Source organism: Phacochoerus africanus, chromosome 3 (genome assembly GCF_016906955.1).
Source record: "Phacochoerus africanus isolate WHEZ1 chromosome 3, ROS_Pafr_v1, whole genome shotgun sequence".
Lineage (NCBI taxonomy): Eukaryota > Metazoa > Chordata > Mammalia > Artiodactyla > Suidae > Phacochoerus > Phacochoerus africanus.
The window spans coordinates 184,413,996-184,485,841 of record NC_062546.1 but is presented as its reverse complement, the minus strand read 5'-3'; the positions used below and the strand labels follow the sequence as shown (position 1 = coordinate 184,485,841).

Here is a 71,846-nt window from a genome sequence, read left to right as displayed (position 1 = left end):
CAACAACAACAACAACAACAACAAAAAGACAAAAAAAAAAAACATTTGGAATGGAAAAGATTAAGAGCTGTTGGGGATGTTGGTGGTTCTGCTCTAGGCAGAGCCAAAGATACAACAAGCATTTGTGTTCCGTGCTCCCACGTTTCCTTTCCTTTGCCTTTTCCTCTCTCAGCCATCAAGTTCCTCTTCTTCATAAGCAACATTTTCTTTCAGGAAAGAAGCTAATGGTGGAGTCACACTGAAGCATAACCTACTGAATATTCTCTCCAGCAGATTCCATAAGATGTCAGAGGTAGAATGGACCACAACAAACAGTGCCAAGATAGCCTGAAAATAGAATGCTTTTAATCTAGAATCACAACTTACATTGTGGACCAAGAATGTAAATCTAAGAAACTTACCAGTCTGTCAGGCACAGAGCAAGCCCTCAGCAGAGGACTGTAACTCAGGGGTTACTGCAACTCTGTATCCCTTCTGGAGAGAGTTTGGCCCAAACAGATATTTGCTGGATCAAACTTTATATTGTGTGTTTGTCTTTTCAGGATACCCTGCCATAGGCTTTACCTCTGGCCACCCCAAAGATTTGGAACCATATCCCTTCCAAGATGTCATTACCACTCTCTACTGGAACTCAGGGCCAACCAAGATGAGACAATACATCCCTCTCCTTTTTCTTGGCCACCACAAGACTAGCACCCAAGTTGCAGGTATAAGCACATTTCTTCGTTGAAGAATTAGGGAAAACTAAGAAGGGAATATTGATTTTGACTGGACAGACTTTGAGTGAACTGTAAACATGAGTCACTCTTTCACCTCCCAAGGAACGGCATCTAATGTTCAGGCTTTCACAAGGAAGAGGTCATCCGTCAAGATCTGCCATATTGTACAACTCCTAGGAGCACCATCCACATAACAGTCTATTTAAAGGCTCTCTAGTTCAGGGTCTGGCTTACACAGCTAGAAAGGCAGTCTGCTTCATTCTTAAGCTGACCTCCCTGCACTCAGATCATTCACATGGCCTCGAACACCCACTTCTTCAAGTCTCTGTGTCTTGAATGCTGCTGTCCTACAGGAACTCTTCTCTTCTTTCTGTACAAAGAGGTGTCAACTCCCTAAACCATTCCTATGTTTTACGATCTCACATACAGCTGTAGATGCAGTCATGTGGCCAAAATCAGTATGTTAGTTATCACTGAGTCTCAAAGACTAGAAAAATCAGCTCCATCCCATAAACAAGCGTGAATATGCATCCTCCAATTCTCCTACCAGGGAGAACTGTTCCAACGACACATAAACAGAATAGAAAAGTAAGAAGGGTGCAATTCAAACCACAACAGCTGTAAGTTCTATCTCCAACCTTATGGTCAATGAATACCCATTATCATGCAGCAAGCATTTGGTTTCATTGGAGCTCTCCCCTATGGACAGCCATGCTCACAAAATGCCTACACTGGGGTTTATGTGTTTCTCCACCCAATCAAAAGACTAGGGAGTTCCCCAGTAGCCTAGCAGTTAAGGATCTGGAATTGTCACTGCCATGGCTCTGGTCACTATTGTGGTGTGGTTTGATCCCTGGCCCAGTAACTTCTGCATGCCACAGGCATGCCCAAGAATAAATATATAAATAAAAATTTAAAAATAATTTTTAAAAAGTTTTAAAGACTTTAACAATAACCTGCATGATTCTGCAGATAGCAGAGCCTCTCTCTAATGCATAAATTCTCAACTGGAGTTTTATCGCTGTGAAAAAAATTTTGGTTCTCTGGGGGACTAAAAACATCTTAGCACAATGATCTACAGCCTCCAAAGGGTCTCAGGATATGAACAGATGTAGAGTACATGGCAGAGGAGGGGAAATAGTAAGGAACCCAGTGCCTAAGAGGCACTTAGGGGAGTAAACATGAAAAAAAAGTTCAGAAACCCTGCTGCAATGGAGGAGAGAAATGGGGATGAGGGAACGTTGCCAGTTCTAACTGCTGTGATAGTCATCATCGCCCTCATCATAATTAAAAACATTTTGTATGCATGCCCTAAATTAATCCTTCTAACAATCTTAAGGAGTAAGTACTATTATAGTCATTTAAGATGATGAAATAGCCTTAGAGGTATTGTCCAAGGCCACACAGCTAGTAACTGGCAGAGGCATGATTCCAACCCAGTTCTGTCTGACTCCAAAGTCCATGGTCTCAGCCACTCCAGAAAGCTGACTGCATTGTCAGCCCAAGAGAGGGGAGTTTGGCAACAGGGCAGCCCATCTCTAGATTCTCTCACTGTTCCACCAACCCAAGTCTACCTCTAAAACCATGGAGGACAGTTAAGTTCTAAGAAAGGAAACAGGACAAGTCTGGGAAAACCCTGGATTGGGTTGAGGATGAGAAAAGGGGGAGATGGTCCCACTCCCCCCGAGTCTGCCTCCTCCTCCTCTTCTGGGAGGTACTGAGCACTGGGGCTTGGATCCTGGAACCAGGGACAAAGAAAGAAGTGTAAAGGGGGAGGGTGGCCCCTGCTGAGTGCTCAGCTACCACTGCTGAAACCCCAGTGCGGGGCTGCAGCCAAGCCCCAGAGATGGGGTGACCTCTATATAAACAGAACTTCCCCAGGCAGCGCTTCCTCAAATATAAACACGGACTCACCACGTGACAGGTTCAACCAGTTCATGTAAACACCAAAGGGAGAAAAAAAAATCCAAGGGGAAAAAATATGCTCCTACCGGACAAAGGAGGGTATGTAGTTTTGTGACTCAAAGAAGGGAAGGTCAAGAGCTAGAAGGCTCGGAACCCAATGGACCTGCAGTAGGGCCATGCATGTTTTTCCAACCTGGGCACAGGGAGGCTTGATCCCTTCACAGTGTGTCCTGTGTCAGGGGCAGCGAAATGGGTGGCTTTTCCCAGATATCTGGAGCACATCTGGTTAGATGTCCATGGAAAACAGAGAGGGTTGTCCTGAAGCAGGAGGGCCTAAACTTAGATCTCAGAAGGTTTCCCCATTGCCAGGTGATTTCATGGGAGGAATAGGCCTCCAGAGATCCATCTAAACTCAGAAACAGCTGACCACTTGGAAACAAGGGCTGGAGTAAACTCTGAACAACCTTCCTCCCTACCCCCACTCCCCCAATTCTGTTGTTTGTGCTGGCAAAGAGGATGCTCTCCACCATGGCCCCATGTTATCTGTAAGAATGCCAGATCTTTCATTTGTTTGTTTGTTTTTGTTTGTTTTGCAAATAATCCATGCTGCCCCTGTAAAAATAGCCAGCTCTCCGAAAGATTTGCAAATACCATACACTTCTGGCCCAGAAGAGTACTGACAATACTCCATCTTGGTCTTTCCAAGGTACCTTGAAATAAACCAGCCAAGGAGGAGGCTGGCAGATGGACCCCATGGACAGTGAGGGACAGGATGCTTTGTGCTACTGTTGTGGTCTCCCCAGCATTTTTAGAAGAAACCGCAGAGCTCTAGGACTCCAGCGTAGTCAGGGTGGTCAGATGTCTCTGACTCTGGACTGAACCAAGAGGACTGTGGTTTCCACCCCTGGCCCTACCCCTGTGTTGGGATCATTCAAGAAGGTATAGCCTCCTGTGGCTCCACAGGGAACCCAAGGTCCCACCTGGCCCACCAGGGAACTAGAATCACACTGAAACCCAGTTCAGGAAGAGGGGAGGTAAGGGGAAGGAGACTGAGCAGGCCCAGCCTGGGGGAGAATGGAAGAGACTGGGAGGCAGTATAAGGAGAGGATAAGGACAGGTAGACTGCACTGTTTTAACAGCAACAAACCCTATGTGTGTACCTTATCACACACAGTTACCTTCATACTATCACATGTAGGCTTGTAGGACAATCTATATGGGCCAAATCAATAATAGATAAGTCCCCTAACAACAGGAAATAGTTGGGGCAACCCAGTCCCATGGATTCCTATCCCCACCACTTCTTATCTGTACAACCTCGGGCAAGTAACAGGACTGTTCCATTCCTCAGCTTGAATATGAGATTAATAGTAGTACATATCTCACTGAGAGGTTATGAGAATTCAATGAGTTAATATTTGTGAAGCACTTAGAGCAGTACCAGGCACATATCAAGCATTATTAGCATTTGCTCAACACACATAGACTCAAATGGATTTGCTTAGTATTTAATGCCCAGTGGCTCCTCACCATATTCCTTGTTTTCCCCTTTCATTTATTTACTCAATAAATATTTATTGGGTGCCTACTACACGTCAACTTCTGTGCAGATACTGCGGCTGTAAAAATGAGCAAAAACCACCACTGCCAGCCCACTCTTGGGGCTCAGAGTCTACGTGTCACTCTTTGATGATGAGCCTTCCCCCCAAGTACTTCCAAATCCACGTCAGGTTAAACTAGCCCAGCCCAGATCCCATCTTGCCTAGGGGCACACAGCCCTGAATGCAGGGTGTGAAAAGGCAAATTGCTTGTGGTTTTACAGCTGTCCCAGCCTTGTGTACAGGAGGGAAAATTGCTAGATTGACCAGAATAAGCCCCAGTGTTTGGAATGCAGGTGGCATAAACCCAAACAGAGCTGGGGTGGCAGGTTCAGTAGATTTCCTTACTCAGCACCCATTCCAGCTTCTAGTTGACCTTCCTCCACTGTAAAGGCTAAAACCCACAGAACTATATTTCTCAGATGTCCAAGCAGTTAAAGTTTGGGATGCAAACTGGAACCTATTAACCACATACACTCATTCAAGACTTATCAAGTTATGATGGAAGAGAGAGCCAGTATGGGACATCCATTTAAAACAGACTGGAGCAAAGGCACAGGGGTGGGGGGTTGAGAGTGGAGTAGCCAGCTATGGCCATGTCAGATTTCTAACCACAGCAGAGGCAACAGCTCCCATGCAGGCCCAATTCTGCAGTGGAGTTTGGAGGGTCATTCCTGGAAGCTCAGCCTAGAATATTTTTCTTCAGCCCTCCCTCTTGGTCCATGATAGAGCTATACTTCTTAAAAAAACCCATTTTAGCCTAGACGAACTAGAGTACACTGCATTTTTGGTAACCAGAAGTGGGAGAACCTATCTAGACCATTACTAACAATGTAATTATGGTTGAACCAAGACCTAAACCTAGTAGGAAAACTGCATTCCCTAAGGTACTGAGAAGGAAGACACCCGTTTCCCTATCCTTTGGCCAGCACCAACAGGAAGACTAGCATGGGAGTCAACAATGCCCTGTTAGGATTTGTCTGTAGAGTAAGATTCCTTGCTCCCAGGCAGAGAACCTTTTGGAAGGTGTTAGCCGCATAGGCCACAATGAAGTAGGAAAGGAAGACATAAGTATAGAACTACTTCCTCCTCACCCTGGCCCTCAGTCATGCCTGACGTCTTTCTCTCACACATGCCAAGTGTGTCTTTATCCCAGAGCCTTTATCCCAGGGACATCCATTTAAAACAGACTGGAGCAAAGTGTCCTGACTGTCCTAACTGTCTAGAAATGACTTTCTTTCTTTTTTGCTTTTTTTTCTTTTTTCCAGACCCACCTGCAGCATATGGAAGTTCTGGGCTAGGGGTTAAGTGGGAGCTACAGCTGTGGCCTATGCCACAGCCAGAGCAACATAGGATGCGAGCCACTTCTGCAACCTATGCCACTAGCTCGTGGCAATGCCAGATCCTTAACCCACCGAATGAGGCCAGGGATCATACCCATATCCTCACAGACACTGTGTCAGGTTCTTAACCTGCTGAGCCATACCAGGAACTCCAGGGAAGTGACTTTCTATCACATTTCCCTATTCTATCTTCTTTGCAGCACTTATCAATTTATTGTTTTATTCATTTGTATGTTTATCATCTGTTTTCCCCCATTACAGCATAAGCTTTTGGAGGTCAAGGGTTCTGACTTGTTCACCCTGAATCCCCAGATTATCGAATATGCTTGGCACACATTAGGAGCACCAAATCAATTTGTTGACTGACTGACTCATTCACTGTCTCTCATTCTTCAAACCTACTTCCTAAAGATCAGAGACATTTGAGTCAACCCCAAAGGCCCAGCCTTTTGGGTATGAATTACATCCCAAGTACATCTTGAGAACAGAAGAGGTTCATGGGTTAAAACCTGGAGGTCAAGGGCAGGGAATCCTTCTCCTCTGAGAAATTAATAAGTTAAATCAGATGGAAATGAATTTAAGCTTCCCCTTCTCCCCTTATTATCCTAATTGATTTAATTTTGTGGCAACTCTTCAGCATTCTCACAACGGAAGGCAACTCATATTGCAGTGGTAGCCCAGAAAGTAATTATCCTGTGGTTTTATTCTAATTCACTAACAGACACTCTCTTTGGCTTTGAGAACCCCTGAGAAGAAAAAAAAGTAAATACCAAAGGTTAGAAAATGGTTTTTTCGTTCCTTATGCTCTTTAAAAAATTAAATCTGTGATAAAATGATTAGGCATGATGATAATATTTTTTTTAGTTAAGAAAGAAAGTAGGAGTTCCCGTCGTGGCGCAGTGGTTAACGAATCCGACTAGAAACCATGAGGTTGTGGGTTCGGTCCCTGCCCTTGCTCAGTGGGTTAACAATCCGACCTTGCCATGAGCTGTGGTGTAGGTTGCAGACGCGGCTCAGATCCTGCGTTGCTGTGGCTCTGGTGTAGGCTGGTGGCTACAGCTCCGATTCGACCCCTAGCCTGGGAACCTCCATATGCCGAAGGAGCGGCCCAAGAAATAGCAAAAAGACAAAAAAAAAAAAAGAAAAGAAAGTATGTGATTTAGAGTACAGGGTAAGACGAATACATAGAAGCAAACATTTAAACACAACTAGGCATCTCATTTGCTGACCTTTAACTGGTTTCAAATATTGCTGAATGCAGCCTTGATTTTACTCCAGAACTGAGTAAATTAAACTCTTTTTGATTATCCAAACTTGGACATAAATTCTCCCAAGAGCTTATCCCAAGTCTAGTGTACTTTGTGTCTTCATAGCAGGTTTTTGTTTTGTAAAAGAAACAAATAAATGCAAGAAGCTTCTATCCAGCTTTGATGTCTAACAAGAAAAACCTTTAGTATTCTACTTGCAGTTTATTAGAGAAAAATCCAATTTGTCTTTTAAGCCCCAAACTTTTTCTGGCTTCTGTTCCCACTTTGCTGCCCACCAAAAATAAACATCAGAAAATATGTTTCTGTACAACCTCATTTGAGATATCCAAACCAAGATGTACCTCTAAATTTGCCAGTATCTGCCGTGGATAGAGGTTGATCGTCCTGTTAAGAAAGACATCATGTATTGGAGTTCCCGTCATGGCGCAGTGGTTAACGAATCCGACTAGGAACCATGAGGTTGTGGGTTCGGTCACTGGCCTTGCTCAGTGGGTTAAGGATCCGGCGTTGCTGTGAGCTGTGGTGTAGGTTGCAGACGTGGCTTGGATCCGTGTTGCTGTGGCTCTGGCGTAGGCTGGTGGCTACAGCTCCAATTAGACCCCTAGCCTGGGAACCTCCATATGCCATGGGAGCGGCCCAAGAAATGGCAAAAAGACAAAAAGAAAGAAAAGAAAAGAAAGACATCCTGTATTGCCCCATGACACCAAACTAATTTTAAACAGGCAGGAATGCTCTTTTCAAAGGTATGGGAAGTAAATTCTCTATCACATTTGCATCCCCCCCCCATTGCACTCAAACTTATCTGCCAGATCCTTTGAAAATCCTGAATATATCAACAAAATAGAGACCACTACTACTACTGCCAACAGCAGGAGCAGGTACTGGGGACAGTCACCCAGGTGCCACAGGTGCCTCAGGTGCCTCTTGCCTCATCCATCCCTCTTTGTTCTCAATTTGGTGGTACAGATATCAGGGTAGAAACCACCTCTGTGTCCCAGAGCTGTCAAGTGTCATCCACCCCTTGTCAGGTGGTAGAGCAAACTTTCCCAGCTGTCACCATGAGTCAGTTCACCTAAACAGATGTTGAGAATTTGGTTTACAAAGAAGAAAGCCAGAGGAGGAAGGACCTGGGGCTGGGGAACATGGAAGGAATGTCACCCAAGGAGTCTAAAGTCTGGCTCTTAGAAGGCTCACTGGGTCTATGATTTCCACAGCACTCTTATTTCTAATCTGTCTCTCACTCTGCATTAGAATGTCTATAGGTAATGACCCTTCTAGTTTGCACAGCTTCAGTTCTCTGCTACCCCATCCTTCCTTATTGGTGGTTCTTCAGGCTTGGAGAAACTTTTGAGGATCATCTAATGCACAGGTTATAAATTTTACAGAACAGTGCAATGTCTTCCAAAGTTTGGGGCCAACAGGGGGGTGCTGTCTCATTTTCTAATTTTGACATTGTGATTTATAATATGAAATACATATTTGGTCTGTCCATGTTTCTGGCATAGAGCTCCTAAAACGCTTGACATTCCCAAAAGGATGAGATTTCTTTGGTTATGTTAATGAGGTAACTTTTGGAAAACACCTAAGGTGGGGGGTGGGTGCCTGGAGAACCTATGATGTGATGAGAGGGTTGGAACTTTTAGTCCCACCCCCTTGGCCTCCGGGGAATTGAGGCTGGAGGTTGAATCATCACCCATGGTCAGTAATGTAATCAATCATGCCTACATAACAAATCCTCCACATAAACCAAAAGGACAAAGTTCAGAGAGCTTTGAGTTTGGTGAACACGTGTTGAGGCCGGGAGAGGAGCGCATGGAAAGGGCATGGAAGATCTGAGCCATTTCCTCATGCCTCACCCTGTCTTCGTTTCCATCTGTCTACTCCTGATATCTTTTTATAATAAGCCAGCGATCTAGTAAGCAAAATGTTTCTCAGAGTTCTGTGAGCTGCTCTAGCAAATTAACTGAACCGAAAGAGAGGCCACTGGGACCTCCAATCTATAGTCTATCAGTCAGAAGCACCGTCATCGGAAGTGGGGGCAGGGAGCACAGAGGAGGAGGACGGAGACGTTAACCTGTGGGATCTGATGCTATCTCCAGGTAGTATCAGAATTTGGCTAATTGGTGGTACTGGAAACGCCCCCACACACACACACTCCACAACTGTGTGTAGACCGATATTAGTGTCATTGGTAAGTGCTATGTCAGTGAAGGGGTTTTCAGAGGTGAGTAATGGAGAGCCTAACAAGCACTGGACCCAGCAATATGGAGATTTATCTCCTCGTGTCACTGGAAGAGCAGAGGGTGGCTTCAGACAAGGTCACACTGGCAGCCTGGTGACACCCTGCCAGTGACAATGGAGACTAAAAGCTTTCAGATCTAACAAGAAAAAGTGGACAAATCTCTGCCCCACACATGGAATATAAATCTTTCCATGATCTAGTCTGATTGGGCTAATTGGGGTCACTTACATAACCACTAGCTGTCACCACATGAGACCAGTCATTCTCAATTTTTTTCCACTTAGGACCCCTTTAATATGCTAAAAATGGACACCAGAGAGCTTTTGTTTAGGTGGATTAGAGCTATTGATGTATATTGTATTATAGGTTAATACTGGGAGGTTTTTTTAAAGTATTTATTTCTTTGTCAATTTATTTAAAATAATAATAAACTCCCTGCATGTTAACAAAACATATTTGTTATTAAAAAAATAACTATACTTGAAGTTCAGTGAGAAGTGCAGCATGATTTTACATTTTTGCAAATCTTTTTAATTTCTAGTTTAATAGAAGACAGCTGGGTTCTCATATCTGCTTCTGCATTCAGTCTGTTAGGATATCACATGACAGTTAGCCTCTGGAAAAATCCAGTGTCTACTCATAAAAGAATGAGAGTGAGACAGGCAAATAATGGCTGAGAATAAAAATAGTTTTGACCTCGCAGACCCCCTGGAAGGGTCTCATGGACATACTTTGGGAATTGCTGGCTCAGGCTAATCAGAATTGCCCTCTGAGGCAGGATGGAGTGGAAATCTGAATAAAACTAGACTCTGTTGGAAAAGGGAAAGGAGTCTGAGTTTCGGTAGCAATCCACAGGCTCTCCGTCACAGGTACTGAAAACAGAAAACAGACAAAAACCGCTACCATCCATCATCTCCTCCATCTCATTTTTTTCTAAGTTGAAGACATGAGATAAACACAATTTCAAAATAAAGGGTAGTAGGTTTGATGGAATACATAAAATTTCATGAAGCACCAACTACAATGATTAGATGTGGAAGATGTGGGGAAAGACACCATACAGATGGTCTCCAGATTGAGAAGTAGGCAAAGACGATGGCATTAACTGAAAGGGGAAGCCAGACAGGAGCAGGTTTGGGGCAGAAATGATGGATTCCACTTTGGATATGTTGACTGGGGTCTGGGAGAAACCCAAGCGGAGAGGTCAGGACCCCATGCTGAGATCTGCGGCAGTGAAGAGAAAGATGGGAAGTGAGTGAGTGACAACCGAAGTTTCTATTACAGAGCAGGTACCCTGGGGACCAAAGACAGGAGATGGGAGATGGCCCACAGTCCAGGGAGAACTCCGAGGGGCCCCTCTTTATGGGTGGTTAGAGGAGGAAAGACAGGCAGAGGATAAGAAAGAGGAGTTTCCAGAAAGCTACAAAGACATGTTCCAATCCAGTCTTGAGTGCATTCAAGAAGAGAATAAGGATGAAGCAGGTGTGTACAAGCCAGATGCCAGAGAGTGTGAGAGTGGCACTGCTGGCAGACTTCATGGTTATCCTCTAACCTCCAGTGCCTGCCACTTCCAGCTGGCTCCATATTAAAAAATAGAAACAGGGAGTTCCTGTTGTGGCTCAGTGGGCTAAGGACCCAGCACCGTCTCCGTGAGGATGCTGACTCCATCCCTGGCCTCAATCAGTGGGTTAAGGATCCAGGGTTGCCATAAGATGTGGTGTGGGTTGCAGATGCCTCTTGGATCTAATGTTGCTATGGTTGCAGCATAGGCTGGAAGCTGCAGCTCTGATTCAACCCCTAATCTGAGAATTTCCATATGATACAGGTGCAGCCATAAAAAGAAAAAAAGAAAGAAAGAAACAGAAAGAGGAGTTCCCTGGTGGTTTAAAAGGTTAAGACCCAGTGTTGTCACTGCTGTGGCACAGATTCGATCCCTGGCCTGGGAACTTCTGACGCCATGGGCATGGACAAAAACAATCAAACAAACAGCAACAAGAAACCTGCATGCAGAAAAGAATCTCGTAAAATATTTTTAATGACCATATAGTATTTTGCCCCATAGATGTGCCATCATGTAATGGTAAGTACTCGTGATACATTAGCAAGTGAAAAAAAAAAATCAAGACACCAGACCATGTAAGGAGAATGATTCCTTGGAGCTTTGCTCTGAGTGCTTACATGTGGATATATTAATCCACCCATGGCAGCACAAAATGAGGCCCCTGGGGTGTGCTTGTCCAAGATTTGGCTCCTTGGTTCTACTGAGTGAGTGCAGCTGCTAGCTTTGTGAGCTGATGGGACTTTGAGGGGGTGGTAGAAGGACTGAAGTGCCAGGTGGCTGGAGAGGCCAAGGATGAGTTTCTTGGGAAAGAGAGAGAAGAGAGAATGAGACAGTTTCCACCAGGATTACAACTTTGGAGAAAACACACAGATGTTTAAAGTACATGGGGGCAGGCGGAATGTCCTTTTCAGTGTGACATAAACATCTCCATCTTCGCCCAAGAAATTCTAGAACGATCTACATCACTCAGCAATGATTTAGGAATTGGAATTGGATGGGACTGCGAATTATAAGGATTTGGCCTCCAGATAGCACAGAATAAGAGCCACAGAGGCACCCAGGGAAGCTAAGTTATGTGTGAGTTACAAAATAAAAGCAACAACCATAAAAATAATACCAAAAACTATCGTTTCTTGGGCACTCACTACATACCAGGAAGTGCTCTGAGCACTTTACATGTATCAACTCACTATATCTTCATGACAGCCTTATAGCATAGCTGCCATAATTATCCCCATTTTACAGATGAAGCAACAGAGGCTGGAAAGGTTAGCCATCTGTGTAAGAATGCAGAGCTGGGAACCGGCTTAGCACCAAGCTCAGATATTTTGCTTTTAGCCTCCACAATCTACTCTGACTCTCAGTAAACTAAGCAATATGCCTGCTGGAAACTAGAACAAACCTTCAGCCACAGTCGCTTCTGGGTTATAAGAACATGGGTGATTTTTGTTTTCTGATTTATGCATTTTCTATATCTTCCAGTTTTTCTACAGTGATCAGGGATAAATGTTTCAATTATAGGAAATTAAGAAAAGGATCTTATTTCATCACCAATTACATAAACATCGATTGCAACTGATCAGAAGACCTCTCTCTCTGAGGAGGGTTTACATTGTAATGAGCAGCAAATTCCTAAGCAGAAGGAGGGAGATCTCTCTTCAGTGAGCAAACTGGGAGGGGGGAAAAGGGGCTTTGAAATCAACTCACTGCCCACCAGTGCCTGACGCCTGGACAGAACTGCACTCCCAAGAGCCATCTCCTGGAAAGAGGGGAACTGGGGGGCTGGTAATCCCTGTTGTAATCAAACCCCACCAGGGCCACAGCTGTAACCAAATCTTGTATTGGAGTGAGAGGGGAGGAGAGGCCCAAGAAACCTGGCATCCCGGCCTGGCAGCTGGTGGGCTTGGAGTGTAAAGAACTTGTGAGCTCTGACTTTTCCATCTCAATGCCCCCTTAGATGAGCAAGATGTTACACAGTGAGGCTCGGTACACGTTCCTTCATGAGTTAAATGATTAATATGATTTTCATTTTCACAAATGACCTACAAAGAAGGGAAGAATGAAAGCCGCCCCCAAAGAGGACGTTTGGAAGGACTTCCTAACTCAAAAGCAAGTGAAATCACTTGTGATGGAACACGATGGAAGATACTATGAGAAAAAGAATGTGTGTATATACACATATATATATCAAAACACTGGGTCCAGAGAGGACAAGTTTGCCTCCTTGGAGATACTTCTCATCGTGATAGACTTTGGTCAGCTTCACTGGGGGGAAGAGTCTCAGGGATAGCCACCTCTTTGGTGGTGGTGATGGTGGTAACGGTGGTGACTTTGGCTGGCCCTGATGGACTGAGCGTAAGAGGCATATCCCCTAATTGAAAAACAAACAGGCAGAGCTCCCATTGTGGCTCAGAGGTAATGAACCTGATCAGTATCCATGAGGATGCAGGTTCAATCCCTGGCCTCATTCAGTGAGTTAAAGATCCAGCATTCCCACAAGATGCAGTGTAAGTCACAGACACGGCTTGGATCTGGCATTGCTGTGGTTGTGGTATAGGCCAGCAGCTGAAGCTCTGGTTCAGTCAGCCCATAGCCTGGGAACTTCCCTATGCTGCGGGTGTGGCCCTAAAAAGACAGAAGAAGAAGAGGAAGAGGAAGAAGGAGAAGAAGGAGGAGGAGGAGAGGAAGAGGAAGAAGCAGCAGCAGAAGAGGAAGAAGGAGGAGGAAAGAAAGAAAAAGAAAGAAAGAAAGAGAGGAAGAAAGAAAGAAAGGAAAGAGAGAGAGAGGAAGGAGGGAAGGAAGGAAGGAAGGAAGGAAGGAAGGAAAAGAAACAAGCAAATAATGAAACCCCTCCAGGACTGATTTTCATCCCAGCTTACAGAACCATAAAATCTGAGGATTCAATAGGACTTCAGGGGTTTTCTTATGCCCCTCCCCAGACCACATGCAAGTCCTTCCCTAGGTCTCACCATCTGGGGACCCTCTAATCTCCATCTACCTTCATCTCCCTGGTTCCCTAAAGAGCCCATTCTGTTAACTGGAAAGACGTTAAGCAAACTGGAAATGTCCATCCCATGAGAGACAGATGTCCTGTGTTAACCCAGGACATAGAGCCCAGTTGACAGCCAAGCCCATAACATTCCTGAAACACTGCTCCGCCATCTCTCATGTCCATGGGGGCTACAGCCTCTCATTGGAAAAACCCAAACCCACTCACCAACATGCTGCAGGTATCCACCTGATGTGTTTCTTCAGCTTTGTGAACAAGACAAATCACCACTAACTCTGTGAACTTGACTAAGTCTCTAATCTTTCTTTGGCCTCCATTTCCTCACCGGGAAAAATGAGAAAACCCAATTGGAGGATCACTCCCTGAAGTCTGACCAAAGCTAACACCATCATCCTGTGATTACTCTTGCTGGTAAAGTTGCAGGTGCAGGGAAAGAGGGTACTCAAGATTTATGTGGGAGTCACTCCTCAGCTCCAGGTAAAAAGAGCCTGGGTAATGAGCAGAGGCTGCAAACAGGCAAAGTGTGTATATTTGCGCTGAGAGCTAGGTGGCCACCCAAGGCTCCAGAAACACAGAGCGAGGCCAGGGGCTCTGTCTGGACACCTGAAGGGACAGCACCACCTGCCCAGTAGCTGTTGGGCTAAGGGAGAGGGGACCCAGTGCTCCCACCCAAGCTGCACCTTCAGAAAGCACACCCACCTAGCAGGGCTCTGAGCCCACCAGGGGAAGCAGGGTCTATTACAGGTGAGGCTTCTAACATGTCTTAGTGGGGCTTGGAAACGCTCTGGGTGGGTCAAAACTGAGGGAGGAAGAAAGAGGTGAGGAAGGGGTAAGATGGCAGGAAAAGCAAGCAAAAATAAGAATTTATAGGAATTTCCATTGTGGCTCACTGGTAACAAACCAGAATAGTATCCATGAGGACGCAGGTTTGATCCCTGGCCTTGCTCAGTGGGTTAAAGATCTGGCGTTGCCATGAGCTGCCATGTAGTGTGCAGACACAGCTCAGATCCGGCATTGCTATGGCTATGGTCTAGGCCAGCAGCTACAACTCCAATTTGACCCCTAGCCTGGGAACTTCCATATGCCCTGGGTGCGGCCCTGAAAAAACCAAAAAAAAAAAAAAATTTATATATATCCAGGGTCACAGCCCAGGAAATGCTCACCCAGAATATGGGTTGTATGGAGGTGGCACCAAGATGCCTCCACTGTGCTCCTTAGGTGGATCCCAGCACAGCAGGCTCCAGGGCAGACAGTATGGTGGCCTGGAGAGCATGGGCTCCATCTGGCTGCCTGGCGCCCATCCCACCCCCTGATAACACAGCTGTGGTGTTTGCATCCCGTAATTAACCATTCTAAGCTCAGTTTCTTCATCTGCATAATGGGGATAATAATAATCTGTATCATGAGGATGCAAGTGACCCATCTCATGAAGTTCTCCGAAGAATTAGGTGAAATGGTTTTAAGAAGCTCCCAGTAAAGTGTCCAAAACCTGCTACACACCCAGTGTTGTTAGCGACCAGCCCCATCCCAACAACAGAGCTACGGCTCATTCCCGAAATTCTTGAGCTCGGAGGAGATGACGGAAGGGAGGAGGCAAGAAGGCAAATCATCCCCAGAGATAAACCAGAAGAAAGAGTCCTTTTTATCCCTGCCCTTCACACCCAGCTGTGCCCCCACAGCTCCCTAAAGGCGACCTGCAGATTGGCAGCAGGTGTACCCACAGGTGACATAGATGCCTGTCCGCTTCCACCGAGTGGCCAAGAAGCTGACCTCACGGTAGGAGTCAGGGGCCTAAGGGACAAAGATGAGCAAAGGGAACACAGTGCTTGGTGGAGAGATGGGAGAAGACATGTCTTGCAGTGACAGGAGCGTGGAGAAAAGGGAAAATCAGTGGCCGAAACCCAATTCGGAAAGTCTGACTGTCAGATAAAATGCAGGATGCCCAGTGACATCTGAATTTCAGATAAACAAGGAATAATTTTATAATACAAGTATGTCCAAATATTGGAGGGGGCATGCTTATGCTAAAAAAATTAAAATATAAAAAACCTGTTGCTTATTTAAAATTCAAACTTAACTAGATATCCTGTGTTTTTATGTGTTAAATCTAGCAGCCTGGGCAGGAAGCACGTGACAGCAGACCGGAGAGGGCCCTGTGGGGGCAGGAGAGGTGAGGTGGGCTCAGCCTGGGAGGGGAGGAGGAAGAGGAAGTTCAGGCCAAGTGTAAAGAGGGAGTGGATGGAGAGCCCCACGTTTAGACTGTGGCAGAGAACATAAGCCAGTCAGGCAAAGGGAAGAGAGCACTGTGGGCTTCGTTGCAAAGGCCCAAAGCCTAGAACAGCACAGTGTGTCCTAAGAACTGGTAGCATCCAGTGTCCCCCAGTGTCACCCAGTGTCCCCCAGTGCTACAGGAGGCAAGGAAAGTAAGGCGTGGGTACCCACCTCAGGAGATGCCTCATATTCGGGACATGTTTATGCAGAACTATTTTAGCATCTATAATGTGCCAGGCTCTCTTCTTGGGATACAGCAGTGAACAGACAGATGAGCTCACCACTCTCACGGTGTTGCTTATGTTCTAGCAGGAAGTGAGGTCATTTCAGACAATAAACAAGTAAGTAAGGCCATGAGAACCAGAGACATATCTAAGCCCCACTCTTATACTACCTGGCTAACTCCCATTCGCCTTTAGAGTCTACCTGGATATTATGACCTTGAGCAAGCCTTTCCTGAAGCCTTTAGCTAGAATTAGGATGTCCCCTGGCTCTCCCTGCATAGCACTGAGCACAGCACATGCAATGGAGTGTTTACTTCTCCATGCCACATACTAAACAGTGAGTTCTTAAGGAAACCGCCTATTATTACATCCATAGTACTCAGTGTGGTGACTGGTATTTGGTACATGCTGAAAAACACTCCATGGCAGAAATGTATGGGTTTTGTACATGGAGGATAGCTATGTGCATCTTGGTGGAGAAGTCTAGTCCAGGTGGATTTATGGATCTTGAAATGGGGAAAAGATCAGAGGCGTAAAATCAGGTTTTTTAATTCTAACACATTGATGGTATGTTGAGGTCATGTGTGTGAATGAAATTCTGTCCAGGGGAAGCATATGCAATATGAAGTTAGAAGTTAGAAGTTTCTTTGGTTAGAAGCAAGCAGAATTAACACAGGCAGACTCAAACAAAAGCAAATAAACAAGTTGAGGGAGTTCCCTTATAGCAGCAAGTTAAGGATCTGGCATTGTCACTGCAGAGCCCAGGTGGTTGGGGGGGCACACGTTCAACTCCTGGCCTAGGAACTTCCACATGCCACAGGCCCAGGAAAAAAGTGTTGAAGCACGCCAACAAAAGTAACTCACCTGGGGTCTGGGGGTTACTTTGGGTGCTGACACAGGTGACTAACGAGATCAGCCAGGTTTAGAAAGCTGGGTCCAGAGTAGGTTGGGGCATGTGTGCGACCCAGGGTGCCAGGACCCCCTGTTGAATGGGCTCCACCAGTGTGGCTCATCCTGCTCACTCACTTCAACTAAGCCTCAGGGGAGAAAGTCCACTGCATAGCTTGAGGCATGAACCCCCCTCTTGTTTAGGCCAGGACAGGAATTTGAGACCAAGACTGCACCCGTGGGTAATTCTACCATGCGAAATTAGGGTGGCATTCTCAGAAAAAAGAGGAAGTGAACGCTAAGGAGCTGATACACAAGGGTCCTTACAATTATGAAGCTTTGCCAAACTGGCAGACGGTAAAGCCATAGATCAGGAGACCCGTGGACCCTATGACATCTCCTGCTATGGCAATTTCTAAACAAATCACCTCCTGAGATTATTTGATGAGCATTGCCTAGAAACAGGAGAATGAGCATGATAACATTTTTTTTTCCATTTTTTAAAAAGCTTTATTGAAGTATAGTTGATTTGCAATGTTGTGACAATTTCTGCTGTACAAAAGTGATTCAGTTATACATGTATGTATACACATTCATTCTTATTCAGATTCTTTTCCCAGAATATTGGGAATATTGAATATTGAATATTGGGATGTTGAATATCACAGAATATTGAATAGTGTTTCCTGGACTACACAGCAGATTCTTATTGACCATCTATTCTGTATACAATAGTGTGCATGTGCCAATCCCAAACCTCCAATGAAAGGTAGTATCTTTAGTTGTTTTCAGATCTACAAGAATCAAAGTTTCAGGACAACCAAGGGAGTCTAGAAGTTTTGATGTTGCCCATTAGTGTAACTTTTCTATGTGAGATAGTAAGAAATCACGCTATTTCTGTTTCTTGGTGGGGTGGGGGTGGGGCAGAGAAGGTCATGCTGGGATGAGCTGTTGGAATAATCAACTTTAGGTTGGATGGGTAATGTCTAATTTATGTGTAGATGTGCCTTCAGTGTTGCAGGTGTTTTATGTCAAGATAGACATCTAGATGTGTTGATATGCTTCAGGCAAGTTGCCCTCCCTGTTGGAGCACCTGGGTTTACAGATTTGGAGAAGGCCTCCCCATGCAAGCAACTGTCAAGAATGATGGATGCTGAAACTCAGATTGGAGGAAGGCATGAACGAGAGACCTGGGCCCTGGGAACCTGTTGGAACTTAATTCCATTCTCTTTGTCCTTAATGATCAAGGACTGATGATCAAGTGATCCTTTCCAGGTTGCCTAAAAGATTTCAAAGCCAAGGCACCAGAAAAGTGATTGGAGAGGTAGTGGGAACAGCTTAAGAATTATTTGTGGGAAGCAGGGATAGAAGTAAGAGGAGTAGAGTGGTAATGAGAGAGGGATGTGACGGGGCCGAAACCTAGTAGGGAAGAAAAGGGGTGATTTTACATGTCAGTAAGAAACTAGGATGCTTTTCCTTTGAAACTATTGCTTCAAAGAATTCTATTCCCTAGCTTTAATACCAATCAGTTTTCTCCTAATTTTCAAAGACCAAGAGTCTTTTCAAGACCTTCCTAAACTGCCCTGCCTAATTCATCTGTCCATTTCCCATTCCTCTATTTCTTGTTTAAAATTTATAAAAGACTTGCATGTTAAGCATTCAAGATGTTAAAGCCCATAAACTTTAAAATACATAGCAGCAATCCTTTTCATCCTGACCAGATTGCAAAGTAGTCACATCTGATTGTCACATCGGCCTTGTGAAAAAGAGGTAAGACTGGCATTATTTTTCTTTAAAGCTTAAAGAACACTAACAGAGTATATACATATGTGTATGACTGGGTCACTTTGCTGTACAGCAGACATCGATACATTATAAATCAATAAGACTTTAATTTTAAAAAAGAAAACCTTAATAGAGAAACTAGGTTATGGGTTCAAGATGACATAGCTGATAAGGAAGAGAGCAGAGAGGTTAATCTCAATCTTCTTTCTTTCTCTTACTATTAGAAACATCTTTCATCCATGTATAAACATTTTGTTCTACCATGTGAGGGTCACATTCATTCAGTGAAATAACATTGACTTTAAATCTGCTTGCAAGTAGCTCACATAGAATCATCTTTTTTTCTGAACTTCATTGGGATATGATTGACAAATAAAAAATGGTATGTATTTAAGGTGTACAATGTGGGGTTTTGATAGAAGTAGACAATCAAGACATTTAACATATCCATCCCTTCACACAGACCATTTGTGGATGCGTGTGTCTGTGTGTGTGTGTGGTAAGCATACTTAAGATCTATTTTTTAGCGGATTTCAAGTATACAATGCAGTATTATAACTATAGTCACCATGCTGTACATTAGAACCCCAGAAATTACTAATCTTATAAATGAAAGTTTATGCCCTTTAACCAATATCTCCCCATTCCCGCTACCCCTCAGCCCCTGGAAACCACCGTTCTACTCTCTATTTCTCTAGTTCTTCATTTTTAGATTCCACATATAAGGGATACTTTGCAATATTTGTCTTTCTATGTCTGGCTTTTTTCACTTAGCATAACGTTCCCTAAGTTCATCCACATCATCACAAATGGCAGAGGTTCCTTCTTTTTAAAAAGCTAAATAATATTCCATTGTTTGTGTGTGTGTGTGTGTGTGTGTGTGTGTGTGTGTGTTTCTTTATCCACTCATCTCTTGACAGACACTTAGGGTTGCATCCATACCCTGGTATTGTGAACAATGCTGCAATGAACGTGGGAGTGACAATAGCCCTTCAAGATACAGAATTCATTCCTTTGGGTAGATCCCCAGAAGCGCAAATTCAGAGTTCTTTCCCTAATTCCACACTGCCTGAAACCTGTGCTCTTCTCCACTCACCGAGGGAAGCTTGGTTTACTCTGGACACATGGGAGGGAGGAGAAAACAGAAAGCCTCCTCCTTGGGACAGGAGCCCATTTCAGATACTTGTCTGGTGGAGAGACACTGTCCGATCCACCCATTCTGACACCACGCACAGAGCCATGGATTCATAGCTGTATTGGCTTGTGGCTGCCTCTCCTTTGTTTTGCAGCACTTGTAATTTGGATGCAGCATGACCCAAGCCGAAGTCCAGAGATGAGCCCTGATTGGTCTGAGCCAATGAGAGGATTCCATCCAACTTATCATCAGAATTGGTCCATGAATGAGCAATAACCCAAATTTAAGCCAGTTGGCTCATGGAATCTTTCTGAGAATCATAGTGATTACTTCAAATTGGCCCAGTAAGAGTGAGCATAGGACCAGGACCAATATCATGGGCGTGTGGCCTGTATAGTCACCCAGGGCTCTGCACTTACTAGGGTTCCAAAATTAGTTTAATGTTCTGCTTTTGCCTTCTGGAATTTCTCAATAATTGTTGAGCAAGACACTCAAGTATTTCTTCACACTGAGCTCCACAATTGTATCACCAGCTCTACACAAGACTTTAGTTTATTGGTTAAGGATAGACAAGAACAAGGAGCACTAGCCATGGCTGCCATATGCTGCCATCTTGCAACTGTGAGTAAAGCAGCCTGAAGATAAAACCAACACTCAGAGGGCAGAACTGAGAGAAGCACAGAGAGTTGGTGCCCTGATTCAGTTATACCTGAAGTCTGCCACTCAGTTGGACTTCTTTGTTATGCAATCTAAAACATCTTCTCAATTTAAGCAGATTTCAGAGATATTTTCTATTATTTGCAACTGAGCACTTCCTATCTGATACAATGACTAAAGATAAATTGTCAATGCAATAACTTAGACACTTAGTGCCACATCTATAGGGTAGGAAATGGTGACTTCAGCTACCTCCCCTAAGTATTCTGCATGTCAGTCCTATGTTCTCCATGATGTCTGTCTTGTCTGTTCACTCCAGGCCCCAGAGGTTCCCCCTCCCCAAAGGAACTCAAATCGACACACATTTCTTGAACACTTGGCATAAGATGTACCCAGCCCTGGGTTGATGTGAACAATTTATACACTGTGTGTATAGTAACTATTTAGACAAAAGGCATAAGAACTAGCATTTTGAGCTATACTAGACCTAAGAGATTGAGTCCTACACCCCTTCATTTTCCAGATGGGAACAAAGACCACAGGGAAAGTCACATGTCCAAGGATACAGAGCATTCCTTCATTTATTAACTCTTTAATCTTAAGCAAGTTCTTCAAAATTTCTAGGACTGTGCTGTCCTCTCCCAAACAAGATAATCATTCTTACCTCAGGAGGAAGTAGTAAAGATAAAATAAGTTGATGAATATAAAGTACTCAGGACTGTGTTGCATGTATCAAGTGCTCAATAAACACTAGCTATTATTGGATTAAGAAGATGTGGTAAATATATACACAATGGAACACTACTCAGCCATAAAAAGGAATGGAATAATGTCATTTGCAGCAATATGGATGCAACTAGAGATTCTCATATCAAGTGAAGTAAGTCAGAAAGAGAAAGACAAATACTATACATCACTTGTATGTGGAATCTAAAATACGGCACAAAGGAATCTATCTACAAAACAGAAACAGACTCACAGACATAGAAAAGAGACTTGTGGTTGCCAAAGGGGGAAGGGGAGGGAGTAGATGGATGGAGAGTTTGGGGTATATGCAAACCATTACATTTAGAATGCATAAGCAATGAGGTCATACTGTACAACACAGAGAAGTATATCCAATCTCTTGGATAGACCATGAAGGAAAATAATTTGAAAAAAAAATGCATACAAATGTATGACTGGGCCACTATGCTGTATAGCAAAAATTGGCACTACACTCTAAATCTACTTCATTTTAATTAAAAAACATTAGCTCTTATTATTTAATTATTATCATAATACTTTCTCTGATGATATTGTCCGTGCTTAACTTGCATTAACATTTAACCCTTAAGTTGATGTTTAGTTTTTTGTGGATACATGTTTCACCCTCTCCCAAAAGCTCCTTCATGACAGGGAGCTGTCAGAACTGACTGCTACCTTCTGTGAACCCAGGACAGGGCTCTGCACTCAACAAAGGTGAGTAGTCAACAAAGAACTGTGGAGTCATTGGCCCACCTGCTCTAGAAGGTAAGATGCAAGAATTTCCCTTCTATGAGCTTTAGAAAAGTCTAGCTTTCTGGTTTGCAAGATGGAGGACCTAACAAATTAACTTTAAAACTGGCCAGTTAAGGGAAGGTTCCAGGGGCTTCTTGAAGTGGTGGTCACAATGTACGTATTCTTTGTGCCAACCAGAAACAAGACCCAAAGGAATGGGGCTCCGCTATAGCTGATTTGAGTTAGGTATCAAGAAGCACTTCCTGGCTCTACTGGGACTTAAGTACAGGTTCAAAGAAGGTCATGGTGTTTTCTGGATTTTTTTTTTCAAGGTGGCTACCTCTTGATTTCTAGTACAGTTGTCATGTGGCGCCCACTGAGGATAAGCAGTGGGATAGCTAAAGATTCTTTTGCAGTCCTGGGATGGAAAGACCAAAATTTGGCAGAGCCATGGGACCCAAAGCCTAGAAGTCAGGGCCTACACAGCCCAGCAGACCCCATGAAGCACCATGCTAGCCACACACACTGTACCCCAGGCCACATCTTTCTCTCCGGGTCATGCTGGAAGGGAAGAGTTTGGGGGCAAAAGAGGTGGGGATGAGGTGAGGAATTAATGACATAATTTCCCTACAGCAACCTGAGCTCCTTGGGAGAAAGGCGTGGCATAAGCACCAGGTATTACTATTATGAATCAGAATTTCTTCTCTTTAAATCCATTCTTCACTTAATACTCTTAATGAGACAAACCATTTCTAGGAAAAGGGAGTAGGAGATGTGAGAAGTGGTTTTCCAATTGAGTGGAGTGTTGTGGATCCTTTCAACAAGCTTTCCCAAACTTTTTTTTTTTCTTCTCAGGATCAAATGTCGCCAACTGACCAGACCCCATTCTGTCTAAACAGGAAATTCCCCATCCCTGACCCCAAACCTCACCTTGCTGCTCCCCTCATTTTACTTACCCTTTGCCCTGAACATAATATAAATATTTAATCTCATTTATTACCTGAAAATTATCTGTATTTATTCTGTTTACTTAATTATCTGTATTTATTCTGTTGAAAACAAAACAAAAACTACCAGACTGGGTCAAACAACCAGTGTCTCTGATTTTTCCACTAAGGTAAACCTTTCCAGTGTTTAATTTAGGTAATTGACTGCTTGCTCCCCAAACACCCCACAGATTTTCCCAGCCGCCTTGCTTTGGATCCTTCCTTATTCTCTCCCACGTACATCTTTTCTCTGTCTGGCAAAATCCAACACCTTTCTTTTTTTTTTTTCTTTTTTTTTTTCCAACACCTTCCAAAACCTATTTCAAAAAACTCCCTTCTCTGTGAAGACTTGCCCAGCAGCCCCTCCCCCACTGCCACTGGACCAGCACTCCCTTCCCTATCTTCCCAGAGTGCCTTGGGTGTACCTGCATCCTTGGTCTTATCACACCATGTGATTCCCTGGGACCTACTGGGAAGCAATAAAATGAGGATTTTAGAGGATTCCAGAATCCCACTCCATGGCTTCAAGGGCAGACTCTACAACTTTCCAGTTTTGAGTCAGAAGGCAAGTGTCTTGGCTTTTCTATTGGCCAGGGAGCCCATCTTCTTATGTTTTACCTAATAAGCCCCCTGGCTTGGAGTTCCCATAGTGGCTCAGTGAGTTAAGAACCCCACGAGGATGCAGGTTCAATCCCTGGCCTCGCTCAGAGGTTTAAGAATCTGGCATTGCTGTGGCAGTGGCCATGGCCAGCAGCTGCAGCTCTGATTTAACCCATAGCCCAGGCACTTCCTTGTGCAGCAGGTGTGATCCAAAAAAAAAGAAAGAAAGAAAAATCAGTAAATAATAAAGTTCCTGGCTTCTAGGAGATTCTGTGCAATCCTTGGGGGACAGGTAAAGATAAGAAAGAAAAGGTAACTAAGTGGGAGGGCAAAGATGGGGATAGAAGAAACTAGAGAGAAGAGCAGGGGAGAGAGGAAGAATTTTTCTAAAGGGGAAGAACATATCACTCAGGAGTGGTTGAGGCCCCGAGTTAGAACTCCACATCCTGAGCTGGCAGCCTCCAGGGCTTATGATTTCAGGGGTGCAGGTTCATTGTCAGCCAGCTCTGTATTCCCGCACGGTGAGGTCCGGGCTGAGGCCTGGCAGCAGGAACAAGACAAGGCACGGGCAGGCAGGTTCCCTCCATCTGTGCTAGCACAGCTCACAGTCTGCGTCTCAGGCAGGACCTCACTTTGAGACTATCCTGTCCTGCCCCAGCCCAAGCCTCTTAACCGTGGTCAGATCACTCGGGAAATTACCCTTTTAACCCACAAGTCAGACCACACTAGTGCTTTGCTCTCAGTGCCCCAGTGTCTTCCCCCATCACTCAGGAGACAATCCAGGGGCCTTACTGTGCGGCCCGGCCCCTAAATACTTCTCTGTGCTCTCTCCCCACACGGCCCCCTTGCTGCTTCTTAAGCACACCAAACAGGTCCCTTCTAAAGTATCTGGACTTGCTGTTCCTTTTCTAAGGATCCACTTCTCCGTGCCTGGCTTGTCCCCTCCTTTCTTCAGGTCTCTGCTCCAATGTCACCTCTTGGGAAGTGCCTCCCATGACCACCTTACCTAAAGCAGACCCCCCTCCATCACCTCCCATTCACCCCACTGTACTTAGCTTCCCCACACTCATCTCATCTGACACTGCATCTGCTCCCCGCTTGCATATCATTAAAGCCTGGCATACGTAGGTGCTCAAGAAACAGTTGTTGAGTGAATGACAAAACAAAGGGCTCCAACCTTTTCACTCCCAGGGAGGAGCCCCAGGCCCAGAGCAGGAAGAACTTGTTCAAGATCATACTCACCAAGAGCTCCTGCTGTGGCACGGTGGGTTAAGAACCTAACTGCAGCAGCTCAGGTTGCTGCAGTGACATGGGTTTGATCCCTAGCCTGGCATAGTGGGTTAAAGGATCTTGCATTGCCACAGCTGCAGCATAGGACACAGCTGGCTCTCAGATTCCATCCCTGGCTTGGGAACTTCCATACTTCCATATGCTGTGGGTGAAGCTGTATCTGTATATAAATATATAAAATACTCACTGGCTCATGTGGGGCAGATCCTGAGTTCACCCATGTCTCTGGCCCCCAGATGGAGGCCACTGAGCTTTGGAGAATGGCCCCCTTACTCACACAGCCCTAAAAGTGGACTCTGAAAGGGAGGCTTAGCCCCAGACAGCACAGTGCACAAGGTGGCTTTCTGGCCCTACTTGACTCTTTTCACATCTCTCGCTCCAAATAGCTTCTGAATCAGAATGAAAAGGTGCTTAAGAAAACCAGGCAAGATGATCCCAGGTCGGGGTGACCAGATGGCAGGAAAAGATGCCACTGGATTTGGTTAGACTGTGGTTAGAGGGCAGAAGGAAGCCCTAATAACAGAGGATAGTCGGAACCAGAATGAGTGTCCAGGATGGGGCGGAATATCATTAGAGCCCTGGGGAGACAGGAGAGGCAGGAGAAAACCACACTGCCTACTTATGTAACATTCATTCAACCATTCGGCAGATAGTAAATGAGCGTCTAGTGTTATTAAATGAGATACCTAGAGTGTCTCAGTACATCCCAGGACTATGCACCTGAGGGACAACCTATGAGGCCTCACAAGCCCAAGGAACCTGATCCTGTACAAGCCATCCCCAAGAATCTCTCTGTAGAACAGTCTCTTCCTCAGCTGGAGCCCTGAACCCTGGGGACAAGAAGCCTCCAATAAAGGAAGTGACACCACCTTCCTTCTCTCTGCTCTGGTTCTGTGACTCAGATAACAATGGTACCCACACAGTCATGGGTGCCGGATTATCTGAACCCTCCATGGCTCATTTTGTCCATCTCTCTGCCCCTACAAGTAAACAGTACTTTCTTAGACCCAGGCAAGGATGGGTCATTCTTAGAGAGTGAGTCCCCAGCAGAGTTCATCATACCTCCTTTGCTCAACACTGTGACGACTACCAGCCTTGCCATTATAAAGTCCTTCTGGGTGATGATTATGCTATTTCTATGTACTCTATGATACTTGGCACAGATGTTTCAAATTTTCTACAGAAATGTTCATTCAGCCCACACCAATCATAACTTAGACGGTTATTGGAGGCATTCTAGAATTTTCTATCTTTGTGAGAAATAATCCAGAAGCACAACAGCCTGTTGTATGTAATAAATAATTAATACATAATAAGGGGGAAAAAGTTCAAATATTGTTTCATATCCTTCAGAATTGGAAGCAGGTTTTAGTGCAGGGACCACATTTCGATTTATTTAAATGATAGTAATTGAAACCTCATTAGCTAAAAAAATAAAATAAAATGCAGGTCTTCTGGTGTCTTTCCTCAGACTTTTCTGCAACACCTTTTTAAGATCTTTTTTTAGGGCTAGTCTCCATCATCACAGATAATTCTCCAGACACCAACTCCCTTTCTGCATCATTTGTTAAAGAATACATTTTTAAAAATGGGAGTTCCTATAGTGGCTCAGTGGTTAACGAATCCGACTAGGAACCATGAGGTTGCGGGTTCGGTCCCTAGCCTTGCTCAGTGGGTTAAGGATCCGGTGTTGCCATGAGCTGTGGTGTAGGTCACAGATGCAACTCGGATCTGGCATTGCTGTGGCTCTGGCATAGGCCAGTGGCTGCAGCTCTGATTCGACCCCTAGCCTGGGAACCTCCATATGCCACAGGTGCAGCCCTAGAAAGGAAAAAAAAAAAGAATACATTTTAAAAAATGAATTAATCAGCCAACAGTTATGCATTGGGTATCCATGATATGCAAAAGTCTCTGGCAGGTTTGGGGAGACGTACAAAAAGAAGGCAGAGGAAAGAGCAGAGGGGCAGGAGACAGAGATTAAGTTGGAATCATGGCTCCAATTCTTGTCCAGGTGAGGACAATTTTTCTCCCCCCTGTGGGATTTATCATCTCTGAAACAGGGTGAGCAATACCTGCTCTATCTGTCATCCTGGGTGGTTGTGAAGCTCCATAAAGCTTATCATAAGCAGGGGCTTTATACACTGTAAAATTCCATAGAAATGTGAGTCAGATGCAACATGGTGTAGTGGAAAAACACTGAACTTACAGCCACAGGGTTGAGTGTGCCTGATTCTCTCAGTATTGATTCCGTCACCTATTTCCCCTGGGACGTTAGGCTCAGTTTCCTGCTCTGTAAAAATGGCTTATTGCCAAGGGGGTGGAGGAGGGTGGAGTTTGGGCTTAGTAGATGCAAACTACTACATTTAGAATGGGAAGGCAATGAGGTCCTGCTGTACAGCACAGGGAACTATTACCAATCTCTTGGGGTAGAACTTGATGGAAGATATTATGAGAAAAAGAATATATATATGGGTCACTATGCTATACAGTAGAAATTGGCACAATGCTGAAAATCGAGTATATTTTAATAAAAAAATATAAAACAAAAATTTTTGATGGCTTGTTGTGCAAATTGAGACTGCACATAAAAAGTATCCATCATTGGATTAGAAAGATTGGGATATATACACAATGGAATATTACTTAGCCATAAAAAAGAAAAATAATTCCATTTGCAGCAACATGAACTAGGGATTCTCATACTAGGTGAAGTAAGTCAGAATGAGAAAGACAAATATCATATAATATCACTTATATCTGGAATCTAACATATGGCACAAATGAACTTTTCCACAGAAAAGAAACTCATGGACTTGGAGAACAGTCTTTTGATTGCCAAGGTGGAGGGGGAGGGAGTGGGATGGACTGGGCATCTGGGGTTAATAGATACAAACTATTGCATTTGGAGTCGATAAGACAGTGAGATCTTATTGTATAGCACTGGGAACTATATCTAGTCACTTGTGATGGAGCATGATGCAGAATAATATGAGAAAATGAATGTATATATGTGTATATATATATGTATATGTGTATGACTGGGTCACTTTGCTATACAGTAGAAAATTGACAGAACACTGTAAACCAACCATAATAGAAAAAATAAAAATCATTTTTAAGAAAAGTATCCATCATTGTCTCTCGGTACCTAGCAGATCCTCAGCCTGTATTTGTTCAGTCTTTTGCAACAGATGAGGTGAGAGCAGTACAAGCAAGTGACAGAGAAGAGATTGTAATAGCAGTGAACACCTTGTTCCAACCAGGCTTGAAGGGTCAGCCTGAAGATCAATCAGAAATGAGACAGAAGGGTTGCTGACATGAGGGAGACGGGGAGGGGAAATGCCAGACTCAGGAGTTTATGCTTGAGAGAACCATTTATGGGCATCAGGGAGCCATAGGTGGTTTTAGAGCAGCAGGATGATAGATCAGAGGTATTTCAGTGCTTATTATGTGTAATTGGCAAATAAGATGCAAACTTGGCTCTTGATGTGTTGTGGCTGGTGGAGGTCACAGGCTCCCCTGGGCCCCACAGTGTGGCCCCAGGACAGGATGGAGCACCCCGAGATTTATGGGGCTCTCTGAGACACAAACAGAGGGCTGGTCAGAACTAAAGAAGACACTCAAGGAAAGTCTGGCCCTACCTCCCCACCCACAGCATCCGCATTGACAAGAGAGCAGCCACTGTTCTATAAATGGTATGAAATTTTCAGTAAAATAATCCTCATAGCAATGGCTCCATTAATGTCAGTTACTCTTATTAAGAAGCCAAGCTTTGGGGAGTTCCCACTGTGGCTCAGTGGCAATGAACCTGACTTGCATCCATGAGGAATTGGATTCCATCCCTGGCCCCAGTCAGTGGGTTAAGGATCTGGCATTGCTGGGAGCTGTGATGTAGGTCATAGAGGCAGATCAATTCTGCATTGCTGTGGCTGTGGCTGTGGTGTAGGCCTGCAGCTACAGCTCTGATTTGACCGTTAGCCTGGGAACTTCTACATACCCCGGGGTGTGGCCCTAAAAAAAGAAGCCCAGCTTTGGAATCATACACTTCTTCATCCCAGCCCCCACTGGCACACTTACAAGCGGTCAGTAAGTTAAAACAAAGGGTGTAGCTTGAATTGATTAAGTGTCAGTGGGTCATCTAAGAAAGGGGAACAGTTGTCCCTACTTGCAGAGCTGCTCTGAAAACAGGGGACATTAAGTGCCATGGGCCAGGCATGCAGTAGACTCTCAGTAAGGAAGAGCTGTTACTATGGTTACTGGCCAGGCCCATCTACAGAGAGAAATCCCTCATGCCAGATGGAAATCAGATGACACTGAAGAATCTCTCTGTTTCTCTGTGAACTTTCCCCCTCACCTGGCTGACACCGCTCAGGAGCAAAGGCAAAGATGCTGAACTCTTGCTCTGGGCCAGACATGGCTGACTGGATAAGTAGAAGAGGAGGTTGGAACCCCACAGGGCCCTCAGTTCCCCGTGAAGCCACTCCAGGCAGCCCCACCAGTGCCTCCACCTCCAGGGGACCTACCAACTGGTTATAGCTGGAAGTTCTCATGGGCATAGAATCCAGTCCTTTCTGAGGCCATGGGGATGATGTGTCCTATCCATAAACAAAACCCACATTCTCTCCTGCAAGAACGTGATAACAGAGGCTTACCTCTGTGTCCATCATGTGCCAGGGGCTTAGGTTGAGCAACCTTCCTAAGGAGGTAAATTATCCTTATACCCATTTGGCAGATGAGAAAGTAGACTCAGAGCAGTTCAGGAGCCGGCTGCAGGTTACTACTCAAGCAGTAAGTGATCAAGATTCAAACCCAGTCTTATGACTTCAGTGGCCCTGTTCTTCCCCATTGGGCCATGCAAGTATGCTGCCCCAAGAACCCACTGTGCAGGAAAATTGCCCTTATTGATGGGCATGAAGTCAGCAACATGGAGAGGAGGCAGCAGATGCTGGCTTGGCAATTCTAGGATCACAAGAGGCTCCCTGCCTGGGGGAAGCATCCAGACTACACTTGCCCCTCCCAGACCCCAGCCGCCCTCCTTTCTCCTCCTGCACTGCACCCCAGCCCCCAGACCTTTGCAGAGTCAGCCCCCAAATCACAGTGGAGAGAAACCTGCTACAACCACGTTCTTCCCAGCATCCCCAGGCCAGCCCTGGTGGGAAGGCTTCTCGACTAGGACACTAGAAATCTTCACCAATCCCCTGCAGGCAGGGAATTAAAATATAAAGACAGAGAAGGAGGAGGAGTCATCTGAGAACTAAACTCTCCCCAAACACTGAACAAGACTTAAATGTCCTGAGGACTGGAGCCCAACATGTTTCAACGCACCAAGCACTCTTCCCCTCCAGCTGCACCAAGTAATTACAAAGGAAAGGTTGAAAGGGAAGTTTTAAGCTTTTCGTGACAGTGCAGTTTTCTCTTTTACTCTCCTCTGTCTCTGTTCCCCATTCTCTCTCCATCTCTCCCTCCATCTCTGATTCCTGGCCACAATTTTCTGCAGACAGTTAGGAGCTGGTGGGCTCATGGAGCACAGACTCACATGCTAGAAGGAACTTTCAGAAGTCATAGAATAAGACCCCAGCTTCTACCCAAAATCATTGCTCCCCTGTCAGCATCCTCGAGAAAAGGGTTCACCAAGAGCCTAGACTTCTCAAGACAGCATTTAAAAGTAATGGGGGGATGGAGTTCCCATCATGGCTCAGTGGTTAATGAATCTGACTAGTATCCATGAGGACACAGGTTCAATCCCTGGCCTCACTCAGTGGGCTAAGGATTCGGCGTTGCCATGAGCTGTGGTGTAGGTCTCAGCTGCGGCTCAGATCCTGTGTTGCTGTTGCTGTGGTGTAGATCAGAAGCTACAGCTCTGATTCAATCCCTAGCCTGGGAATCTCCATATGCCACAGGTGAGGCCCTAAAAAGAAAAGAAAAAAAAAAAAGTAATGGGAAATGCTGGAGAATGTGTCCAGAAAAGGGAACCCTCCTACACTGTTGGTGGGAATGTCAATTGGTGCAGCCACTACGGGGAACAGTGTGGAAGTTTCTCATAAAAATAGGAGTTCTCATTGTGGCTCAGCAGAAACGAACCCGACTAGTATCCATGAAGATACGGGTTTAATCTTTGGCCTCGCTCAGTGGGTTAAGGGTCTGGCATTGCCATGAGTTGTGATGTAGGTCACTGATGCAGCTCGAATCCCATGTTGCAGTGGCTGTGGCATAGGCCAGCAGCTACAGCTCCAATTTGACCCCCAGCATGGGAACTTTCATATGCCATGGGTGCAGCCCTAAAATGCAAAGAATATAATAATAATATTTTTTAAATTAAAAAAATAAAAATAGAGCTGGCATATGATATAGAAACTCCACTCCTGGGCATATATCTAGACAAATCTCTAATTTAAAAAGATAGGTGCACCCCTATGATCACAGCAGCAAAACTTACAATAGATAAGACATGGAAGAAACCTAAATGTTCATCTATATATGAGTGGATAAAGAAGATGTGGTGCATAGATGCAATGGACTATTACTCAGTCATAAAAAAGAACAAAATTTTGCCATTTGCAGCAACATGGATGGACTTGGAGGGTATAATGCTCAAAGAAATAAGTCAAACAGAAAAAGACAAATTCTGTATGATGTCTCTTATATGTGGAATCTAAAAAACACAACAAATTGGTGAATATAACGAAAAAGAAGCAGACTCACAGATATAGAGAACAAACTAGCAGTTACCAAGAGCGAGAAGGGAGGGGCAACAGAAGTAGAGGATTAAGAAGTACAAACTACTATGTATAAAATGAGCTACATGGATATATTATACAGCAGAGGGAATATAGCCAATATTTTATAATAACTATAATAGATATAAATTTTAGAAAACTACAAATAACTTAAAATTTTTTGAATCACTATATTGTACACCTGTAACATATAATATTATACCTCAACTATATTTCAATTAAAAAGAGAGAGAAAATAGGAGTTCCCATCGTAGCTCAGTGGTTACAAAAGTGATTAGTATCCATGAGGACGTGGGTTCGATCCCTGGGCTTGCTCAGTGGATTAAGGATCTGGCACTGCTATGAGCTGCATGTAAGGTGCAGACACAGCCTGGATCCTGCATTGCTATGGCTGTGGCATAGGCTGGCAGTTGTAGCTCTGATTCGACCCCTGGCCTGGAAACTTCCATATGCCACGGATGCGGCCCTTAAAAGACAAAAAGAGAGAGAGAGAGTGAATAGATGCAGACTATTGCCTTTGGAATGGATTAGCAATGAGATCCTGCTGTGTAGCACTGGAAACTGTCTAGTCACTTATGATGGAGCATGATAATGTGAGAAAAAAAGAACGTATACGTGTATATGTAACTGGGTCACACTGCTGTATAGTAGAAAATTGACGGAACATTGTAAACCAGCTATAATGGAAAAAAATAAAAATCATTATATAAAATTTTTAAAAATTGAAAGAAAAAATATATGTATGTTCAAATAAAGATCTAACAATAGTTTTTAAAAAGAGAGTGAGGGAGTTCCCGTCGTGGCGCAGTGGTTAACAAATCGGACTAGGAACCATGAGGTTGCGGGTTCGGTCCCTGCCCTTCCTCAGTGGGTTAACGATCCGGCGTTGCCGTGAGCTGTGGTGTAGGTTGCAGATGCGGCTCGGATCCCTTGTTGCTGTGGCTCTGGCGTAGGCCGGTGGCTTCAGCTCCGATTCAACCCCTGGCCTGGGAACCTCCATATGCCGCGGGAGCGGCCCAAGAAATAGCAACAACAACAACAACAACAAAAAAAAAAAAGACAAAAGACAAAAAAAAAAAAGACAAAAGACAAAAAAAAAAGAGAGAGTGAGGTTCTACCTCTGTAACTAATCCATAGCATCACAGGCTAAAAGAAGGGATATCTTAGTTTGAGGCTGGGGGATGGGCATGGTGCCACCCTCTTGATAGATGAAGAAAATGAGGCCAAATGATATATTGGTTTGTCTGTGGCCTTCAGCTAGATGGGAGTCAAAGATGTGGCAGAGAAGAGAAGTGCTTTGGCCAGGGACACAGAGGCACAGGGAAGCCAGCAGGAATCCTGACATCTCACTTGTACTAACAGGTTGAGTCTCCAGCTCGATCCAACCCAAGTTTTCCAGGATCTGCAGCCAAGCAAACGGTCTGGATCTGGGGAATGACACCTGTGGGGCTGAACATCCTCCCCCTGGCTGGTGGCCCCTCCCTGAGTCAGGGTGTATGCTCCCAGGTATCAGAAGGCTGGGATGAATACCCCCAGAGGATGTCACCAAAAGAGGAGCTCACCTGGAAACTTAGGACCAGCCCATCTCCCCATTCCTGCCCTGCACTTAACACAACTTAATCCTGGTCAAGTCCTCTGACAACCAGCATCAAGCTGTGGCAAATCTCCCTGAACAGAAAGATCCAGACACCCCAGGCTGGCAGTTGAGCTTACACCTCCATTCTGAGGCAACCAAAGAGCCCCAGGCAATGCTTTGGAGTTCGTTGCAACCTGTCAAGCTGCCTGTCCCTCCCTTCCTCCTCCAGGATTTAGCCTGGGGCTAACAGCCCTCACTTGCCACTCCCTTTGCACCCCCTGGAGCCATCTGCATGGAGTCTTCCATTTCTAGACCTGCCAGGGACCGATTCATCCACTGCCAGATTTCCTTGAGTCCCAGCCCAGAGCCTGTTCTCACCGCACCCTCAAAGCCTTTGCCGGATGCCCTTTTCTCCTGCGTAGGAACCTCTCAGAGTCAATTTATTTTTCCCCAGCCATGCCTAAGCTCCTCCAGCTTCTGTCTTCATATTTTTTATCTCCTCGGTGGCTCATCAAAGAAGAAAGAGGAGTGTGATTCGAACACTCCTAAGTGATGATAAGAAGAAGAAGATCTACGTACTACTCCCTAGAATTTCAACTAGCTCATTCTTCCAAATGACCTAATGGAGCTAGCTAATTTAAGAAGAGCCATTGTTCAAATTTCAGGAGGGCCTTTGGAATTCTCCAAGGATCTTCAAGGTCCTGGGAAATGTTTGAAAATAAAAATTAATGATTTTGGAATCATTCAAAGAAAACACCAAAAAATAAGAAGAAGAAAAAAAAAACCACGCTGAAATGACCTCTGACACAGATATTGTTTCCTCCTAAGGTATGGACACACTTTTACACGTATATCCTTCCTATTTCCTTTGGTACCCATGCCCCCTACATGTGAACATATGCCCATACCACCTCTGCACAAACCTAGAAATGCCAGAGGCTATGCTCACCCCAGGCAGAGGTGTCAGATACAAACCTGACACCTGTCAGATATAAATATAAAAATATAGGGCACCCGGGTAAATTTGAATTTCAGATCAACAACAGATAAATGCTAAGTATGTCTCAAATATTGCATGGAACACACTTATACTAAATGTATTCATTGTTTGTTTGAAATACCAATGTAACTGGCCATTCTATATTCTATCTGGCATCCCTAACCCCCAGAAGTGCTCTCCCCTAGTTCTACACAGACACTCTACCATGAACATGAACCTTGAGCCATTGTGAGTTTTCCCTATTTTCATACAGTCATCTGAAAATTACCAGGGCAGAGGATTTAGGGAGAAGGGGGCTATTTTCAGGTCCTTCAACATTGGCCTTACTCCTGATCTCACTTAGGAAACTTAGGAATGTGGTCAGTGACTCAATGGTTGGGAGTGTCGGGGTGATCAAACTCACCAAATGTCAAAGATCATTACTATCCCAAACAGTTATTAGCTCACTCAGTCCCTTTTATTTTTTTTCACAGCCACACATGCAGCAGGCTAGGGGTGGAATTGGAGCTGCAGTTGCAGGCCTACACCACAGCCACGGTAACACCAGATCCAAGCTGCATCTGTGATCTTTGGCTTGTGGCAACGCCAGACCCTTAATCTACTGAGCTAGGCCAAGGATCAAACCCGCATCCTCACCAACACTATGATGGGCTCTTAACCCACTGAGCCACAACGAGAACTCTGGCTCACTCATTCTAATTTTTCCCTCCATGACAGTGCTGGTTTAGACTAAGAAAAGGCTAAAAGTATCCACTCCTATGAAGAGTTTAATTCCCAGGTACTAGAGAAAATCAAAGAAGTGGCTTAGCTAGTTTCTAAGACATCCCAGAGATGCCCAGGACAGCAGTGGATCTGTCTTAGTGGGTCTGGTGTCCAAAGTCTAGAGGTGTGTTTTGTGCTTATTATGAATGTCCTTCAACCTTGCACCCCACAGAGTTGACCGTGGCCATGGAGACAGGCTCCCATGACATCTCTAAGTCCCTTCCCTTCTCATCACCTGGAGAGCTGTGTATCCTCAGTTTGGTGGGCACTCTCCTAGTGGATAAAAGCAGAGATCTCCCCAGTTCCTGATAGGGTTCCTTGAAACATCTCTGTCCCTTTCCCTTGTTGGGCATGTGTGGACAGGATCCCTCATGTTTTCAACTTCCCCTAAAATGAGCTCTGCCCAAGGCTCAGGTCTCCAGCTGGGAGTTTGGCAGTAAGCCTGGGATACTGGGGAAGAAGGCATTCTAGCCAGGTTTCCAAAGCTGACACGCCTCAGACACCCATGCTGCCAACCAGCTTCCATCTGAGCTTCTATTCCCAGGTTGGTAGAATGGGTTCCCTTAACTAACCAGGTATTATCAGGAAGGCCAAAGAAATGCTATCTCTGAATAATGGTGAATGCTCAGAGGCCTAGCATCAAGATCTGAAATAGCAGGCATCTTTCAAGGGTAAGTTATAGTCTAAGGCTTTCAAAACAGATTTTGTATCTCCAGGATCTCTCCACTGAGAAACTCTGACACTTTCGTATGTAGAAGGGAAAAAAAAAAAAAAAAAAAGATCTTTAGTCTCCTGGAACCCAAACAATTTGGAGAAAAAAGATAGCACTACAGGAGTTCCCTTTGTGGCTCAGTGGAAACAAACCTAACTAGTATCCATGAAGATGGAGGTTCGATCCCTGGCCCCGCTCAGTGGGTTAAGGATCCGGTGTTGCCTGGGGCTGTGCCATAGGTTGCAGATGTGGCTTGGATCTGGCCCTAAAAAGCAAAACAAAGATAGTACTACAAAGGTTCCCAGAGGGAATCAAAAGAATTATGAAGGAAGAGTCCAAAATTCAGTGAGAGGACCAGCATTTAACACTTCAAGAGTGTCCTAAGAGTGAAAGATTTCTATGCATGAAAATTGACAGAATGAACTCCCATCACACGGTCTTGTAGAGTTGAATTTCTATAAAGACATGCAATCCCAACATTCTTCAAAGTGGGAGAAGAGGATTTGTGTGACAGCCCAGCACTACCCCAAGTCAGAAAATCCATGAAGATGTTTTAGTAAAAGCTCTTTCTGTCACAAAGAGCAGAAATCCTCTCCAACCAGTAAGGGAAGAAAGAGCTTGTTAAGAGGGTAGTGGGCCCTTTGCCTCATTTTCCTTAGTAATAAATTGATAATACAAATTTTAAAAAGGAGTTCCCATCCTGGCACAGCAGAAATGAATCTGACTAGGAACCATGAGGTTGCAGGTTCAATCCCTGGCCTCCCTCAGTGGGTTAAGGATCCAGCATTGCTGTGAGCTGTGGTGTAGGTCACAGACTTGGCTTGGATCCTGCATTGCTGTGGCTGTGGCATAGGCCAGCGGCTGTAGCTCTGATTCAACCCCTAGCCTGGGAACCTCCATATGCCAAGGGTGAGGTCCTGAAAAGCAAAAAAAAAAAAAAATTTTAAAGTAAGGGTAGCAGGAATGTCACGGAATCATGAGGAAAATCAGAGGACCTGCAAAAAAGCAAAAAACCTTTGTGATTCAGGGCCACTTGGTGCTAAGCAGGTGTTCATCTTTGATCTCCTCATCCCAGTTCCCTAAGACTTCTCCGTTCCCATGACCACCACCAACTGGTCCTTCCTTCTGGGCCTTTTATTCACATTTGTGAAAAGGAGAATCTAATTGACCCCACCTCACCCATGCATGAGCCCTGATGGGGTTGGTGTCCTACCTGGAGCCAGTCACTGTGATCAGCAGAGAGGGTTCAAGGCACTGAGCTTTGCTACCCATGATCAGGAGCAGGGCAATCACCATTAAGCCTGATAAGAAGGGAAGAGTTCCCACTGTGGCACAGTAGAGACAAATCCAACAAATATGCTTGAGGACTCGGGTTTGATCCCTGGGTTCGATCCCTTGCTCAGTGAGTTAAGAATCCAGCATTGCTGTGGCATGGGTCACAGATACAGCTCAGATCCCGAGTTGCTGATGGAAGTGTCCGGGCTAGAGGTGGAATCCGAGCTGCAGCTGTCAGCCTATACCACAGCCACAGCAACACCAAATCCAAGCCACATCTGCAAACTATGCCACAGCTCGGGGCAATGCCAGACCCTTAACCCACTGATTGAGGCCAGGGATCAAACATGCATTGTCCCGGACACCATGTCAGGTTCTTAACCTGCTGAGCCATACAGGAACTCTGGCATATTTAAAAGAGGTATGTACCACAGTGTGTTCATTGCCCACAATGAGTATGAAGGTCAATGCCCATCCATTTAGTGGACAGAGTGCTAGGAATTTTGCATGTATTATCCTGTTTAGTGTCCCCAGCCGTCACAGTAGGCTTATTTCCATTTTACAGGTAAGGAAAACTGAAGCTCAGAGAGGTAACTCACCAGGCTCGCTCGGCTAAACGATCCAACTCAGGTCTATAACACTCCTAGCTAGCATGCTTTCAGACACAACAAACAAGGTTCTCCCTCTGCAAACGGAGTCAAATTAAATACAGACAACAAAAGGCAATCTACTCCTAAAAGCACTCTAAATGAAGAAGATCGGGAAGGGAGGAAGGCCAGAGAGAGGAAAAATGGATTTGCTTTTCCTGAGTAAACAGGAAAGATGAAATGGTAGAAAGGTGGGAGACGTCTGGTCTGTCTGAGGACACTGGGAGCAAGGGGCAGGCAGAGAAAATGAAATCCAAGGCCATAGAAAAATACTCACTTTCAAGGAGTGATTTGTTTTGTTTTGTTTTTCTTTGTTCCTGTATCAGAAGTGCCTATTAAAAAAAAAAAAAAAATCCCTGCTGTTGCTCCAGCAACAGACAGAACCAGGGCCCTGCAAGGCCTATGCCAGGTCAAGAGCTTTTTCTACTCCCCCACCCCCAACATTTCTATTGTCAAGATCAAGGGCAGAGGCTTGCTGAGACACACCACTCAGAAGAGGCAGCAGAAACCCAGACCTCACTTGAACTAGAAAGAAAGCTAAAGAGGAACAGGGGGTGGGGGGTGACTATGGGCTCGGCCCAATCTCACCCGAAAAGAATGACAGAAGTTGAGACCAAAAATCAAATCCTGAAGTTAGTCCACAGGGAAAATAAGAGGAGGGAACAGAGAAAACTGATCACATCTAAAACACACACACACAGAGTTCCCCAGTGGCTCAGGGAGCTAAGGACCCAGTGTTGTCACTGCTGTGCCTCTGGTTACTGCTGTGGCATAGGTTTGATCTCTGGCCAGGGACCTTCTTCATGCAGCAGGCATGGCCAAAAAATAAGAATTTTTAAGAAAGGAAAGAAAGAAAATAAATAAAACACACCACACACACACACACATGCACACACACTCACCTAAAGACCCAGAAATAGACACAAACACACAGAAACAGAAACAGAGACCAGAGAAAGGGGAAGGCTGCCTTGTTTGTTCTTGCAAAAGGCATCTGGATTTCTCAGTGAGATCCTGACTTGGGCTGGACTGAATGGTGAAATGCCTGGCACGAGAGGTGCCGTGAGTCAGCCACAGATTCAAGCTCCATCCCTCTGCCCCTCTGCACTGCTCTTTGCCAGACCACACAGCTTCCCTCCCCCTCCTGCCAAGCCTGGCTTAGCTCACTGTCCAGGTAATACACTTCAAAGACTTAGGGGTGAGATGGAGGGGGCTAGGCCAGCCTCAGGAAGGGAGCAGATTCCACTCCCAGCCCAAACACTCCTCGTCAATTTTCTTGAATGTCTGCCCTTCCTCTCGTATCCCTGACACTTTGAATAACCCCTGGACGTTAGAACTGGAAAACCCAATTTTTCACCAGAGCTGTCATTCTCTTCTGCCCTGGGAGCCTGTGCAGCTTTGTTATTGAGGGGTTGACCAGATGTCAGCCAATGCCGAAGCACAGTCTGGCAATAACAGAGTCTGTATGTTCTTCCCCGGAGTTGGTCGTGCTCCCTGTGACAGTCAGAAATAAGAGGAGGTGCTTAAGTGACCAGAAGCCATAGGATATCTATCAAAGTGTATTATAGGGATACCCTAGAGTAGGTCTTATGGCCCACAGGCTGGCTGCTCACATCCCTAAAGATGTTACATTTACACTACTTTGTACTATCCCAATGTGTGCAATCTCTTATAGAAAATGTAGAAGATTTCTGCAATCAGGAAACACACTCATCTTTAGGGCCCTGGTAACATAAAGTGAAGGACGGTGCCTGGGGCTAAAGTGCTCTCATTAAATATCTGCTGACTTGAATCTGCTGGTATCCTCCTCCAACTCTTTTGAAACGCTGCAGAACTTGAGAAGCATGAAAACGACTTAATATTGCTTCCTCTCTTAAGTCCTTTCTCTCTTGACAATTAGATCTATGCATGAGATTGAGCCCTGCTCCAGGGACTCAGAGTCCTGTCATTGTACTGGTGGGGAACCTGAGAACAAAAATGACATTGACTTGTCAAGCACCAGAGCAGGCAGTATTCTAAAATGACCCCCCAGTGACCCACACTCATATAATCCCCTCCCCTGAGTGTTGGTGGGACATGCAACTTGCTTTTAACCACTAGAATATGGCGACAGTGATAGAATATCAATGCCTGTGATTATGTTACCTTATATGGCAAAGGTGAAAAGACTTTGCAGATGTAATTAATTTGCAGTTGATTTTGTGTCAATCAAAAAAGTAGGTTATTCCTGGGTGGGCCTGACCTAATCAGGTGAGCTTTTTAAAAAGAGGATCTAAAAGTTCCCTGAAGTTTCTAACTAGCAGAGTTTTTCTCTCTCTCTCTCTCTCTCAGCTGGAATACTTTTTAGTGTGTGTAAAGAGGTTTGGGGGAGTTCCCGTTGTGGCACAGCAGAAACGAATCTGACTAGGAACCATGAGGTTGCAGGTTCAATCTTTTGCCTTGCTCAGTGGGTTAAGGATCCGGCATTGCCATGAGCTATGGTGTAGTTTGCAGATTTGGCTCTGATCTGGTGTTGCTGTGGCTGTTGTAAGGATCGGCAGCAGTAGCTTTGATTAGACCCCTAGCCTGGGTACCTCCACATGCCTCGGATGCAGCCCTAAAACAAAACAAAACAAAACAAAACAAAAAGAGGTTTGCCTTCTAGGTAGGCAGGTAGTCACTTCCTCTTATGAGTTTCCCAGGAGCCCTCTCACCCATCCATTCCAGCCATCTCAAATCCTCACTTCTCTCTACATGTTCCAGTCTCTTCCCACCATGACATGATGACCAGTTCTTTTTTTGTTTAAGTTTTATTGAAATATAGTTGATTTACAAGGTTGTATTAGTTTCAGGTGTACAACAAAGTGATTCAGTTATACAGGTACACACATCCATACTTTTTCAAATTCTTTTCCCATGTACATTAATCCCAGAATATTGTACAGAGTGCCCTGTGCTATACAGAGGGTCCCTGCAGGATAACAAGTTCTTGACTTCCTTCACCAAGTTCAAATCAAACAGGTGCCCTCCAGCACTTCTTCCTCTCTAACACCATCCATCTGCCTTCCTGGGAAACTGAGCAAGAACTGGGCTCCTGGCAAAAACGTTGAGTTCTCCTCTGAAGCTCAGAACAAAGTGTTCTTCTCTGCACACTGCATCCCCCTGAGAGTTCACACCATGTTGCCTTGTCTTTGTGGCTGACCCCCAGAGCTCTGCTACCAGCCCTGCTCTTTCCAGACCTTCTGTCCTCACTGTGCTCTGGGCAGCTTCACCAGATGTACCCCCTTCCACCTCCTTCTCTCCACCTTTCTTCAGGGCTTCCTCTGCCTGAATCATCTGCCTCCCACCCTCTCTTCTCAGATGGCCAAACTCTGGAAGCTCAGAGTCCTTTAGCTTCCACTGACCCGCTTTCCTCAAATATTCTTTTATTGGTCACCAATTTTCTTCCTCCATATAATGCAGAAGGAAATGATCGATCTCCTTTCTCAGTATTTACAAGTGTTTGGGTGAATTTTCATGATGTAAGAAGAACAAAGCTCTTGAACATAAAAGTGTACCCGAAGCTGAAGAGTTATGTTTTCATTATGGTTTAAAATTCAGTCGGCAGAAATAAAGAGAAGGAAGAGAGCTGTGTAGATGGGGCAGACATGGAATAACAGTTGTTCAGGCTGAAGGATGGACTCGTGGGTGTTCATTATACTGTTCTGTCTACTTTTATGTGTGCTTGAGATTCTCTATATAAAAATTTAAAAAAGGCTTTGCAATAAAATTAAATACCCAACTAAATATTTTAAACAGAAAAAAAAAAAGGTCAGAGGACAGTGGGGAAATGCTGTTTTCATGGTCTCAAATGGTAACGACAACCTGAAAGTGAATTGTAGCAGCCCCTCTTGAACCCATGCTTCTCCCCAGTCCCCGCCTGGCCTGCATTCTTCCTACATCTTGCCAGGGGCTGTGTGCATTTGTGGCATCCATTCTACAGCTGTGAGAAAACAGCTAAGAAGGTGGATAGATACATACACACATAGGTGATGCCCATCAATCAGTAAATTATTAGTGTGTTTTTGGTCTTCATTCATTTCTTTTTAGCTGTAACAACTCATCTCTGGGTCTCTAGAATACAGAACATTGTCTCTCCATATTTAATATGCCAGTTCCTACCTGAGTCCAAGATTTGTAGAACTCCTGGTGTTCGGACCAGAGAACCACGTGATACAGGTGGTCACATCTCTGGGCTTACCCTGGTGGTTTGTGGACCAGGGAGTCATTGCACCAGACAAAGGGAACATGCTTGTTTCCAAAGACCAAATTAAGCCCCTGTACCTTTCCAGCCTGTGGCCCCTTGTTTAGATTTTGACTTTCAACCAATATTGACCTCACTGCTTTCTTCACAGGGTAAAGTTGGGTCACATTCATTCCCAAGCCCTAGTCCTGGCCAACATCATGTCCCAGGAAATGCTCCGAGTGGGTTCTAGCTATCTCCAACATAAGCACCTCCACCCCCTCCCCTACCAGGACCCCCACTGCCCTTTGCCATCTGGTTTCTAACTGGCTGCAGAGAGCAAGTGATGAGCGAGGATTTAATAGCTATCTACGAAGGAAATTAAAATTTGTTTGGTTTCATTTCTTTTGCCTTTAATACTTTGACAATCAAGAAAACATAACAGGGAGTTCCTGTCATGGCGCAGTGGTTAACGAATCCGACTAGGAACCATGAGGTTGCGGGTTCGGTCCCTGCCCTTGCTCAGTGGGTTGATGATCCGGCGTTGCCGTGAGCTGTGGTGTAGGTTGCAGATGCGGCTCAGATCCTGCGTTGCTGTGGCTCTGGCGTAGGCCGGTGGCTACAGCTCTGATTCAACCCCTAGCCTGGGAACCTCCATATGCCGCGGGAGCAGCCCAAGAAATAGCAACAAGACCAAAAAAAAAAGAAAGAAAGAAAACATAACAAGAGAGAGAGGCTAGCTAATTGAGAAATCGAAAAAAAAAAAAAAGATGAAGGAAAAAAGAAGGAAACGGACTTTGTTCACTTATCTACAAACCTTCACTGGGTGTCTGCTTGTGCCCATCGCTGTTCTAGGCACCCACCTACACAAAGGTGACCACTATAGTCCAACTGCCTGCCCTCAGAGCACTTTCCTTCTGGACAAACACAGGCCAGGAAAGACAATGAGAAAAAAGATGATGATCTGAAAATTCTGGCCATAATAACACCCCCATGGAAAGGTGATTGAAGAAGGCATCGTGGATAATAATAACCACCCCTGGAGTGTTAATTATGTGTTGTAGATGGAATTGTGCCCCCACAAAATTCATATGCTGAAACCCTCACACACACACCCCCGAATGTGCCCTTATTTGGAAATAGGGTCTTTGCAGATGTAACTAATCAAGATGAGTTCATATTGGAGTCAAATGGACCCCTAACCCAACATGACAGGTGTCTGGGAAAAGCAGGACACAGACACACACTCAGGAAAAATAGCATGTGAGGATTGGAATTATGCTGCCATAAACCAAGGAACTACCAGAAGTTAAAAGAGATGCCTGGAACAGATCCTTCCCTAGAGTTTTCCAAGATAGCATGGCCCTGTCAACACCTTGATCTTAGACCTCCAGCCTCCCGAACTGTGAGATATAAAATTTCTGTTGTTTGAGCCTCTCAGTTTGCGGCACTTTGTTACAGCAGCCCTAGAAAAGGAATACACAATGTGCTAGGCACTACTCGGTGTGATTTATGTAGATTATCTCATGGAACCTTCATAGCAACCACTGATGGGTACCACGGTCCATTTTAAAGAGTAAGTCAAAGCAGAGGAAAGTTCAGAATCTTTCCCAGAGCTGAATCACTTTAATGGAAAAGGACAGAGGGATTCAAAGCTTGGGGCTATGGGAAACCTGCCCTCCACATCCAGACTACCCTAACTGGGTATGTGCCACCTCCTCTCCACACGCAGCCTTTCAATTCTTGCTCCAAGCATGCTGTCTCTTCAGTTGGCTTATGTGAAGATATTTCCATTCCTTGTTTGATGGTCGAATTGGTGCCTTTACCTGTTCTAGGTCAATACCAGCAGAAAGACCTTGTGAGTCATGACGTTCATGCTATAGGTGGTGCCTCAACTCTCGCCTCCTCATTTACCAACAAACTGGTAGCCAACCCTCCTGGCTTCATGACATCTCTGTGTGAAACCTAGGCTGTTCATGCTGTTTGTTTAATTTGTGTGTTCATCCAAGACTTACCACTGGGTTATGTGCAAGTTCCTCCTTTTACACAGCTCTAGAAGACATTTTTCCACAATCAAAGGTATGGGGGCCAAGCAGTTTTCTTGTGACTGTCATTTACTAATGGGCTAAAGAGCAGATGTGGATTTGATCCTGAGAACTGTAGGAGCTGAGTGAAGGCTTGGATGTCATGATGCTATGTTATAAAAGGGAAGGTTTTACAGTACTATTTTATATTTTTCAAGTGATTTAAGGTATTTCCATGGATAGTTTTGAACATACTCAATTTTTGTATTTCAAGCTGACTTTAACCACTATATAAGCCATGACTCCACTATAGCCTAAAAAAAAAAAAATAGTGGGTGAATTAAATCAACAAACAGGACATCAAACATGTGCATGCTAAGCTCAAAAAAACCTGCACTCAAAAAAACAGTTAAACCACAATCACCACATGAGTAGTAATTTATTTCCAGCAAAACATCAACCAAACTTCAACCAGCACACTAAATTAATGCTGTCATTTGGGTTTCTCTGGGGTTGTAATTCTGATTGTGTTTATTTACATATGTGTTTTATACATATGTAAATATGTGAGATAAGCATACAGAGTTTATAACTTCATACATTTGCACATGTTTAGGTTACACTACAATTAACATATTCTAAGGCCAACAATAGGAGTATATTGGAATTTATTGTCATCTGAAAAGAGTCCGTAAATGACTCACATTTGAGACACAAAGGGTTGATCAGACTGGTATATAATGGAACAAAAAGACACACATCGACATGGACCTTAAAAGAGGCAGAATGATGCAGAGATCAAACTCATAGTGAAGGAAGATGTTAGAATAATTAGGCTGTGGTAAATGCTTTTCATTCAAAAATAATTTGTGATGTGCCCTCTGTGCTAGGAACTGTACTAGGGGCTCATGGCCAAGAGATAGGGAGGGAAGAGAGGAAAGAGGAAATAAGATATCAGGATGAGTAAGACCTTGGGCTGTTGGAGACTCTCAGTCTAATGGGAGAAGAGGGCTACAACAGGTAACATTAATTGGGTGTGAACAAGCTTCACATAGACGGCCTCATTCAAGGCTCATGACAATCCTAGGGGTAGGCAATATTGTTCCCCTGTTTTACTGATGAGGACACAGAGAACCACATGGAGTAACTGCTGCTACTCAGCTAGGCGCCCTTAAGGAAATCACACACGGGAGTCAGGGAAGCCTTCCGAAGTCGGTGTGACTTCATCCAGGTCTTTAATGATCACTAAGAGGTCACAAGTTGCCACAGAGGGAGAAAGGCATTCTTATCAGAATGAACAATTTGTGCAAAGCCACAGGGGCATATGGAAAAACAGGATTTCTCTAAGGAACAGCACAAAAAGTATAGATGGGCCAGCTGAGAACACGGCCAGAGTAAGCTGCCTTGAAGGGGTTCAAGCCCACCCCTCCACTCTGGAGATGGATCAAACCATGTCACTGGACCGACCCTTCCACACTAGTAGAAAAGCAGTGCTTCCTAATGGTTTGGAAACCAGGCCCAACTCTTCCAAACAGGGCCACTGCATACTACCTATTGCTGTGCAGACTGAGAACTGCAGGGCAAGGGTCCCTTGTAAGTGGCATGGATCACACATGAGATATCACAGATACTTATGTATACAGATATTCATTACCACAGTTTACTGAATGGAGTAGTAAAGCTTCTTCCTCTAGTTAGATCTGTATTGCATAATAATTTTCTGACAAATAGAAGTAAAGTGTCTTGCAGAAAGGCATCTTTTCCTAATTCATACAAATCTGCTCTATGGGTGGCAAGCTGGCTCTTACTGCTTCTTGTGCTGTGATGAAACCTGTTCCAACCGTGCACTGTGATTTTATTCAGCCTTTCTTACAGCTCACATGCAGTATATCAAAGCTGTTTCAAGCAAGTAACATTTTCTCTTTCCTCCGATCCCATGTGATTCCATCTTCCCTACCTAGTCCATCCCTATTGCTCTTGCATCTGGATCTGTCCACACTGTTTTCTAACTCACAACAGATCACTTTTTCTAGTTAATCTCATTTTTGCAAAACTCAAGCACAGCTCTGGAGCTGTCTGCTGTCAGAACAAACCAGGTCTCATGATCCAGGAAGATAGGAGGTGTCCAATCAGAAATTTATGCAACCCTCCCTATCCCTCCATATCTCTCTGGAAGGGCTCCAGAAGCCTCCTAAACCAGAATCCTTTTTTTTTTTTTTTTCTTTTTACGGCCACACCTACAGCATATGGAAGTTCCCAGGCTATGGGTCAAATCCTAGCTACAGCTGCCAGCCTACACCATAGCCATATCAACACTGGATCCGAGCAGCATCTGCGACCTACGCAGCATCTTATGGCAATGCCAGATCCTTAACTCACTGGTGAGGTGAGGGATCGAACCCACATCATCACAAGGACAACATTGGATCCTTAACCCACTGAGCCACAATGGGAACTCCTAAAGTAAATAAAACTATTAACTTATATATTGCTCACATAGAAATATAAATCATTCTGATCTGTAGTTGGCTCCCGCTCCTTCAAAAGTTATCCTAATATCTATTTAGACTCTAGTTAAATGGCCATCAGGGCAAGCCCTGCTATAAAATGAACCCTAACGGGGCACCTGGTTTCACCCTCAAAATCATTCTAACTCTGTTCTGTAAGAAACTTCATATAAAACCTAGAAAACCTTGTGTAGAAAGGATACAAAGCTTTTGCAGGAGGATAGCTGCTTTTGCAGAGGGAAGACCACCAGGGCTCCAGCAGAGGTGAGCTGTTCCCTGTAACAAACGCTGTATTTCTTTTTAACAAAACCTCAAACAAGATGGCGAAACACCATGGTAAATGCATGCGGTGAGAAGAGGATACCTGTTACATTATCTTCTGCTCTTTAAATGTTTGAAATACACCATAATTAACATTTTAAAATGTAAAAAAAAAAAGGACATTTTTATGCCCTTTGGCTGAAGATCATATTTTAATTATTCACCAGCGAGGCTTCAGGGCATCCTTTGATGAATCCAAAGTAATCAAGTTCTGACCTGGCCCTCCCTCAGCTCAGAGGGAAGGTGATCATGAACAGAGCTGTTCAGGGCCCTCGCAGCATCTCCCACCTCCAGCTGGATTTGGTGCTGTCATGGCAAAAGGGCAGCGCCAAGGCTGGGGCGGCGCCCCCGGTACCCGGGGGCGTTGATGTGACCATCCATCCGTGCATTAGCTTCCCCCACCCCCACACCCATGTGGTCAGATTTCCACTAGCGTCTGCTTTGCCTCCTGCAAAGGAGGCGTGTTTTAAATGATGTATCTATTCTGCCACCTAGCCTTCAGTCACATCACTACAACAAAGCTGCCTTAAACGGCTCTTCTGCACAGACCTCTGTCTTGCTGAATGTCCCTAATGTTGAGGGGACCTGGGGGATAGGATACTTTATTTCCTAGGGGTCACCGTACCTTAGATTTGGACTGGGATGAGTCAGTGGCATTAGCATGGCCCAGTGTAAGAGAGCATTTTTCTCTGGGAAAGGAACTGGTGCAACTCAGAAGGCCCTTAAAGTGGAATAATGGCTCACTATGGGGAACAGTCTAGGCAAATCTAAGGACAGTGGGTGGGGGAGCATAGGAGTGAATGAAGACAAGGCCGTTAGCTGACATTTTTCTTTTCCAAACAAAGGAATTCATAATATTTTATATCCCATTAAAAGCCTAGTTTTCCCAAATCATCAGGCATCATTCTGCCTCGAAAACCACTTAGAAACTCATGGAAAGTGACCAGAAGGACTCAAGCTTTCTAAAACACAAATGCTATGGACCCTTAAAAAATACATCCATAAAAAGCACAAATCTTTTAAAGGGTTGCATTTCTTGAAATGTGGTCTTGCTAGGCAATTAATCTTTTCAAGGAATGGGAAAGGGTGATCTCTGGGGAACTGAACTCAAGTAGATGATATTTAACATCTTACTTCTCCCAGAAGGATGTGACTGAAAGGCATCCAAGCTGAAATCTGCCAGAGTTGGGAAGCTTTGTGGCAGGAGTTTCTCAAAGGAGAGAAGGGACCCTGGCCTCTGATATTGAAATCTGGCTGGCATTAAATCTGGGTGCACCCCCCCCCAACTAAATTCATTGATGCAAACTACTTTTTTTCCAGAAGCAATCTTCAAAGGTGAATGTGAACAGATCCAGGGCTTCAGAACAGAGGGGAAGGGAAAATGGAATTTTCAAAGGCTCCTATGCATCCCCACAATCCAACAACCTGGAAAGGACCTTCCCACTGCCCTTAATTATGGGCTCTTAGGGGCAAACCCATCTGGCCAGAAGCCCACCTTTGAACCAAATTACCACAGACAATGCCAGGCTCCTGAGAATACATTTTCTCTTATGCCCATCTAGGGAGCCTACCCGAGGGTCCCCAGGACAGCAGCTTCCATCTCATCAGCCAACTTTCAACCCCTCATGAGACAAGCCAGTTTCTAAGTGGAGATACGGAGCGGGTCACTTAAGGTCTACAGACCTTCAGCGTCCCCGCCTCCGAGGCCCCCCTGCCGCCCTCCCCCACGGACCAGCTCCCGTTTCCCTTCTCTCCACCCTTGTCGTCTCCTCTATGAATCATCCCCCCTCTCCCTTTTACCTGTCTTCACACATTTTATTTTCCAGCCACTGGAAGTCGGCTAGACAAAAAGACGTGTCACCGAGGCCGTCTCTCTCAGAATAGAGGGTGGCTGGAACCAGACAACTCATGTTTCTCTGGAAGGAGCACTACAATCTCCCCATTCATCTTAAATGCTACCAGTGTGCCCGGATCCGGCTCTGCTGCAGAGCTGGTGCCGAAATAGGAGCAGGGGCCCTGAACACACACCACCCACCATCCAGCCACTCTTCTCGTCTGCACTTGACACAGAGGGGAAAGTAATACATGGGCTCCCTCACTCCTCAAATATTCCAACCAAAGTTTTGGATATTAATTTTCCCCCTATCTTATGGAGCCCCAGACACAAGCGAGAAGAAGTGCTCAGGAGCCTGGTTTTTTTCTTTTTTTCTTTTTTTTTTTTTTTTAATTTTTACACACAGCTCCTCCTCCCTCTTCCAGCCGATACCTAAAGCCCCTCTGGCCATAGGAACAAAAGCACAACTTGAAACTTTTGCCTCGATTTTAAAACATGCTTGTGGGCAAAGAGATAAGTAGGAAGAGACCTCAGGATCTGGGTGTGTAAACAGCAAAGAGCAAGATGCTTCTGAACCAACCCAGGCAGAGTAACATGTTCTTGAAAGCAGCCCCGAGGAAGGAATTCTTATCATAGGGGAGGGTGCAGTCTAGTGGCAAACTCCATGAAATGCAGCCCCTTCTCCAAAGGGAAGTTAGAAGGCTTCCAGGGGGATGAAATATTAAGGGGTAAGAGTCTGCCCCCAAGGGCCCCCCCACCCAGTGGGGCAGCAAATAGCTACCCATCTCTCTCTGCTCTGGCTCTGAAGCCACAGCCCACTCATGCCCAGTTCAGGAAAAAAATAAATCCCCTCCTTCCTTCTTTAAAGACTTGAGCTTTTCTTTCATTTCACTAAGGAAAGAAGGGGACTTAGTGTCCCAGGAGATTGTCTGAGGTTTCCAATGGACTAACAGTATTCCTGGTCAGGACCAGCAAGTCCTGGGGCACCACCAGCTCCTATTCCTGTGCTGTGCCTGCTAGCACCAGAGTAGCTCATAACAAAGGATCCCTCTGGTCTGTCACCCACTCCCTCCTGGGATATAGCCCTGCCCAATAGAAGGATCATCCACTCTGCCCACCTGAAAACCTCACACCAGGACACTTTAGGCCCCCAGGCAAGATTTTTCAGACCTAGCATTTCCTCCAAAGTGCTGGTCTCTGTAACTCATTTCTGTCTACAATGCTGCTGGTATGAATGTCCTTTCCTGCAAGTACACACACAAAACACACAACACACACACACACACATACACAGAGGTTTCCTGGGCCAACTCTGTAACTGAAGGTAAGTAACCACTTCTTCACCATATGACCAAAGACAGTCACGTCACAGAGCAACAGAAACACTAGATTAAATCCCCTTTCCCAGATTTTTTTTTGGGGGGGGGGGGAGTTCAGAGATTTTTTCCTTTATTTTTATTTCTCCCCACCCTAACACACACACACACACACACACACACACACACGCACACCCCTTATTCAGTCACTCATACACCAACAGACAGCCATTTCCCAAAATTAGGGGAGAATTTCTTGGGCAGTGTATATATGTCCAGTTGGCTAATAAGAAAATACTCCTTCCAGCCTGGGCCTTGACTGGTTATGGGGTGGGAGGGAAGGGGGGACAAGTTAGTCCTTATTGTATCCACGGCTGGGAAGAACGTTCAAACTCTCCCCCATCCCCACCCCACCCCCCTCTTGGCTGCCCCAGCCTTGTCTCTCTGGCCCCTTTTTTTCCATTTCAGGGAGGGCAGGGTGCTGTTCAGGCAGTGAAGGGGAGCCCCCGTGTGTCTAGAAGGTCTCTCCCCACCCCCACCCCGTGTGAGTTTGTACTCCTTGGCATCTTTGCCTGGGTTGGGTGTTGGGGAGCTCAAATTGCAGCTACAAACTGGCTGGCAGCCAGGGGCCGTCTATTTAAAAGCGCCTGCTCAACCCGAGCCTTTAGTCTCTTTGGAAACTTCTGCCGGGGAAAAAAGAGCTAGGAAAGAGCTGCAAAGCGGTGTGGGTTTTTTCCCTTTTTTTTTTTTTTTTTTTTTCCTTTTCCTCCTTTTCATTACCCCCTCCTCGGTTTGCACCCTTCTTCGAGCTTCACGTAGAACCTGCGAATTTCGAAGAGGTGCTGGCAGAGTGGGAGGAAAGAGGTGTTAGGGGTTTGGATTTGGTCTTTTTTTTTTTTTTTTTTTTTTTTAATTTCTTGATTTCAACATTTTCCCCCCACCGTCGCGGCTGCAGCCGCCGCCTCATACCTGTTCCGCGGCAGCCGTGCGCCGCTGGCGGCTGAGGGTTAGAAAGGAGAAGGGTGTAGTTTGAGATTTTAAACAAAAATTTCGAAGAAAAATCTATTTTTATCCCTCCCCCCTCCACTGCCTCCGAGCTCATTATTCTGGTTGTTGTTTGAGGGGGGGACAATTTTTTGCTCCCTCCCAGCCCCTGCAATTCTGACCAGGCCAGGCTTGGGGGTTTGTTTCTCTGACCTCCAATCCCTCTGCGTGCACCTGGCGCTGCTCTTTTTCCCCCTACCTGTTGCAAGTCTGTAATCTTTGCAATTGGGACTTGCTTGCAGGCACTCCAGCCCTCCATCGCTCCCTGCATTTTGCAATTGTCTGGGGGAGGGCACCTGCTCTACCTGCCAGAAATTTTAAAAAGAAAAGAATTTCTCCGCGCGCCTTCCTGGCCCCTTTCTCCTTGCACTCTCGCTCTCCTGCCCCGCCCCAGGTAAAGGGGGAGACTCGGAGAAGATGGTGCTCACCGCGGTCCTCCTGCTGCTGGCCGCCTGTGCCGGACCGGCCCAGGGCCTGGGCTCCTTCGTGCACTGCGAGCCCTGCGACGAGAAAGCCCTCTCCATGTGCCCCCCCAGCCCCCTTGGCTGTGAGCTGGTCAAGGAGCCTGGCTGCGGCTGCTGCATGACCTGCGCCCTGGCGGAGGGGCAGTCGTGCGGCGTCTACACTGAGCGCTGCGCCCAGGGGCTGCGCTGCCTCCCCCGGCAGGACGAGGAGAAGCCGCTGCACGCCCTGCTGCACGGCCGCGGGGTTTGCCTCAACGAAAAGAGCTACCGCGAGCAAGCCAAGATCGGTGAGCGCTCTCAGTGTGCCAGGCAGTTACACGGCGCACGGGCGGGGGACTTGGGACAGGCTAACCCCGCGCGCTCTGCCCAGCAAGTGGCTTAGAGCCGGGGTGCAGCCCAGGAGGAGGGTGGGGAGGGTCCTTGCACCTTGGAATTCGAGCCCTGACAGATCCTGCTACCCCGGGCTGCCGGTTAGCCGAGCTTCTGCAGGTTTTCCCTCCTTCTCCTCGCCCCTGCCCCCACCTCTCTCCCCTCGACTGAATACCGACTCTGAGCTCTTATTTGGTCTCTAGGTCCAAACCCCCAGGTACTCAATCTCCATTCCGAAAGTGTGCACCTTACGTTATCATCTCCTTCTACCACCCCACCCCCTATCCACTCAATACGGTTTTTTTTTGGGGGGGGGGTCCTAAACTTGAAAAAAAAAATTCCTTTGTTAAAATATTGTTTTAACTGAGGACCGGGAGAGAGAGACGCTACCGGTCTTCTGTGCTAATTCCACCTTTGTCCCTCCCAACCCCCTACCCGCCCCCGCCAGTCTTTCTTTGACGTTTCTATTCTCCAACCCCGCCACACCACACACACACACGTACACGCACACTTACATGCACACATACACGCACGCACGCATTCTAGGTAGCTAATGCCTTTTGGGTGGGGACTTCGATGCCCCTCCCACGTGCACTCTCGTCGATTTAGACTTGACTGATTGTGGTAGATTGTAAAACATATGAATATGCAAAATACTTTTTTTTTCCCTCGCTGGTAGGGAAAGATTACTTTAGACCAGCGCGGCTGGGAGGTAAGGGGTTGGGGGAGGGGAGTAAGAGAAAGGGACTGGCAGGAAGTGTTCGGTGTTCCTGGGCTGAGTTTTTGTCCTTGAGTCTTAATTCCTTTTCCTCTGTCCCAATTCAGATTTTACCTAGGAAGAAAGATGGAAATAGGGTTGGGAGGCCAGAAGACATGTGAAATTCAGACATCACAGCTTCTCTGCCAGTGCTAATCCCCCACTCTCTTTCCTCACCACTCAGTAGCAAACCTGATCACAAGTGGGTGTGGTGTAAATGCGAGAGGGGCCCTGGAAACGCAGAATGCATAATCAAGGGGGCGGAGACGAAAAGCCCAGCACCCGGAGCCTCCCCTCCGCCTCCAAGTAGCCCCGCCCCTGGTCTGCCCCGCCCACAAATTCTCAATGCCTGAAGTCTAGGGTTTAAAAGGTTGACAGAGCTCCTTGTTCAATCAGAACAGATCTGCGCCCCTTAGACTGGGTTTCCTTTGGGAAGTTACCTGGTCTTAAATGTTAAATAGAAAAAAAAAAGTTTAATGAACTGTACATGAAAGTCTGAGTTCCAAGGCTTCAACCTATTGATCCTCTCCCAAAAGGGTGAAGACTTGTCTAAATAATGTTCATTCTGTAATTTCTTACGGGAACAATGCTTTTCTTGCCTCCTATTCCCTTCCGTTATGAGCACCCAACACGAGTTTTAACTGCAATCTACAGACACTATCATGTAGGAAAGGTGCTTGAGAAGAGGCAGGAGAGGTTTCTTGGGTTCAACCTGAAGAACCACCAACCCCCAACCCTGCAGGGTTTGCCTGTCCACCCCTCCAGCTTTGCAAGAGGTAGTCTTTCTCCCGAGTGCAGCCGGCAAAAAGGCAGAGAAGACAATGTGGAGGCCCCAGAGGCCGCTTTGTGAAGTTATTTTTATTAAGAGCCACTTTTCAAAGGCGATCCCGCCCTCCTTCATCTTGTGGGATGTGGATTTGGGAAAGCTTAGCACCGGGGGAAAAGGTATGAATCCATTTCCTGCCTTGGAAGCAAGCGCTCTGGGTAACAATCCGGTCACATCGAAAGTATGCAAGGTATCGCTCAGCCACATTCTGGCCCCACTTTTATTTGCCCAGCTGTGTGGTCGGTGTGATGTGGTTGGTGTGGAGGGTGAGCGCGCGCGCAGTTGCTGGGAGGAGAGTAAATTGGCGCATCTAACTTAACAGTTTAAGACGCACACGCACACATGGGCTTTTGTCCCAATCAAGAAGCCTTAGAGACTTCTCTGCAGCCTCTTCCTTAGCCCCCACCTTCAAGGTACCTCTGAGTCAATGGAGCAGCAGCCCTGCCCCACCCCCACCCCAGTCCTTCCTTCAGACTCCACCCTGCCTAAGGCAGGTGCCTGACCCACTGCCGTTGCTGGACTGCTGCCTTTGACCCGCGGCCGGAGCTGACGCCTTCCTCCCGGACAGTGGGTGCTCCTGGCTAGAGGGATGGATGGGTCCCCCAAAAGTTGGAGATGGTGCAGCGACAGTACTTAAACGGAGGAAAACGAAGAGAGAGAGGGAGTGTCGCCTCCTTCAGCCAAAATTGCTGCCCTCCTAACACTCCATGCCACTTTTCCCTACCAGTAACAGCGGCGCGAACTTGGCTTTCCGCCCCCCCCCCCCCCCCCCGCGGTTTGCCGGATAGATTTGTGTGTGTGTGTGAGTGTGTGTGTGAGTAGACAGACATAGATTTTTTTTTCCCCAACAAAAAAAAAATGCATTTCTAGAATCAGAAATGGGGAGTTGAGGAGAGCGAGATGGCAGGCAGCCAACGCTTCTTGGAGGAAGAGCGGAGGGCGGGCGGGCGGGGACTGGTGTTTTGCTAGGCGCGTTGCTGAGCAACGGGAGAGGGAGTGAGCCTGCAAGCCTGGTGCTGGGAGCGCTCAGGGCTCTGCATTTTATTTTGGCCAGTTCAGGGGCAAAGATAGATATAGAAACAGAGGGCAATGTGTGTGAGGCTGGAGAGAGGCGGGAGACAGGAGTTATTTATTGAACCAAGCTCGTGAGCTGGGCCGAGTCAGCGAAGGACCCAGCTTTGCTCTGGGCATTGTTTGGAGAAGGAGCCTTGCGGCTTTACTGGCGCGCATTCTTGTCCAGGTCTGGAAGATATCTCTTGCGCCTGTGAAACATTAAGTTTGGGATATAGGGAGAAGTGGATTCTGGGTTTCAGTTCTGTCATTGAGAAATAAGAGAGGAGAGGAAGAACAGAAAATATGCTTCTGGGAAAGAAAAAAAGTTACCTAAATAAAAATGAATTCAGCTTTTGCTTCTTTGAGGGGTTTGGCCCTCCATCCATCACCCTGGCTTCCATTCCCAGCCTGGTCCAAATGCAATGTTGAAGTCAAGTTCCTGAGTTAGGTTTATTGGCCAAATTGGTGCCTGGGTCGAACAAGATCATGGAAAACTGAAGGAGCCAGATTCCTTTCCCACCCGTATCCCCTCCCTTTGAAACATGTCTTTGAGAGGCTGGCTGTGCCCTGAGCCAACCAAAATGGGAGCTGGGAAGACAAGAGGATGCTTTTAACTTGAATTTTCTTGTCTTCCCCCTCCCCTCTCTTCCCCTCCTTCTGCTGTGTCAGCTCAGAATGGAAGAGTAAGCACAGTTGGCCATTTTCTTTCCATTTCTCTTTTTTTCCCCTTTCTTATCCCTCCCCCCCCCACCCCTATCCCACCTCCTTCTCCACCCCTCAACTCCAAGACATCCCCTGAGGGTTTGAATTTTAAGCCGCAGCAGCTGTGTGTTAGTCCTGGGGCTTGGGTTGGATTTGAGGGGGCAGGTGGGCTTGCAGCTGCAGAGGGAAGACCGGGCTGACCTAGGAGCCAGAGGTCACCCTGAGGGTTAGAGCAAAGGGCATGGGAGCAGGAATCCCAACAGAAGCCCTGGTCCCCTTAACGGGGAGGGTGGAGGGGAGAAACTAGCAGGACAAAAGGTGATCTTTGTCCTCTACAGTTTTTACTTCGTACCAGAGCAATGTCTTTGAAACTTTGAGTTATTTAATGTATGGAAAATAAAATTTTGGAGAAGGCACCACCGCACTCCAGGCCCATTGCCTCCAGAAACTGGAAAAACGCCACAAGCAGACCAGGTACCAATGAGGTCCCACTGGAAGCAGAAGTGGAGGGAGCAGGAAGTGATTGCCCTGACAAGGAAGCAGTTTGGTGGGGTTTTGTTTGAGTTTTTGTTTTGCATCTTTACTGAGTTGGTCCAAAATTTGCAATCCCTGGAGACCAACCTTAAATTGTAACCTGGATGTTTGGTTACAATAACAATAAGATTGGTTACATATTTGCAAATATAAATAAGCAAATCAGCCAAAAAAGCCAGTTCTAAGCTTCTGCACCCCACCCCCCACATATCCAGAGAATCCACTCTTGTTTCCAGCTCCAATTTTTTCCATGATTTCTATTATGATGTCTTTTTTAAAAGTTCTTCTTCTTAAACACAAGTCCAGAAGAATGATTGGAAATCTCTAGGAGAGGTGACATGGCCTTGCAGCCCTACACTCAGCTTAGCTCCGTCCTAGTGTCTCTCCAGGAACTGTCTGGGTATTGGCCAAAGAAGCCTACAACGGGAAGGAGCCCACAGCAATCCTGGCAGTCAAGGTCTTCATTATACAGATGAGGATTCTGAGGCCCAAAGTGCAGGGTGAGAGGCAAACCCAGGGCTAGAACTCAGTCTTAGAGTCCTGTTGATTCTAGGCCTCTGTTCCACTACCCCCGGCTTCCTTCCTTCCTCACTAGGGCTCTGGCCTGGGCTTGGTCTAACCTGCAAGAGGCCTTTGGCAAAGATTGCCTGAGGCTGCCATCCTATAGCAGAGGTTGCGAAGCTGAAATAAGCGCTCAGAACTGGGGGTGCTCCATTTGAGGGGAAGAAGTGAAGCAGCCCCAAAGTGGAGAAGGCAGTACCCCTTTATTTTCAATCCTTCTCTGTTCCGTCGCTTTTTCTACACAGTCTTGCAAGCAAGGCTGGCTTACGGCAGTGGTTTGGTGAGGGATGGGGGCAAGGAGGGTGGAAAGGGGTGGCATTCAGCCCAGACTTCAGGTCCATGTGCCAAACCTCATTTCCTGAATGACAGGGAGCTGTCCTGATGTGGGCAGGGAGGCGGGGCCTCGCTGCCCCTTGGCTGGGCATCGGTCCTCAGTCTCTAAGGAGCACAAGGCACAGGAATGGCCTGCTTCCCGTAGCAACTAGCCTCTAGTACCAAGGGCTTCTGTGGAGCTGGGGTGGGGTGGGATGGGCTGAGGGAGTGATTGGGGGATTCGTGCATAAAAGAAAATCGAGAAAACCACATACACACAAAGGTTGATAAGGTTGAGAGTGAGAAGATCACCAGGGTTTTGAAAACATTCAGGCACATATTCAGGAGAGGAGAGGAAGGGCTCCGGATTCTGGCTGGGGGCTCAGGTTGATCAGAGGAACTGCTGAGAGCCACCCTAATACATCCTGAAGGCTGTGGCAGCTCCTCCCTTGCAGGGTTCCTAAGAAGGAGGCAGATAAGATAAGACTGTCTTCCCAATAGATTAGACCACCAGGTGAACCCTTGGTGGCAGGGGCGGGGAGGGGGGCTATTTCAGTCTGGGCCTTGCTTCAGGGTTTGGCAAGGGAAGGCCTCTGATGGTCTGGATGAAGGGATCAAAAATGAGATGACCTATTTGTTTTAAAATACCACCCCCCAAGGGTTCATCTGGTGGTCTAATCTATGGGGAAGACAGCCAAATAAATAAGATTTTTGATCCCTTTACCTAGACCATCAGAGGCCTTTCCTTGCCAAACCCTGAAGTAAGGCCCAGATTGAATTGGAATGCAAAACCCAGCCTCGTATGACCTCTGCTGGTTTGCAGAAAAGTTTCCTGGGGGCCCCAGCTATCCTGAACTGTTTAGATTGTACCATCACAGCTGTACTGGGCATGCTCCCCAGTGTCTTTGTCACCACAGTAAAGGTGCCTCTCAGATCCTTTAGGATAGCACAGTTCAATTGAAACATAATACAGGCTGCATATGTAATTCAAACTTTCTAATAGCCACATTTTTTAAAAAGGTAAAGAGAAACAGGTGACATTTTCATATATATATATATGGATATGTATATATATATGTATCTCCAAAATGTTATAGTTTCCACATATACTCAAAATAAACAATTATAATGTTTTATATTCTTTCTTTCATATTAAGGCTTTGAAATCTGAGGTGTCTTTTACATTTATAGCACATCTCAGTTCAGACATCAAATTTTCATTGGAAATACTTGATCTGTATTTTTAAGCATCCTAAGATTTACAGTTGAGAGAAGCGATTCAACCTGAGTTGATCCAGACAGACTCAAATGTTTTCCAGAAAACAAATTGGGTCTTGGTTTTTTAAGTTAAATGAAATAAAATTTAAAATCCAGGGAGCTCCAGTTGTGGCTCAGTCGGTTACAAACCAGATTAGTGTGTAAGAGGATGTGGGTTCGATCCCTAGCCTCACTCAGTGGGTTAAGGACCCGGCATTGCCCTGAGCTGTGGTGTAAGTCACAGATGCGTCTCGGATCTGGCATTGCTGTGGCTGTGGCGTTCTCCCACAGCTACAGCTCCAATTCGACCCCTAGCCTGGGAACTTCCATGTGCTGCAGATGTGACCATAAAAAAGTAAAAAAAAAAAAAAAAGTAAAAGTAAATACATTAAAAAAAAAAATGCAGTCCCACTAGCCATATTTCAAGGGTCAGAAGCCACATTCAGCTGGTGACCACGTAATTGGATAGGGCAGAGGTCACTGGCAGGCCCCTCCCACACCTAGGAAGAGAACTACTCTCTCTACTCTCTTCCTCCTGCACCCAAAAAGCCAAAATGGAAAAGAGTCTGAGCTTTAATTGGCAGACAGGACATATTCCCTTGTTTGACCCCTAGCAAATCTCTCTTCTTGTGTGTGGGGTGGGTGGTTCCAAACCATCTGCTCCCTGCCGCCCCCTTCTGGTCATGCAGGACTTTTCTGGGAATGTGGCTACCTAACTGTTCTGTTCTCAATGGTCTGTGATGAGTCATCAGTGGGAGTGTGGCCTGGTCAGAGAAATGGCCCCTCACTTCCTCAATCTCCTCATCTCCCCCCACCACTCAAAGGCTGCTCCCTACCTCATTCCTCCATTACCTTCTGGTTTGGGGTGTGTATAGGTATTTCTACCGAGCACTCGCCACCTTCCTCAAGTCTAGAGAGACCGTAAATTGTGCATAGTGTGTATTTCTCATGCATACATTTATCACCAGCTGCCTCCCAGGGAACAATAAATGTGTACCAGAGTCTCGGCCCTGAATCCTACTTGTCCCCGGGGTGGGGAGGGGGCAGTGGGAGAATGAGGAGGACCCTTCCTTTACAGTGAAGGATGTGTGAGCTGGACCCCAGCTTTTTGTGCTGGTGAAGTGTCACCAACTTGCTTTGGTGTCTTCATTTATCTGCCCACGATAGAGATGTCCCACACCCACCTCGGCCAACTTGGCTGTTGGTTCTCCTAGACCAGGATGGGGTGGGGGCTCTAACAGAGCTCAGCGAGGTAAGCCTATTACTCTATCCAGTCACTGACTCTGCTCCCCGCCTCTGCCTTGCACCCAAGTCAGCAAGACTTCCCTCCATGTCTTCTTGCAACCCTCCCTTCTTGCAACTGTTTCTTAGGATGGTGGTTGTTTGGGTTTTTTCCCTCTTGGAAAGTCAGTGCTCCTTTCCTTCTCAGCCCCCATAATTCAGGTCAAGAAGAGCCTAGAACATGCATGTCTGTTACTGACCACAGAGGAAAAGAAAACAGAATCTTCCAGTGTCTGCCTGGGCCAAAGCAGACACTGGTCAGGGATCCTCCTGGTAGGAGTGGGGATGTTGCAGCTCCCCTGGGAGCCTCTGCAGTCCTCCCTACCACCCTGTCCCCTTTTTCTTTATGCAAAAGAGGCATATGCAGTGTAACTGAGTCTTTGGCCTTTGCAGCTGGGAAACGGTCAGACTTCAGGAGACTGAGACATGATTCACATTTTTGTTAAATAGTGAGCCACTGATCCATCATTTTTCCCATAAGCCTCTAGTTGTAGCAAAGAGCAGGAGACTGCAGGTTGGCTAGGAAATGGGGCAAAGTGGGCAGGAGACACAGAGCGCCTGGCCCCACCCAGACGTGGATCAGTGTCCTCGAATAAGCTGTCCAGTAGAATTTTCTACAGTAATAGAAATGTTCTGTCTCTTTGCTGTCCAACAGAGTAGCCACTGGCCATGTGGCTACTGAGCCCTTGAAATGCGGCTTGAGCAACTGAGAAGCTGAATTTGTACCTTGACCGAATATGTATTTATCTCATTAGGCACATGTAGCTAATGGCTACTGTCCTAGATGGCACAGTCCCAGATCAAAGAAGCCCAGGAAATCCAGGGGACCCTACTTCTTCCTGCTCCTATGAGGCTCACGTGCCTGCCTCCTTGTTCCCTCTGCAGCAGTTACTGTGCTTAAAGGCAGGGGCATGGATGACATGAACCCACCAGGCACCCACTGAGCTCTAACATGCCCCAGCTTAGATCACAGAACTGCTCCTAGACCTGCTTCTCTCTGTCTCATGACCAGATTCAGGCATCTCTCCATTCAAAGGTTATTTATTGAGAGACAAAGATAAATAACAACATTCTGCCCTTAAGAAATTTACTGTTTAAATTCCATAGAGGGAGCTAGAATGAGAGCCAGGGGCCACCCAGCTCCCCTTTCCATCCCTTGTGGAGAGCTTCTGGGTGAACCCATCTTATCTTCTGGCTAGAAAAAGAGATTCTTCCTTTCCCCAGGTCCCAGTGGCAAAGCCCTTCCTTCTTCTCAAGCTGTGAGTTCTGAGCACATCTCAGTTTCCTCAATTTCTGTAAGCAAAGTCACAATATCTGAGCCACCCATTTTCTCCAATTTTGATTATAGGTCAAGTTCAAGTGAGAAATGACCACCAGGCTGTCAGTGGTGCCAAGGTAGAACCAAAAGCCAGGGTGGAAGTTTTGATTGCAGGAAGCAGCAGGTCCCAGACAACGCACCCATCCTTGAGACTGGGGAGCGGGTGGAATGAGAATGCTTCTGAAGAGCACTAGCCTGATTCTGCTGCTGAATCATCCTGCCCCTGCAGGAGAACAGATGCAGCAAGAGGGCAAGGTTGGAGAGAGTGGTCAGCTTGGGTATAGAGTGCATTTTGGCAATTACAGTGCGAGTAGCAGTGCCTCTTGATCCGCGGAAGCTGCAGCCTCACCCAAACACCTGCTGGGTTTGCTGGAACATGAGGATGGCATAGTGCTCAAGCAGGTTTTCGTGTTGCCTCAGTGGGTGTTGCTGTATCTGTGTGAATGGGCAGCGCCTTATGAATGAAGGAGAAACTGAATTGGCCACCCTCACATGGCAGGGGCTGGGGCCATCAGAGTGCCGGCTGGCAGGACTGGGGGCAGAATAGAGCAGAGAATCAGAATGCACCCTAAAGATAAATATCAGGACAATATAAGAGCTCTTGCTTCCTTAATCACTGGATAGATGATGGAATTAAAGGGCCCTGCCTGCACAGCTTCCCAGAGAGGGAACAATATTGAAGATACCTTATTCCTTTGCCCACTCTGCAGCATCCTCTCCAAATGACATCTAGAGATAGGAAGGGAGGTCCTAGATCTGTTTTTCTTCTTTCCCTGATCTTGTTTCAGTTGCAGATTAAAGAAATAGCAGGGGGTTACCCACAGATTACCTTGACCCCGTCTCATCCTGCCTTCTCCCCCTGACCTCATTCGAGTCCGTTCCAGTCCTTGCTTGTCCATCTCCCTGACTCTTTAAATGCCTACCGCAGAGGCACAGAGAGGGGAGGATGGGTGAGGTTGTCAGAGAAGTAGGAGTGGGAGGCACACAGACTCCTGATTTTAAAATTGCTTACAGCCCCTGCTACAACGGGCCTTGGCCATCAGTCTCCTCCGCCATCTACTGGTCATGTGGAGGTACTGACCTGCTGGTCGATCAGGTTCCACAACCCTCTGCACAGTTAAGTTCCTTGGATTGCAGCTTCACCAGGAAGTCCTCCCTTATATCCCACCTAAATCCCTTCCCCTTCTGCAACCTTGTTCCATTTTCTTTTGATGAAACAGCTCAAGAGCCACCAGTCTACTGGTGCCTTCTTGTTTTATCTAAAAGTTAAACTCTCCCCAAATTGAAAGCCTATTTATGACTTGGCCACAGAGCAGCTGAGCAGGGCTAGCTGGCTCTGGCATTCCAGCTCCAGTCTTACTTTCCAGCCCTTTAATCTTCGTGGCTCTGCCCTGGCTCCGCTCCAAGTTTCCGCTGTCTCTCTGGAGCCTACAGGTGACCACAAGACCCTGCTTAGTATCTTTGATACTCGACTCTCCCGCTGCCTAAGTAATAGGTCCCATGGGGTTAAATGGCACCAAAAACTGGGAGGGACATCAAAACTTTAAGCCTGCCCTTCATAAGCAGCCAAAGAGCCTGCAAACTGGGGAGGGTATGCCCTCAGGAACCCTGCCTTGGTGGAGGAAGGACAGAGGGTTTGCAAAAGTATTTTGAGTCCCTGAAAGAAGGTACAGGAATCTACATTTGTTTTCCTAGTATCATCCTTGCTTAGTCCCAAAGCTAAGACTTTCATAGAAAAGACTAAGAGATGTCAAAGTAAATTGTCCCAAAGTTTCTTGAACCGTGATTAACGGCCCCATCCTCCTCCCAGGAAGGGTGACCCAAGGTTAAGGAAGGCCCACAGCACTTCCCAGGAAAATTCCTAAAATGTGAAGAGTCTGGAGAAGAGCAGCTGATGTACAGGGGGCCATGAGCCAACATACTTCCACCAAGGGCAGAGGGAGAAGCTCCAGAAAAGATGGTGACATGGCAATTGGAGGAGGGACCCCTCTGACCAAAGGGACAGGGAGTCCCCAAAAGAGGTGGCCAGAGGAGGAAGGGTGGCACCCCCATCCCAGATGCCTTTAAGAACTAAAAAGAACACCACTTGGATGGGTGCATATATTTGCTTCTGCCTGGACACGGGGGATGGACTAGAGGGTCCATTGGAGGAATTCTGGGAGCTGGTACATCCTCTGGAGGTAAGCAGTTTCCGGGGATCTCTCCCGGTGAAGAGGTGATTCCTGGAGCCCAGCTCCACAGGTGCCCCTGAGGACAAGCCAGAGCAGCCCCTAAAGGAGATGCTCACCTTCTTCCTTGCACCGGTCAGCATCTGGCCTTCTCATCCTCCTCCCCTCCCTTTATCTGGTTACAGTTGCAATTGAGGAAGGGCTGTGGCCATGCCCCCCAGAATGCTCTCTGCCTTTCATTTCATATACATATTTGGCCGTGCCCACAGTACACAGAAGTTCCCAGGTCAGGGATGGAACCCAAACCACAGCAGCAACCCATGCCCCTGTAGAAAAAATGCCAGGTCCTTAACCTACTGCAGCACAAGGGTACATCCCAGCCTTTCAAGGGCAGTCATGTCTTGCCCTCTCCCCTACCCCAGTGTTCGAGTGAGGATCAGAATGCTTGGTGATGCCCAGAAAGGTTGAGTCAAGTGTCAGGTCACTCAGGAAGCTGTGACCCTGTGGTTAGCTTTTCCCCTCCTCATGCCCTCCCCTCACCCGGAACAAGGTTGCGGGTTTGGGCCTGTGTTACTTGATAACAGCACCGTGATTTTTCAGTGTGTGCAGAGCTCCCCGCCCCCCAAATCAGCTGTGATCTGCTCTGCATCCCGCCCCCATTCTGGTTCATCCCACAACCAAGAAAAGTTGGTTTTTACACCAAAACATCTCTCCATTGGCTAATCCCCAGGAGGCCCCACTCTGCCTAACAGGTGCATTGCCTTGTTGCTTCAGCACCCAGCAGATCTTGATAAAGGAGAGTCAGAGCCCCAGGTCAGGACATGGGGGGGGGGGGGCAGGGGAGTGAAAGGCCAAGAGCAGGGACTGGGATCCTGGCCATTTGTTAGCCATTTGCTTTCTCCCCACTTCTTCTCCAAAGACCACTTCCCTTCCTCTCTGGTGGACAGACACCCAAATCAGCTAACCACCCAGAACACAGCAAACCACTGGAGGCTTCTTCAGGGCGGGAAACTTCCCTGCTGGGGCTTTAAAGACTGGATGTCTATTCGTTGAATTTGATAAATCCCCAGCCAAGAGATGCATGGGGACTTCTCACCACCTGCCCTCCTGATTAGGTTAGGCCAAGCCTCCAAATGCCTCCTGGAACCTCCCCTGGGCCGAGAGCTCCTGCCCTGGAGACACCAATGTCTTCTCACCAAGCTGCTCTTCCCCCATACCTCCCCTCACCCACCTCAGATTCTCCTCCTTTTCTCATCCCTGTGCCTTGCCGTCAGGTTCCTGGGTAGCCCAGTGAGAGCCATGAGGGTGGAGAACAGAATTTTCCTTCACTCTCTATTTGAGGTATTTGGCATTACTACTAAAGCCCCATTTTCTTTTTCTAGAATTTGAAAAGAGGGTAATGAAAGTGGGGTCCCCTGTCCCCGCCTGCACGGCCCTGCCCTGCCCTGCCCTGCACTGGCTCTCACTCTGGGCATCCTGGCCACACCCTGCCCACCTGGGAAGATCGACCCCACCCAGGGTCTGCCAAGGCTGGTGGGGTCAAGGAGCTGAGAGGAGGGCCTGGGACTCTGTGAGATGAGAATTTCATGGAAATCTGTGGACCAAGAAAAGGCCGGGGGTGGGGGGCTAGGGGGTAGAATTAACAGATCAAGAAATAAATGAACAAAGTCCTAGTCCTTTAAAGGTCATAAGTCAGCTAAGTATAGACTGTCACCAAGTCACTGCTATATATAACTGCTCCAGCCCCAGCCAGCTGTCTGCCTCTCCTGGCCTGGAGTTGAATTATGTCCCAGCCTCCCAGGGCGCAGAGTACAGAGCCACCTCTGAGCAGGGAGCAGCGCTTTGGGCATCCATGGCCCCCACCCACCCACCCTCACTGCTCCCCACCAGACCCCACATTTCTGGCTCTCCCAGGTCCCCTCCTCCTGCCCTTCTGGATGGACCCCACCACTCTGCCAGGACCCTCCACTCCCCAAGTCCAGATATACCTCAACTCCAGCAGTTCCTTGCCACCAAGATCTCACAAGATGATGACTTGACCTCTTGCACACACGCTGGCAGTCCCCCATTTCCTTCAAACAACCTAGATCTCCAGCCTGTGTTCTTCCATCACAGCCCCACCACCAGCCACTGCCCCATCTACTTAGCCAGCCCCCCAAAACAAGCAAGCCCCTTTCCACAGCCTGCCCCACACCTCCTCTCACCAGAAGGTCCTCTGCCTCCCATTCAACTTCCCCTGCTGTATCAGCTTGACTTTTCCAGCACTCTCCTACTCCATGAAGTCTCCCTGGATTTGCTCTACTGGACCTCCCACCACTTACACGAGTGTTGGTTCGCGTCCGGATTCCTATTTCCCTGCTTTCCCCAGTTTGGTAGGCTCCACGGTGGCTGAGAGCCCATGCCTGCACCCTAACCCTTCGAGCCCTGGACTCTGCCTGGTTGTGCCTCAGCCGGCAGAAGCTGATCCTCCGCCCCACCTCCCTGCAGAGAGAGACTCGCGCGAGCACGAGGAGCCGACCACTTCCGAGATGGCGGAGGAGACCTACTCGCCCAAGATCTTCCGACCCAAGCACACCCGCATCTCCGAGCTGAAGGCAGAGGCCGTGAAGAAGGACCGCAGAAAGAAGCTGACCCAGTCCAAGTTCGTGGGGGGAGCTGAGAACACCGCCCACCCTCGGGTCATCTCGGCGCCTGAGATGAGACAGGAATCTGAGCAGGTGAGTCTCAAGGGGTCCCATCTCCTTCTGCATCCGCACCCGCAGCCTCTGCCACCACTCCAGCTTTGACCTTGCCCCGAGTCTAAATGAGCATGCGTGGCAGTGCTCGATATACCTAGGGCGAGGGAGGGGGGCGGCGAGGCAGGAAGAAGACCTTGGGTTGCAGCTTATCAGAACAAAGAGTGGTGACTCCCCTTGCAGACTCTTTAGCCCCCACACACCAGCCCCGAGCTCTGCACGATCAGGTGGTTCCCTCCGGTCTTGCCATGCCTCTCACCCCTCCTGTCCGCACACAGGGTCCCTGCCGCAGGCACATGGAGGCTTCCCTGCAGGAGCTCAAAGCCAGCCCGCGCATGGTGCCCCGCGCGGTGTACCTGCCCAACTGTGACCGCAAGGGATTCTACAAGAGAAAGCAGGTACGCCTCCTATCATGCCCCAAGTTCAGGGGGCTCCTGGAAAGGCCCTTGCCAGAAACCTCCATCTTTAAATGCCTGGATTTCTGGTCTTGAAAACTGTGTGTTAATATTCTTAATATCCTCGGATAGCCTTGCATACACCACAGTCATGCCCCCCCCATTCCCTCCTACACCAGAATCTATTGAGGTTTCACTGATTCACCTTATGTACATGAATTCATTTTAAAAGGAAACTTTCCATCCCTGAATCATGTCACACAGTTGTTGTGCTGTTTTCTGATGCAGACACTTGAATATATACACTATGAATGACTCTAAAACGTATTTTCACCATGTACCACCTGAAATTGTTCAGTGCACCATTCACAACCAGGCCACCCTTTGGGCAGTTCTGCTGCTGGTTAACCAGCAATCTTAGCCTGTGAAGGAGTACACGCGACCTCAGGGCAATGGTTCTCAGATTTCTAGAGCATCAGCATCTCCCCGAGGGCTTATTACCCACACCAGAGTTTCTTTTTTTCTTCTTTTTTTTTTAACAGCCGCATCTGCAGCATATGGATGTTTCTGGGGTTGAATCGGAGCTGCAGCTGCAGCTGCAGCCCATGCCACAGCCACGTCAACACTGTATTCTTAACCCACTGAGCCCAACAGAGGTGGGCTTGCACCTGCAGAGACAATGTCGGGTCCTTAATCTGCTGAGCCACAATGGGAACTCCTACCTCCCCAGAGGTTCTGATTTCTAGGTCTGGGGTGGACTCCGGGAATTTGCATTTCTAACAAGTTTCCTCCCAGGTGACTCTGACACTTCATAAGGACACCGACCTCTCACCTAAGTTAGGGGTCAAGAGCCAGATAGCTTTGGGTGAGTTCTTGGCTCTCATGCATATGAGCTGTGTCCTCTTACCCCAGTTAGTTAATGTCTCTGCCTCTGGCTTCTCATGTAAGATGGACAGTAACTGTACCTACTATTCTCAACTGCTTTTGGGAATAATGCACTAATCTTTGCAAAGCGCTTAGAACAGCACCTACAGTATAGTAAGTGTTAAGTGGTGTCTGGTATATGATACAGCTGTACAAGTGATGCATCCTATTATTATTATTTAATTATTTAATTTATCATCATCATCTTCAGGCCACATAACTCCCTGGAGAATATCAAGTTGGAAAACCCTGAGTGGGTGACATAAAAAAAAAAAAGTTGTAGGAGTTAGCCAAGGGCAGGCTGCCTAAATCAGCTCTTTTCTCCAGGTCCTCTCATGCAATGTGGACACCAGGACCCCAAGAGTTGGGTATAGCCCCCTCGACCCTCTAGGGATGGGGGTCTGTCTTGGGGTGGGGAAGATGAAGGACCAGGCAGGAGCAAAACGCAGGGTACAACCTTCCTCACTGCCTGTCACTCTCCCATGCCAGTGCAAGCCTTCCCGTGGCCGCAAACGTGGCATCTGCTGGTGCGTGGACAAGTACGGGATGAAGCTGCCAGGCATGGAGTACGTGGACGGGGACTTCCAGTGCCACAGCTTCGACAGCAGCAACGTTGAGTGATGCGTCCCCTCCCCATCCTTCCTCCCTCGCCCCATCCCGCCCCCAGCCCCGACTCCAGCCAGCGCCTCCCTCCACCCCAGGACGCCACTCATTTCATCTCATTTAAGGGGAAAAAAATACATATATCTATCTATTTGAGGGAACTGAGGACCTCGGAATCTCTGGCAAGGTCTCAACTTTGAAAATGGCAACAACAGAGATGCAAAAAGCTAAGGAGACCCCCAACTTAAAAAAAAAAAAGATTTTCTTTTTGAGGCAAGTTGAAGGAACAGGGAGGGCAAGAGAGGAAAAACAGAAGAAAGAGAAGGGAGGGAAGCAGGTGTGTGTATGAGAGGATGAATAGGATGAATAGTTGTGAGAAGGAAAAGCAGAGTGTGGGCAGGAAGCATCTGCCTTTATGTTCATCCCTGACCTGAGTTGGGGAGCCATTTGGGCACAAGCAGGTGTGATCCCAGGTGTGATATTCTGTGACACACTTGGAATTTGCCCAGTTTGGATATGTCCCAGGTGGAAGAAAGGAAAAAACAACAGGTGTCAGTGCCTCTCCTGGATCGATCTCCTGCAGCCAGCAACTTGCACGGCTTGAACCCTGTCCTTCCTCTCCCCCCCCACCCCCCCCACCCCCCGGCACTGTGATCTCTCTTCCCCCCCAAAATTTACAAAAACTAAAATGCATTCCATTCCTCTCAACACAAAGCAAATTCCTAACTGAGTGATATTAGGGAGATAGGTGTTCCTGAACAGATCCATGAACATGAAGTGTGTGTGCATATTTCACTCCCCATGCAGACTCTGAGAACTCAACCCACACCCCAGTCGTGGGAAGACCTGTTCTTCCAGGGTGGCTAAAACCACGTGCTGAGTGAAGCCTGTGGTTTCAGCCCTTCATTGCATTCAATTCACAACTAGGACAGCCTCTGTGGGGGAGGATAGGCTGAAAAAAAAAATGTGAGCTTGTATCTATCTACAAGGCTCCATATAGTCATATATAGGCATATACATCTATCGTCTTTCTTTCTTTTTTTTTTTCTTTCTTCCTTCCTTTCTGTCAAAGGTTTGCATTAACTTTCCAAGTAGTTCCTATGGGGGCATTGAAGCATGTCCTTATTCTGGGTAAACCAAGAAAACCCATATTCTTCTAATACCACCCACAATACCAGTGTTGCCTCTTCTCCGTGAGCAGCAAATGCATCCCTTTGTGGGACACAGTGTTGGATAGTTTCGTGACTTCCCACGTGCACGTGTGTTCACACGCCACCAAGCCATGTGGATGAACGCACCCAGTGGCGCACCCACCAAGCCCTCCAGGACACCCCATTCAGCTTGAGACCCTCTGGAAGTCACTGTCTCTGGACCCCACACCCAATGAACCCAACAGGTCTAAGTTGGACCCACTGGTCCAGCCCAGCCTTTTCGTTTCAGCTGCACAGAGCCTGCATTTGGAAGGCCTCTCTCAGCCTGCACGCTGGCAGAGCAGGAGAGAGACTGAAATGAGAGATGGCCAAGAGGGAGAGGGAGGTGGAAGGGTTAAGTACAGGGAAACAGTAGAAGTGATGGTTCAGGCCAGAGTAGATGCAGTGAAGGGCAGGGAGCTGGAGAAACAGGGGGCTGACTTCCCTATTCTAGCTTTGGAGCAAAGTGACGGGAAAGGGGACAAAGCCCAGAGAAAGGTCCTTGGGTCCCCACCCAATAAGCTCTCTGGGATTTAAGAGGAACAAGAGAGGAAGGTGGGGGAACAGAAATGAGCTTGAACCAAGGAAGGTGGCTATCTTCAGGTGGGTTCTAGACTATAGGTGTTGGACAGGAACAAGGCTCGGTTGAGATGGGCCGTGGTCTTGAAGGGACAAGCCTCTGTGCTCAACGTGCCCAGCTTCACCCCACAGTGACGAACTGAAGCCAGAGAGTCTGTCAAGCTCTTCATCCACTCTGTTCTGGCTTCCTTCCTGGGGTGGAGGATGGCAGAAAGGCCCAGGACAGAGAATGGATACTCTGGGGGTGCTGTCATTCGGCAGCCAGATTCTGAACCAAGCAAAATCCTATTCGCCACTGGCTCCCCCCAAAAATGGGCAGATCTAGGGCTGTTCTCTGAGGACGGAGCTCTCCAGCCAGATCAATGGCATGACACCATGGAGACCACCCGGGCCCCGAACTTGGGCCAGTGAATAAGGACAAAACCATCTCAGTTGGTGGAAAACCCACGGCTCTGGAACATGGCGGGGTGTTTCCTGCTCACCCAGCCCCACCCCTACCGGGATGGTTGGCTGGGATAGGAAAGACCGTCGATCTTCATAGGACAAAGGGCCTGATGGGGGTGGCAGCTTTGAGGACTTACTCAACCTGCTGTGCCAGCATATCCCAGCTCTCTGCGCAACTGTCCCCAAGCCCCCGGCTCTTGTGTCAGCGTCTTAGGCCAGTATCGTCAGCCTTTCCCACTTCACTCTTTCTGCCCGTTCTTCCTCTGGACCTTGAGCAGTCGTCTCTCTGGGATGCGCCACGTGGATACTGGGGTGCCATTACCCCTAAGAAAAGACTGAGCCAGGAATTGCATACCCCACCCCTCCAAGGCCTGGACCTGGTTCCTGAGAGGGGCGCTCTTTTCCGCCCAATGCCTGATGTTTACTGGACTCTGAATGGGCCTCTGCTCCTTCCCTAGGCTCTTTGCTGTCAGCCGTAAGGTGGGGGATTATGGCCTGGTTTAACGCCACCCATCTCTTCAGGTCTCCAGAGCTCACACCAACTCACCCGAACCTGTGAGTCTCTTTCTAGCGCTTGGGGTGTGAAGAGGGGTGATTCTGGTCAGCTGACCACTCCCCGAGAGGATGCTGGACCTTCAGACAGAGGAAGGTCCAGCCTGAGCCCAGGGTGGGAGCTCAAGGGAAGGGAGTCACTGAGGAAGGTAAGCCAGGACAGGGTGGCAGGAAGGCAGGTGTGGCGAGCTGCCAGCTGTGAAGTCCTGAGCAGGGATCCTCTTGACCCCAGGCTGCCTATTGGCAACTGTCTGCTCACCTGTGGGCCTCAGACTCTAGGTCTCTGTGGCCTCAAGTCTAAATGCTGCCCCGCAGGCCAGCAGAAGTCTCTTCCCATCCCCTTTTGACTCACGCCTCACTCGCAGTGGAGACCCATTGTCCCCCATTGCTGCCAGGTGATTGAAAGAAGCCTCACCAGGACTGATCCTCCCACCCCCAGAGCTGCCCTACCCACCCCCCTGGGCAAAGCAGGGCATCTGGGAAGGAAGAGATGCAAAAGTTCTCAGACAGCCAGGCCTGAACAGAAAGGCCTGGAGACATTCAGAAGGAGGTCAGAAGGCCCCGTGTGGTCCCACCTCCCGTCCCCTTGCCCATTTTCCCATCACCACCTCAGTGGTCTCCATGGCAACCCTGCAGGACCAACCTCCTCTGGGGAGGTGGGCCTGGACCACCACTCTCCCACCAGCCAGCCCACGCAACCGCCAAGACCCCCTCCTTCAGCTCAGCCCCCCGAGAGGGCTCCAGCTCAGATGGGAATCTCAGAGAGGAGTGGGCCAAGGAGAAGCAACCCTCTGGTCTCAGAGAGGGACATATTTCCTTTCTTTCCTGGAGAAAGGAAGCTAAGTTTTGCGAAGTGGTGGGACAAGGGAACGGAGGTTACCAGCCAGCAGCGTGGGCGTTGTACTGTCTTTATTTTTAAAACCACTAAAGTGCAGACTGATTTTGCACTTTTCTCCACTTTTTTTTTTCCCCCTTAAGTTTTTGATGTCTTTTTTTAAACATACTTTCTTGGTTTTCTAATGGAGTATATAGTTTAGCCATTTCCACAGACTCTGACCTCCTCTCTTTAACTTTTTTTTTTTGGATGGGGGAAAGGAGAGGTGCGGGGTTGGGGGGGTGGGGGATCCAGCCTCTCCTCACCCATTCACCCCACCTCTCTGGACCCTAGCCACCAACCTGAGTCCTGGACCTTCCACCAGCACCACCACCACCACACACAGTAGCCCACACGGATAGACAGTTGTCAGACAAGATTCCTTCAGATTCCGAGTTGCCTACCGGTTTGTTTGTTTAAACAGCAATAACCACAGCACATATTACCGTAGTTCCTTATAGTTTGACATACATACATACATACCATAGCGCTATTCTCTCCTCTTTTTGTTTGTTTGTTTTCAACTTTTTTTTTTTAAATAAATGCTCATAATCTTTACTGGTGAAAAGGATGAAAAAAAAATAATAAACCAACAAACAAAACCTGTTTGTGGAAAAATAAATAAATGAAAAAAGGGGGATAAGAACTCACCTGAATGTGGAAGAGCTTGCCTCCCGTTTAGGGTTTTGTACCTAAGGAAATAAAACACAAAACAAAACAAAAACACCCCCGGAGGATCTCATGTTTTATTAAAAAAGTGAAGATTGCTGTATACTATTTATTCAACTTATAATTTATGTTACTCCTTGATCTTTGTCTTTTGTCGTGACAAAGCATTTATTTAATAAAGTTATGCATTCAGTTAGCCTGCGTCGGCTTCCTCCAAGGGCCCGGGGAAGGTAGGCGAAGGGCGAGAGAGGAGGGACGGAGGAAAGGAGAAAGGACCAGACAGAAGCAGGACCAGGGCCTACTCCCTCCAGGGAGACCCCCACACCGGCCCTCCCACCCAGAACTCGGGTGCCCGCCTCTCC

The 71,846-nt window shown here is 46.8% G+C and overlaps 1 protein-coding gene across 1 annotated transcript; it reads left to right on the top strand.

The window, feature by feature from the left end:
* Positions 1-50,544: 50,544 nt before the first annotated feature.
* Positions 50,545-71,541, top strand: IGFBP5 (insulin like growth factor binding protein 5). The gene is made up of 4 exons (XM_047773456.1): positions 50,545-51,668; positions 65,007-65,236; positions 65,533-65,652; positions 67,063-71,541. The coding sequence occupies exons 1-4, from the start codon at positions 51,335-51,337 to the stop codon at positions 67,192-67,194; spliced, it is 816 nt and encodes a 271-aa protein (XP_047629412.1). The 5' UTR covers positions 50,545-51,334; the 3' UTR covers positions 67,195-71,541.
* Positions 71,542-71,846: the final 305 nt, after the last annotated feature.

Excerpts from the sequence above, each read along its gene's own strand:
- IGFBP5 (XM_047773456.1), top strand. The coding sequence starts at position 51,335 with ATGGTGCTCACCGCGGTCCTCCTGCTGCTGGCCGCCTGTGCCGGACCG. Across the intron at positions 65,237-65,532 it reads TGAGACAGGAATCTGAGCAG|GGTCCCTGCCGCAGGCACAT; the intron begins GTGAGTCTCAAG and ends GTCCGCACACAG. Across the intron at positions 65,653-67,062 it reads GATTCTACAAGAGAAAGCAG|TGCAAGCCTTCCCGTGGCCG; the intron begins GTACGCCTCCTA and ends CTCCCATGCCAG.